The 70,260-nt window shown below is 50.7% G+C and overlaps 5 protein-coding genes across 5 annotated transcripts; 2 read left to right on the top strand and 3 right to left on the bottom strand.

Moving 5' to 3' along the window:
• Positions 1–17,396: 17,396 nt before the first annotated feature.
• Positions 17,397–21,400, top strand: LOC147412928 (olfactory receptor 14A16-like). Its single transcript, XM_086480803.1, has 2 exons — positions 17,397–17,419; positions 20,428–21,400. The coding sequence occupies exons 1-2, from the start codon at positions 17,406–17,408 to the stop codon at positions 21,398–21,400; spliced, it is 987 nt and encodes a 328-aa protein (XP_086336929.1). The 5' UTR covers positions 17,397–17,405.
• A 6,611-nt stretch (positions 21,401–28,011) lies between these two features.
• Positions 28,012–28,962, bottom strand: LOC147412927 (olfactory receptor 14A16-like). The gene has a single exon (XM_086480896.1). It carries the CDS (start codon positions 28,945–28,947, stop codon positions 28,012–28,014), a length of 936 nt encoding a protein of 311 aa, XP_086337022.1. The 5' UTR covers positions 28,948–28,962.
• Positions 28,963–50,052: 21,090 nt separating this feature from the next.
• LOC147412926 (olfactory receptor 6E1-like) lies at positions 50,053–51,072 on the top strand. Its single transcript, XM_086480802.1, has one exon. It carries the CDS (start codon positions 50,053–50,055, stop codon positions 51,070–51,072), a length of 1,020 nt encoding a protein of 339 aa, XP_086336928.1.
• An 11,073-nt stretch (positions 51,073–62,145) lies between these two features.
• LOC147412925 (olfactory receptor 6E1-like) lies at positions 62,146–63,165 on the bottom strand. The gene has a single exon (XM_086480801.1). The coding sequence runs from the start codon at positions 63,163–63,165 to the stop codon at positions 62,146–62,148; it is 1,020 nt and encodes a 339-aa protein (XP_086336927.1).
• A 2,311-nt stretch (positions 63,166–65,476) lies between these two features.
• Positions 65,477–66,442, bottom strand: LOC147412924 (olfactory receptor 14A16-like). Its single transcript, XM_086480800.1, has one exon. It carries the CDS (start codon positions 66,440–66,442, stop codon positions 65,477–65,479), a length of 966 nt encoding a protein of 321 aa, XP_086336926.1.
• Positions 66,443–70,260: the final 3,818 nt, after the last annotated feature.

Below are 70,260 nucleotides of genomic sequence, written 5' to 3'. Positions count from 1 at the left end.
TGAAGCATGGAGAGTGTTTAGCAATAGGGAAGAAAAGGCAGGCACTGATGGCGGTGCTACAAGAAAGTAGAGGATTCAAAAGTGGGGGAGACAAGAGTGCTTTAGGGAAGGATCAGCGTGCATGGTGCAGACAGAAGGGACATTGGAAGAACGAATGTCCAGAGAGATGGGGAGGGAAGGGAGGGATACAGGCACATGTTAAGGAGGACTGACGGGGACCTGGGGAATCTACCCTGGCGGATCCACTGGTTATATTAAAGCTAGGGAAATAGCAACAGGACATGGAATTTCTAGTTGATACCGGGGCAACATTCTCGGGTTTAAATCAAGCTTTGACACCCATAGATGATGGCTCTGTAATGGTAAGGGGAGCTACTGGCCAGGGTGAAAAGGCCTACTTTTTAAAACCCCTTAAATTCAAGTTGGGGAAACAGCTGGGGATGCGCAAATTTTTGTATATGCCTCATTCACCCAAACCACTACTAGGGCAAGGTTTATTAGAACAATTAAAGGCAGAAATAAAATTTGAAAACGGAAAGGTAGAACTCCGAGTGGGAAATGACCAACTGATTGAAATTTTGAGTCTAGCCCTCCTAGATACCCCTGTTGGCTCAGAAATATCTGAGGAGGTCCAGAACCAAGTGTATCCAGGGGTATGGGCCTCAGAAATACCAGGAAAAGCAAAAAATGCTTCTCCAATAATAGTTAAACTCAGACTGGGGGCACGGCCCCTAAGGATTAAACAGTACCCCCTTAGAATGGAAGATAGGGAAGGGATTTGACCTGTAATCAACCGATTCATCAAGTACGGGCTACTAACGGAGAGTGAATGGGAATGTAACACTCCCATTTTCCTGGTCAAAAAGCCAGAATGGTAATTATGGAATAGTACAGGATCTCAGAGCTATTAATAAAATTGTTGAGGATCTGCACCCAGTTGTAGCAAACCCATATCCGTTGCTGACTAAATTAGTACCTGAATTGGCTTGGTTTACCGTATTGGACTTAAAGGACGCCTTCTTTTGCCTGTCCTTGAGTCCAGAAAGCCAGTTGCTCTTTGCATTTGAGTGGGAAAACCCAGACTCTGGAAGGAAGACACAGCTAACATGGACAGTGTTACCACAGGGATTTAAGAACAGCTCCATTATTTTTGGAAACTAATTAACCAGAGACCTGGAAAAATGGGAATGGATATATGGAGCTGGAAAAATATTACAGTATATAGATGATCTGCTGATAGCCACCGAGATGAATGAACTTTGTATAGTGTGGACAACAAGTCTGTTAAATTTTCTTGGACTTAATGGTTATCGAGTCTCTCCACAGAAAGCCCAAATAGCTCAGCAACAAGTGACTTACCTTGGATACAAGATAACAGCAGGCCAGCGAGCCCTGGGAGCCACAAGGAAGGAGGTTATCTGCCAGACCCCCCGACCGCAGACAGCTAAAGAGCTCTGTACGTTTCTAGGAATGACAGGACGGTGTCGCCTATGGATCTATAACTGTGGACTCATGGTAAAGCCACTTTATGAACTGTTGAAATCTAATCAAAAGAACCTTGTCTGGAATAAAGAAGCAGAAAGAGCATTCCACCAGCTAAAGAAAAGGCTGATGGAGGCCCCTGCTTTGGCGTTACCAGATACTACCAAGCCTTTCTGGCTGTTCTCTCATGAAAAGCAGGGAATAGCCCTAGGGGTCCTAGCTCAAAACCTGGGACCATACCACAGGGCAGTAGCATACTTCTCCAAGCAACTTGATGATGTAAGCAGGGATTGGCCTAGCTGCTTAAGAGCAGTAGCAGCAGTGGTACTGAACATCCAAGAAGCCCGTAAGTTTACATTGGGTCAGAAGATTACAGTATTGGTCTCCCATACTGTATCAGTGGTGTTGGAGACGAAGGGAGGACAATGGCTCTCGCCACAAAGATTCCTTAAACACCAAGCTGTTCTGGCAGAGCAGGATGACGTGGAAACAGTGGTCACTAACATCATTAACCCAGCATCTTTTCTTAGCGGGGCTACAGGAGAACTGGTGTTGCACAACTGCCTGGAAACAAGTGAAGGAGTCTACTCTAGCTGACCTGATCTAAAAGAGGAGCCACTGGAAGATGCTGATCACTCCTGGGGCACTGACGGAAGCAGCTTTGTTCGGCAAGGCATCCATAAGGCAGGATACACGGTAACCACTAGGGATCAGTCTAAAGCTCTTGCCCCAAACACCTCAGCACAAAAAGCAGAAATAAAGCTCTAACCTGAGCATTGGAATTAGCCAAAAGCCAAAGAATAAACATCTGGACCGACTCCAAGTACGGTTTTGAGGTGGTCCATGCTCATGGAGCGCTATGGAGAGAAAGAGGACTCCTAACTACTGAAGGGAAACATATCAAACATGCTGAAAAAATTCTCAAGCTCCTGGAAGCAGTGCAACTCCCCCAAAAGGTGGCCATCATGCACTGTAAAGCTCATCAGAGAAAGAATACTGCTCAGGATTTGGGCAATGCCATGGCGGACCGTGAAGCCAGGAGAGTAGCTGAGGAGGCTGATTTAGGGGTGCAGTCTTTGGTCCCAGATGGTAAAAATACAAATTGATTGTAAACTCAGATACTCTAAAGAAGATCAAAAATTGATTGAAGATTTAGAAGGAAAAGTAGAAAAGGGAGATGGGCAAAAACTCCACAAGGTAAAGTCATAGTACCATCCGCATTATTGTGGGCGTAGTCATGGTCGAGCATAAAAAATCCCATTGGGGAACAGAAGCCTTGTATAAATACTTGAGTCGGCTTACAGATGCCTGAAATCTGTATACCACTATCAAGCAGATAACACAGCAGTGCGAGGTATGTTTACAGAGTAATCCCAAGACAGGCCCTAAAGCGCAGCCTGGACAGATAGGGAAAGGAAACTGTCCAGGACAACAATTGATTTCTCAGAGCTCCCAAGAAAAAGGGGATTTCAATATTTGTTGGTCTTGACAGACACCTTTTCAGGGTGGCCAGAAGCATTCCCTTGCCAAACCAATAAGGCTAAGGAGGTGAACAAGGTAATATTACAAGAAATAATACTGAGATTTGGAGTTCCAGTGATAATTTCATCAGATTGAGGGACACCCTTCATTTCAAAGATCATTCGACAAGTCAGTATGATTCTAGGAATAGATTGGCAACTACACACCCCCTATAATCCACAATCAAGTGGTCAGGTGGAAAAGATGAACCAATTAATTAAGCTACGAACTAGGACAGGAGGCAAGTCTACCTTGGCCTTAGTCCTTGCCCCTGGCACACCTAAGAATTAGAACTAAGCCCAGAATGAAGGAAGGATTAAGTCCATTTGCAATATTATATAGTAGACCCTATATTGTGCAGGCGGGGATATCGGCCCAAATAGGGGATGAAGCGTTAACAGACTATGTGATATGCTTGCAGAAGCAACTTCGAGAGATAGAAAAGCGAGTTTTAGGAATCAGAGCCCGAGGTCTCAATGGACCTGTACATAATATCGAACCTAGTGACCATATATATGTCAGATCTCTTTCAGGCTCACCTTTGGAACCTAGATGGGAAGGTCCTTTCTGGGTATTGCTAACTTCCCACACAGCTATCAAGATTACAGAACGAGCTTCGTGGACTCATCATACGAGAGTAAAGAAAGCTCCCAAGCCACGATGAGAGGCCACACGTGTCGGACCAGTAAAATTGCGAGTTCAACGAAAAGATGGACATTAACTATTAGTCTGGTCGGAATATGACTGGGTACAGGAGGTGCATGGGATCAAAATGTGTATTTGCAGTTGTTAAGGAAGGTGGTTGACAACTTTAAATTATCTTCCTGTTGGATTTGTGCACTACTACTGGAAAATTCAGCACGTGGATTCCTCTCAATAGGTACAGCTTTCCCCAACAGTTCTGAAGTGTTAAGAGCCCTTTCAACCATGAATCTTTCAGAATATGTAGAAATATCAATTAAAGATCTGCAATGGGTGTTAGATCTTGGTGAACCATCAGACTCGAGCACAGGTGTTCCATGTGTCCAGAGATGTTCCCAAGAAACCATTAGTTCCAATAGCGGAGGAAACGCAATTGAAAAGAATTGTGGAGAAAAAATAACTGTAGGAAAGAATCCTACCTGTACTTCCTATTGGAAATCTGGGGGTGCTAACGTGTGGAACAAAATTCAGGCTAGGAGATATAACTCTACCAGTCCCAAAGGGTAGCCCACTCCCTTGGGAACAGGGTGATATCGGTTATGTGGTAATAAGGCACGAAAAGTTTTGCCCTTAGGATGGAAAGGTCAGTGCGCTATAGGACCTGTATACCTATATGTCACCATAATTAACCAACTAGGACAAGGAACAGTAAGGTCATATATGAGACGAGTCTGATCTCCCCCAAACCCACTTATAGAAAGACCCAGCTCTTCCCATAGTTTTGCTCGATGTTTTTTGCCATGGCTAGGGGTAAGCGAACTAGAAAAAGCTGTGGTAAACCTATCAACTACCTTAGAGATGGCATGAATTCCACTGTAGATGCCATAAGAGCACAGCAAAAAGAAATAGAAAGCATTTCAAAAACGACACTACAAAACAGATCAGCATTGGATTTGCTATATAGCAAGGAAGAAGGAGTATGTACTGAGTAATAGCTGTTGTACGTACATAGATGAGAGTCAGAGAATAACCTTTGACTTAGAACAATTTGGAAACAAAAAAAAGGTGCTACATCAAGTGACCTTGGATGACGCCTCACTGGGATTTTCAGAACTTTGGAAAAAACAAACATCATGCCTGCCTAGCTTTACATGGCTCAAGCAACTCTTTGTTAGTATAATTTGTTTATTCTATTGGGGTTGATGATATGCTGCATGTTACAATGTTCCCTATGGTTGTGTAAACGTACTGGAGATACATATGAAGAATGGAAGAGACATGAACACAGACAAAACGTTGAGAGTGGAAAATACTTTACTAAAACTCTCCAAGGGAATGGCAGTATATAGCAAAAGAAATTGCAAATGTAAGAGAAAAGGGGGGATTTGCTCTGGGGAATAAAAAGTTAATTTAGCATAGCTTAGGAGAAAGCAGAAATCAGCTAGCTAGACTTAGCACAAGATAAGGGAGGAGAAGCAGCCTTGAAATGTTTGAGACAGTAGGAACTACTTGGATGAGAAAGAAGGACTTGATTGTCTTTGTGAAACAATCATCAGGTTCAGACTGGTTCTTTGGTTTGGAGTTAAGCCAGTCCGGGATCCTGTACCAAAGGAGAGAAGTACACGATGAAGAAGACTATGAGCCTTCTTCGGAAAGCCCCCAAAAGATGACCACCAGATTACAGCATGCATGCGCCAAGAGGACGAAACATACGATAATTACTTCCGATAAACAATTATGATATTCCCAGCTATTCTCTGAACTTGTTGTACTAACTCATGAATATGCATGTTTTGATGTAATAAATAGAGTTTTCGAATGTGACCCGGTGTGCAAGCGAGGAGGAGCGATCCCCCTTGCACCCAGCACTGTAACAAACACATCCGCTTTAGAACTCTCTGCGAGTTACAGAGTCTGTTTCCACGCTTCACTGGGATGTCACAGAGTTTGACAATACGGTGTGGCAGTCACTGGAAGCAGGCTTATGGAGGTGGAAGTTGCCACGACGCTGCCTGTGATGCCACAGAGGTGGTTGACAATCTGGTGTGGCAGGCACTGGACACAGGCTTATGCCCCTGGAATCTTGACATCACAGTGACTGTCATGTCACAGGTGCTGAAAATCTGCTGTGGCAGCCCCAGGCAGCAGGCTTATGCTGGTAAAATGTAGCTATGAACGTGCTTGTGCTGACACGGGTGATTGAAAATCTTGTGTGGAAGGCAGTAGAATCAGTCTTCTGCTAGTGGAATTTTGCAATGAGAGTTCCTGTGATGTCACAGAGGTTCAAAATGATAATTTGGCTGTTGTTGGAAGCAGGCTTACGGAGGTGGAAGGCTGCTATAAAGGTGCCTGTGATGTCACAGAGATTAAAAACATGGTGTGGCAGGCACTGGATGCAGGCTTACACTGCTGGAAGGCTACCGTAAAGTTGCCTGTGAGGTCACAGGCATCATAAATATTCTGTGGCAGTCGTTGGAAGCAGGCTTACGGTGGCGGAAGGCTACAGCAAATGTGCCTGTGGTTTCACAGAGGTTGAAAATATGGTGTGGCAGGCACTGGAAGCAGGCTTGTGGTGGTGGAAGTGACTCGGATAAAACTCACTAACAACTCGGTGTTATTCAGCAGGGATTCTTTATTGCGGCAACGGGCAGCACGGGGGATGGCTCCTTTGATCCATGCGCGCCCAAGCGTTAGGATTCTTGCCTTATATTTACAGCTTTCATGTTTACTCATTACATTTCTATGAAAAGGTTGGGTTATTCTAATTATTTCCAGGAATTCATTAACATAAGTTTCTTCCACAGTCCTACCTCAGTCTGTCCAAGTTACACCCCCGTCAGGGATCCTTGGTGATCATTGGAGATGAAGGTCCAAGTCTTTCTCAGGATCGAACTTTTGAACTTGTCCTGTGGCACATGCACTTTACCATCTTGAGTCTTTTCCAATTCACAGAACCAGATCTTGCTCACTGCCCTCCCTATCTCTCCTGCTCAGTGCTTTGTGTTCCTTGAGCCCCACAGTCTGATGGGAGGATTCCACCTGGTATCCTTCACTTGGCGCATTCTGCTTCATTCTTATCTTTAGTTAGCCAGCAATGGGTCTATGCATAAGGGTTAGTACAAATCAACCTCCCTCCCTCCCTCTAAAGGCTGGTCAGCAGCACTTTTCTAAAATCTAATTTTCTAAAGGCTAGTTAGCCATCATTTATTACAGAGACCTTCATCGCTGTGATGAATAGGTTGTGCTCCCTTCCTTCCTTTCTTCCTGCCTTCCTTCCTTCCTTCCTGCCTTCCTTCCTGCCTGCCTGCCTGCCTTCCTGCCTGCCTGCCTTCCTTCATTCCTTCCTGCCTTCCTTCCTTCCGCCCTTCCTTCCTTCCGCCCTTCTGCCCTTCTTTCCTTCCGCCCTCCCTTCTTTCCTTCCGCCCTTCTGCCCTCCCTTCCCTCCTCTCCAAGAAGGGTGAGGCATCCAGCCCAGCCGGCCAGTCACAGGTGGTGGTGAGGAACAATGTGGCTGCAGAGAATGGTGGTGTTGAGAGGTCTTCTCGCATGGGACGTCACAAGCCCATGAACAAGCCAAGTGCCTCCTTCTCCCCTATCGCTTACTCAGGCTCCTCTGGCATCACAAGGAGCTGCACAAACCAGAGGCTGGCCCCTGGCCTCACACCTCCTCACCCAACAATAACATCACAAGCACTTGCACAGGCCAGGAGCTTCCTTCTGCACGAAGAGCTCCCAGCCACAAGTGACATCACAAGCACCTGCACAACCCAGTTGCCTCCTCCCGCCCACTCACATCTGCATGGAAACAGGACAACACAAGCACCTCTACAAGCCACATGGCCTTTCATCCACTATCCCATACTCAGACAACAGTTGCCTCAAAAACACCTTCACAAGCCAGGGCGCTACTTCTGATGTTGGTTCAAGGAAGCCCATCCCAGGGCTGCATTCAGGTGTTTCCCAGGGGATGTTACACTCAACGGGAAGTGACCTCAAGGTCCAGTCTGTCTCATAGGCCTTCATGTACCCCTAAGAAGAGCTGATGGCCCTTGTGCTTGCTTGGAATCACCTCCCCACACACACACGATGGGCATGCTTACGTCTGCTCTGTACAATGCAAACACGGACTTCTGACCTTGTCCTTTGGTGTCCCTCTGGGAGGCACAAGCAACCTCTACGAGCTGGAGTAAAAGGCCAGTGTTGGACGTGGTGGTTGTTACTGGCTGTTCTGTGAGGACGGTCCAGGGAGCAGAGGCACAGACCAGACACTCCTCTGCATGTCCTTCATATCCCAGAGCAAGAAACAGGCCACTGAGAACATTCATCCAGCCGGCATGCTGAGGAGATCCCCACCCTGGGCACCTTGCAGCTTCACGTGCCAAACTTGCTCCCCACAACAGCAGGAGACAACTGGCCTAGGGGATCCTCAGGAAGGTCCTTTTGCCCCAGGGAAAGGGCAGCCTGACCCAAGCTGCCACCCACACCAAAGGGTTTCTCTTTCCATGTCCCCCCTGCACACACACACGGTGCCCTGCTCTTCTCCCGGGACATCCCATCACCCCACAGAGATTTTTCCCTACAGAGCTCACCTCTGCTGACCTGGACGGCCATTCCTGCACCCTCTCCCCAGGCTCCCCACAGACCCTGAACTGGTGGTGCTGCTCTGCAGAGCAAGTGGTTTGTGGTGGCCAGGGCCATGCTGGTGAGGCTGAGAGGCAGACCCAGCTCAGGGTGGCTACTGCCCCCTCCACCTCATCATGCAGATGCTGCCCCCACAGCTCCACAGAAGATCTTGGAGAAAGGAACTCAGACAAACAAGTCAGTGCAGGGTCCTTTATTTAGTTTAAACACACAGAGAGCACAGCTCCTTATTTACACAAAGTCTCTGCGGCACACAAGGCAAGCAGACACTGAGGTAGAAACAGGATGAAGAATAAGAGCATTTTTGTGGACAGCATTAATACAACCAAGAAAATTTTAAACCCAGAGAAACCAAAGTAAATAACCCATCAAAGAGACGTCGGGCTTGTAATGAGTTCCATTACTAGTGATATGCAGGGGAAGATGGGCCGTTCATTGCTGCTTCTGATCAGCAACCAGTCATTAGTTTCCTCAGAGCATTCTTGAGCTCCTGGTTCCTCATGCTGTAGATGAGGGGGTTCACTGCTGGAGGCACCACCGAGTACAGAAGTGCCAGCACCAGGTTCAGAGATGGGGAGGAGATGGAGGGGGGCTTCAGGTAGGCAAAAAAAATAGTGCTGAGAAACAGGGAGACCACGGCCAGGTGAGGGAGGCAGGTGGAAAAGGCTTTGTGGCGTCCCTGCTCCGAGGGGATCCTCAGCACAGCCCTGAAAATCTGCACGTAGGACACCACAATGAACACAAAACAAACAACGTCAAAAATGACACTGGCCACAATTACCCCAACCTCCCGGAGGTAGGTGTCTGAGCAGGAGAGCTTGAGGATCTCGGGGACTTCACAGAAGAACTGGTTCACAACATTGCCTTGGCAGAGGAGCAGTGAAAATGTATTGGCCGTGTGCAGCACAGAACTGAGAAATCCACTGCCCCAGGCAGCTGCTGCCATGTGGACACAAGCTCTGCTGCCCAGGAGGGTCCCGTAGTGCAGGGGTTTGCAGATGGCAACGTAGCGGTCATATGCCATGACTGTGAGAAGAAAATACTCTGCTGAAGTCAGGAAGAAAAAGAGAAAGACTTGGACAACACATCCCCAGTAGGAGATGGCCCTGGTGTCCCACAGGGTATTGGCCATGGCTTTGGGGAGAGTGGAGGAGATGGCGCCCAGGTCGATGAGGGAGAGGTTGAGGAGGAAGAAGTACATGGGGGTGTGGAGGTGGGGGTCACAAACCACAGTGGTGATGACGATTCCATTGCCCAGGAGGGAAGCCAGGTAGATGCCCAGAGAAAGACAGAACATCAAGAGCTGCAGCTCCTGTGTGTCTGCAAATGTCAGGAGGAGGAACTCGGTGATGGAGCTGGCATTGGACATATTTAACTTTAGGAGTGGGAGACTGTTGAAAGAGGAGAAGACATTGACAAGTGAGGACAGATTTCTCTGAGCCAATATTATGCTATTTCCCATAGATAGACCGCACAATGGCTTCAGTTTTGGGGGAACTTCAGTCAGTTCCTTTTTGTGAGGTCAGGATTGATGAGCAGGAGCTCTGCCCATGGGCTACAGAGAAGTCAGACCTGTGCTATTGCAGTGGTGTCAAACAGCCCCTGCATTCAGTAGGTGTTCCTGGCAATGAGTGCCTTCAATTCAGTGGGTGGTATTTGCCTCAGTGACCATGTGACAATTGTCCCTATTTCTTGCAGTGCGATGGAGTCAGCACCCAGACCTGCTGTGTCTGAGAGGGAAGAGCCCAGGGAGGGACCCAGCCCTTCCAACTCTGCTCTCCTGAACAACAAAGTCTTGGTCAAAATCACTCTCAAATAGCACAGAACCTTTCTCCCCCCCATTTTCCATCTCCAGGCTCTCTCCAGACATGATAAGAGCAGCGTGCCTGTGGGGGAGAATGGGGCTGTCAGTAGGTTCCCATCCTCCCCTGCTGAAGTGCCCCCATAATGGGGGAAGGGCACTTCAAGCTCCCCAGGTAGGTGTTCAGGTGCCCGAAGGACAGGGCCCAGTATCTCTTGATGGGAGACTCAACTTGTTTCCAAGTCCCACACACTGCATTGCCCACTGCCCCCTGCCACGGTCAGTGTATCAAATGCATCTGAGATACCTCCTACTCCTCCAACAACCCAGAGCTTCCACAAGCAATAACAGGAGCAGCAGGAATTGGAGAAGAAATGCAGAGCAATACCCTGATCATTTGCAAATGGGGAATAGGAGAGGAAGGCAGCTGGCACTTGGGAAAGCCTTACACAGCAAAACATAGCACCTCCACGTTGATGACATCCCAGGCCAGTTCCTCTCAGTCTCGTTTCTCTGCAGAAGGAAGAGGTGTATGTGTCAGGAGAGATGCATCTTTGCTGGGGATCTGTCCTTCCACCCACAGCTTCTCTTCACGTCTCCATGAGTGACTCCCTGGGCAGGCTGAGTGCTGATCCTGGCCGATGACAGAGTCCCTGCTGCAGGTCACAGCCGTCTGGGGTGAAGACACATTGCTTGGAAGGACAGCCCTGGACACCCCTGGCTGAACACCCACCTTCACACCCTCAAGCCATCCCCCACGAGAAGGCAGCCATCATGCCATATCTCTCTCACACTGCACTAGGGAAGCCCTGCTCTGCAGCCCGGCTTCCTCTTCTCCATCACAGACAGATCCCAGAGGTTGGACACATTCAGGAGATCCTGCAAGGAACCCCCGACACATCACCCTGCACCCAGAGACTTACTGTGTCAGAGGCTGGGAAGAGTTCTCCTCCAGTGAGCTCTCAGCCATCCTCCCCCTCTCCCCTGCCTTCAACCTCTCTCTGCCCCGCTCCTTTCTCCTTGGTGCCCACAGGCAGCCCCCTCAGCCCTGCTGCGCTTGGCAGAGCAGCTGCTGCTGGGCAGAGCTGTCTCCCTGCAGCTCTGCCTGCTTGCTAGGAGCTCTCTCTGTCCCAGGAGTCCAGCCCAGATCAGCAGCAGAGCAACAGCCCAAAAACTTTTTAATCATCTCTCTGGTGGTTTTGGTGACAAGTCTGTGAAACTCAGACACTGAGAGGAAGCTGAGGAAACCTCTTGAGGAGTCAAAGTCAGATGGAACCTCTAAAGTTTCTTGGAGCGTTAATGGGTTCCACTGAGGGACATTACTGACAAAGCCTCCCTGGGGGCTGGTTGAAGGAGAAACCTGGAGGCAGTGAGGACAGGTAGGCAAAGGCAAGGTGAAGGTGGCTCTGATGCTGAGTAAACCTTGCTGTGCTTCATCAAGCCAAAAGAAAGCCCTGACTCCCCGGCCCCTGCAAGGCAGACCCTGTCCCTCACCCATTCCTCAGGGTTCTTCCTGGGGCAGGGTGATGTGGGGATGTGCAGTGCCAAGGGCAGGGCCAAGGTGCTCTGCTTCTGGGTTTGTCCTGGGTGGGCTGAGGTGCGGGAGCTGCGTGAGGACACTGACACGATCAATTTGATCTAACAAGTGAACCTTTATTTCCGTGTTTCCAGTGCAATTTATAACCCTCCACCACACCCAATAAATACTGATTGGCTTCATCGCAAATAACGGCCCATAGTCCAACCCGATTGGCCACATTGTGAGTCATGTTCAAGTCACGTTCACAGATGTTCACACCCATCTTCTTCAAGAATTAAAACTGCGTCATTAATGGCGGCTGTCTCTTCTCCTGCCCCTGTAAGATGTTCATGGCCCCTGCACCGCAAGTTGTTTATGCTTTCCGCAGTTCCGGTACGTCCCAGCTCAGATTCTCAGGAAAGGCTGGATTGTTCACATGTCCCTTATTTCATAAATGTCCTCCCACACATCCCCCTTCTTTTTTTTTGAACGATCCAGACTTGTTTTACAGCCCACTCGACCATTGAGCTTATGTACCGTAGGATACAAGGTAGCATCAGCAGTACAATTAATATCATGATAACAATAAGGATACCATACTTTACCCAGGGTAGTAACCATCCACTTGTACCCCAAGAACTCAACCACGCGTCCAGTGAAGAATGATCAATGGCAATCTTTTTAATATTCTTTTGCAGATTTTGTATGTGCTTGTGAAATGATCAGAAAGATTCATGCAACACAATCCCTCAAATTCTTCGCGCCCGTGACCTAATGCCAATAACAAAAAATCTATAGCAGCTCTATTCTGTAATACTGCATGTCTAACACTATCTACATCTTCCAGCAATTCTGTTGCTATGCTTGAGGTCAGATTAATTTGCTTAGCAGTCCAGCATGCTAAATGCGATAGTTCACGCAAGGCGTTACCCCCAACAGCTCCTGGCAAAAATAAGGATAAAGCATTTCTAGAAGCCCTTCCCAGAATGAACCCATTCCTTTGCTGTGTATTAACATTGGTGGCTCCTCACTGATACCTGCTAGACTTAAAAAATTCAAGACATACAATGCTTTCATCAGTTGATCATTAGGCAACCAACCCTGGGTTCCCCCTTTTTGTTTTAACAACGTTGCTTTTAGTGTCTGGTGAGAGCGCTCAACAATTGCCTGACAGGTAGGAGAGTGAGGTTCACCTGTACGATAGTTAATACCCCAAAGATTGCAAAAACGTGCAAAGCGAAGCGAAGCATAAGCAGGTGCGTTGTTTGTCTTAATTTCAAGTGGAATGCCTAAAACAGCAAAGCATGCATAAAGCTGTCGCTCAACATGTCGTGTAGTTTCACCAGTCTGTGCGGTAGCTGTCCCATGTGTCTTTTTTTTTTTCTTCTTTTTTTTTCTTTTTTTTTTCTTCTTTTTTTTTTTTCTTTCATTGAAAAGCGGCAAAGTGCGGTTAACAAAATATCTTCTATATAATGATAACAATAACACTGTGTCTCACTCACTCACACATTCAAATACTGATAACCAGTTTTTACACTATCACACAAGGAGCTCCTTTACACCATTCACACAAAAGACATAAGAAGACGCTTGCAAATATGATCACTACAATAGCAACTATGGCATTAAGCAGACTCACCCCATTCACGTAGTTAAATATCAGTGCGAGTGGTGAAAATACACGTTGACATCAATGCCGATCGGTGCACAGTGTGAACATTTAGCAAATTACAGAAACAGACCAGCAAGAATACCTTTTTCCGTAGATGGACCGTGTCTGCCCCTGCAGCGAGCCAGATGAGTCAGGAAGCCCCTCCGAGAAAGGGTCCCGGAGCGCGCCCAGGGAGTCCCGGTCCTCACTGGCTCCTGCAGCCGGACAGAGATTGTCGCATCTGGGTTGTCAACTGAATCTGAGAAAACTCAATAACAACTCAGTGTTATCAAGCAGGTATTCTCCATTCTCCATTGCACTTCAAGAAATCTGTCTCAAAGGCTTTTATATCTTTTATGCAGATCCCCCTTTTTCAGTTTTGTTTTTTTGGTTTCGTTTTTTTTTTTTTAGATTATCTTTACAAGGAACTTGAGAGCTCTTTCATAATGAACACTGCTTTTCAAATTACACAACTTTACAGGCAACCTGTAAATGAATCCTGAATTTCTTTGCCTGCTTTAATAAAATGTCTCATATTTTACAGTCAGCTAACATCATGAATAAAAATAGCATTTTGAAGCTTTATCTTTGACCAGACACATACAGATCATAAGATAGTTTAAAAAATAGTTTTAAAACAAGGACCTGCTTTGACCCTATTGCAAAGACTGAAAAAATTAAGCACTTTTTAAACCTGCCTGGCAAGCACAAACCTACAGCGCAATTAGAATTTGGTACGCTGTGTAACTGCGGAAGTTTGATTTACAGAGGGACTGAAATGAGTTTACCTTGGCTCATAAGGTGACCCATTGTCCTGCAATTGAAGCGTCTCTTTTGCTTGCCTCCCTCCTTTCTATCTATGAGGGGTTGAACAGCACTGTATACAGCAGCAGCAAGTAAGGACGCGGTACCATTGGTGCGTTCTATAACTTCAAGCATATCAGCTACTTGTGCATCTCTGGGTAGGGTACTTAAAGCTCTTTTTGTTGTATCATTAGCATTCTCAAAGGCAAACATTTTAAAAACCTTTTCCTTCATTCCCTCATCCAAATCTGGATGACTTCTAATAACCTGATCTAAATGATCAATAAAAGAAGGAAAACTTTCTTGTGGACCCTGCTTAATAGTGGCAAAGGAATATACCTTTCCTGATTCCCTGATTGAAATTATTGCTTGGTAAGCTAACGGCTGTGACAATTGTAATACCTCTCCTATAAAACCTTGTTGTAAAGCCACGCTCGCAAAAGGACCTTGGCCTGTTAGCATTTGTGCTTGTACCCCATACAATGGATCCCCTTGCTGCCTTGGTCGTGCAGCCTCCTGGTCACAGAGTTGTTGCCAGGCCTTGGAGAACATAAGCTGCTGAGAAGGGGACAAAAGAATGTTAGCAATCTGTTGTGAATCAAGTGGCAACAAAACACCTGCTGTAAAAATAGATTGTAATAATTGCTGAGTACAACTAGATTGAAGCCCATATTGTGATACTGCTAAACAAGCTTTTTCAAGGATTTTCCAATCAAATGGTTCCCATTTTCTACCTCCTGCCTGATCTGTAATGATAGGAAAGGCAGAAGGAAGAAAATTTCCTTCAATTAGGGCATCACGAATAACTCCTTTCCATCTTCGTCCTGCTTCTTGTTCATTTAATTGTGTATTTGACAATGAAGTAGTTGGCACAGGCATTAGCGACAAAGGCACTGGTAGTGATGACGGTACAGCAAAAGGATTATGAGTCGCAGCGTTTTCTGGATTCTTCTTGTTGCTGTCCGCTGCGGTATTGAGTGCCAATAGTTTGTTTATGAGTTGCTGTAGGACTTCATCAAGCAGTTCCTCTTTCTGCTTTTGTTTTGACATGATCCCTGGAGAAAGAGAGTCTTCCTGTAGGCGGGTTGTTGTGACATCGGGGATAAGGGCGGGATTCTAGGCGGGTCGTTGTGACGTCGGGATAAAGGCGGGATTCTACTGGTTCACGTACTTGTCCCTTTTCTTTGCACACGCCCTCTTGTAGTTTTTCTGCGTTCTCCGCCGAGTCCCTTGTTACTGTGATCGGGTCAGCGCCATGATGGTGCACCTCCTCCTCCGAGGGTGCGGTCCCCGCTGAGGCCCCACCAGCCCCCGAACTCGCGGTCTGGGTCTGATCGGGGTGAGATTCCGTAGTCGTTTCACGACGAGGCGCGCACCTTCCTTTTCTCTCCTCCTGCCCGGTAACTATGTGAGTCACCACTTTTCCTCCCGCGGTGCGCTCGGCCCCCCTGCAGGGCACTGCCCATCGGGGGGGGGGGGGGGGGGGGGGAAACGGGGGCGCAAGCGGGAAGACCTCAGACCCGGGACACATCTGGGGTTTCGTAAATACCAGCGAACTGTCAACCGCATTAAGTCGTCTCACGGGGGCAGCCGCCCCCGATTGTTCCATTTGATATTTTTTCAAACAGTTAGTTACTTCCCACCACGCCTTTTGTAGTTTTTTGTTTGTTTGGGGTTTTTTTTTGTTTTTTTTTTTGTTTTTTTGGGTTTTTTCTGCCGTTCGGTCCTCATCAATAACCGCATCCCATAACGAGTCCCCACATCTTCGCCACTCGGACACATCAAACAACGTGCTTGAGTCCGAGAAATGTCCTTTTGCATATCCCCAAGTATAAAGAGATATTAAAGTCTTTTCTCCAACATTCACACCCCGCTTTCCCAGAAAGCTTTCCAACAGTGATAATGTTACTTCTTTCTCCATTATCCTACCGCGGTGTTGAGTTTCTTCTCTCCAGCTTTCCTCTATAGGCCGCCTGGTTTCTTCTCTCCGGCTTTCCTCTATAGGCCACCTGTTGCCGTCACTCCTTTTCTCCGCCGAGCTCCAACTCTTCTGTAGAAGCGAGCTTTTCCTTAATTTCCCCGAACATGAGTCCTGCTCATTCTTCAGGTCCCTGTTCAGGCGCCACTTGCGGAGACGGGAGTTGGAGAATCCACAAAAGACTCAATATGAGTTATATCAGGAAACTCATTTTACTGTGTAGATGCACTTTCTTATATAGCACAATTTCCCCAACTCATCATGACTTGCAATTTTCATAAGCTCTAATTGTGTTATACATACGTCAGTCATTTGCTTCTGCCTATCACTTCGCTGTTAATTCTAATATATTCTGCCTCATACGGAGGTTAGTTCCTTATTTTCTCTAACCTAATTCTTCTATTCTGTCCCTCAAGGTCGAAGTGTCCTTGAGTCCTACTATGTTAGTTTAGACAAGCTGCTCAATAGAGTTTTCTTTGTGCAGGCCCTCTAGCATTCCATGTCCGTTTTCAGCGAGCCACGCTCCCACAGAGTATGACAAAAAAAGGTATGGAATAACGGATGGAGATTAAACTGTGTCAGGCTGGGCTGGAGTTACTCGCTTTGTGAAAGCTCCTGTGGTGCTATGTCTCAGTTTTGTGACCAAAACAATGCTGAGAACACATGAATGTTGTAGCTGTTTCTGAATGATGTTTGAAAAGTGTCAAGGCCTTCTCTGATTTGACTATGCCCCACCAGTGAATAGAGGCTTGAGGGTGCAAGAGGTTGGGGGCAGACACAAGCGGGCCAATGACCCCAAATCACCATCTTAAATTTTCTTGCTTTTACTCTATCTTTCCACATCCCCTGTCCCACTGAGTTTGGGGGAGGGAGGTGAGCAAGCTGCAGGGTGGTGCCTAATATCTTGTAGGGGTTAAATCACAAGGTTTACAAACAAGGAAAGGCTGGTTAGCAATGGAAAAGTCTGAGGTGAGAAGGTAGATTGGAGGATGTGGAGAAAATGGAAGAAGGCAAAGATCAGGGTTTCAACAGAACAGATTTTGGCCTGCTGAAGGACCTGCTTGTAAAAATCCCATGGGCTGCAGCCAGCAGAGAAGATGGGTGCAGAGAGCTGTTTGATGCTCAAGGATCTCCTCTTCATGATCCAGAATGTTCCACCTTGACATGCTGGAACTCACATAAAGGTGGCAGGAGGCTGGCATGGCTGAGAAAGGAGCTGCTGTCTAAAACCAAGCATGAAGGGGAAGCCCAGAAAAGGTGGCGACTGGCTGCCTTCCAGCCTCCTTGGTTCTGGGATTGTGGGAGGAGAGCGACACTGCAGAGCTCTTGGCAGCACTGCCCTCTTGCCAGGAGCTCCCTTCGTCCCATGCAAAGGCAAAGGCAAGGTGAAGGTGGACCTGACGCTGAGGAAACCTGGGGGTGTTCCATGAAGGCTACAGGTCCTGACCTCTGTCTTCTGGGAAGGGAGGACAGGTCCCTGACATGTTGCTCAGGCCTCTCCTGGGGACGGTCTGATCTGCACGGTGCAATGGCAAGCGCAGGTGTGGGACACTGTAGGACATCCTGTGGTGGAGATGCTCAAGGGCTCTGGCAAGACAAAAAGCCCCCAAGAGAGCCAATATCTTTCTTCCCTTGGCTATGGCTGTTGTCTCAACCCCCAAGGCCTACCAGAAGACCCCTTCACCTTACGGCACCAGCACCTCAGTGCCTCCTCAGCCCACCCAGCACAAACCCAGAAGCAGAGGACCTTGGCCCTGCCCTTGGCACTGCACATCCCCACATCACCCTGCCCCAGGAAGAACCCTGAGGAATGGCTGAGGGACAGGGTCTGCCTTTCAGGGGCTGGGGAGTCAGGGCATTCTTTTGGCTTGATAAAGAACACCAAGGGTTACGCAGCATCGGAGCCACCTTCACCTTGCCTTTACCTACCTGTCCTCACTGCCTCCAGGTTTCTCCTTCAACCAGCCCCCAGGGAGTCTTTGTCAATAATGTCCCTCAATGGAACCCATTAGTGCTCCAAGAAACTTTGGAGTTTGCATCTGACTTTGACTCCTTGAGAAGTTTCCTCAACTTCCCCTCAGTGTCTGAGTTTCAAGGACTCAACATCAAAACCACCAGAGAGATCATTAAAAAGTTGTTGGGCTGTTGCTCTGCTGCTGATCTGGGCTGGGCTCCTGGGACAGAGAGAGCTCCTAGCAAGCAGGCAGAGCTGCAGGGAGACAGGCACCAAGGAGAAAGGAGAGGAGCAGAGAGAGGTTGAAGGCAGGGGAGAGGGGGAGGATGGCTGAGAGCTCACTGGAGGAGAACTCTTCCCAGCCTCTGACACAGTAAGTCTCTGGGTGCAGGCTGATGTGTCGGTGGTTCCTTACAGGATCTGCTGAATGTGTCCAACCTCTGGGATCTGTCTGTGATGGAGAAGAGGAAGCCGGGCTGCAGAGCAGGGCTTCCCTCCTGCAGTGTGAGAGGGACAGGGCATGACGGTTGCCTTCTCCTGGGCATGGCTGTGGGCTATGGACCTGGGCATGCAGCCTGCGCTGCCCAGAGCTGTCCTCCCAAACAGGTTGTCCTCACCCAGGGGGCTGTGACCTGGAGCAGGGACTCTGTCATCAGCCAGGATCAGCACTCAGCTTTCCCACTGAGCTCCTCATGGAGCTGTGGGGAGAAGCTGTGGGTGGAAGGGAGATTCCTAGCAGGGCAGGGCAAGGATCTTCTGCTGTTCAAAGGGTGCTGTGCTGCTCAGGACTTCTCACTGCTCCACATCACCCCCAGAACAATGGCAGAGTCAGCTTCTCAAGAAGCACATCAAGGCAGGGCTTACCTGAATGGGATGGAACCTGTGCTTTCAGTCTGCTACTCTTAATCACCTCAGGGGTGGAGGGAGGGTTTGGACATGGAAATTATTCTCTTCGTTTGGGAGAAGGCACTGAAACTCCAGATGTGTTTCACTTGGAGCTTTCTAAATCTGGGAGTATCAAAAACAAACCACCTTTGGATTACAGGCCTTCCCAGCATCAACTCTCCATCCTCATCAGCAATGAACTCATGTTCCCATCAGAGCCTGGTGCCACGGAGGTGCCCCTGGTCAGTTCTTGGCTGCCAGGAGGTGTATGCAAGGCTGAGCTGCGTACACAGAGCATGGGATGGGGTCTGTGGGTGTTGCCAGGGAGGAGATGTGGGGACAGAGAAAGAGTTCCTGACAGGGACAGCTCCAGGCAGCAGAGACCTGGGCAGAGAAAACTAGAAATGTCATGGCAGTGGGAATTCAAAAAGCTCCTGATCCAATACAGAGAGGTGCTTCTGAGCAAGCCTCCCTAGTCAGCTCTGCCCCCCAGGAGACCCTCTGCCCTCAAGCTGAGGGGGGTCCAGGGCAGATGCTGTCTCTTCTGCTGCAAGAGCTGCAGTAGAGCAAAAGTGCATCTCTCCTGACACATAAACCTCTTCCTTCTGCCGAGAAAAGGGACTGAGAGCAACCGGCCTGGGATATCACCAAAGTGGAGGTGCTGTGCTCTGCTGTGTAAGGAGGAAGTTTTCCCATGTGCCAGCTGTCTTTCTTTCCATTTCCCCATTTGCAGAAGGATCAGGGTATTGCTTCGTGTTTTTCTTCTTTGTGCTGCTGTTTTTTCTTGCTTATGGAAGCTCTGGGTTGTGGGGGTATCTCAGATGCACTTTGAGATACTGGCCCTGGGAGGCTGTGGGCAACGCAGCGTGTGGAAATTACAAACAAGCTGACTCTCCCTTCAGGAGAAGCTGGGCAGAATTTTGCAGGCACCTGAGCATCTCCCAGAGGTAAAGGGGTTGAAGTGCCCTTCCCCCGTGTTGGGGGCACTTCAGCAGGGGAGGATGGGAACCTACTGACAACCCCATTCTGCCCCACAGGCATGCTGCTGGTATCATGTCTGGAGAGAGCCTGGAGAAGGAAAATGGCTATCAGAAAGGTTGTGTGTTGGCTGTGAGTGATTCCACCCCAGACATTGCTGTTCAGGAGAGCAGAGTTGGAAGGGCTGGGTCCCTCCCTGGGCTCTTCCCTCTCAGACACAGCAGGTCTGGGTGCTGACTCCATCGCTCTGGAATAAATAGGGACAATTGTCACACAGTCACTCAGGCAAATGCGTGTCACTCGACTGAAGGCACCCATTGCCAGGAACACCTACCAAATGCACGGGCTGTTTGACACCACTGCAATAGCACAGGTCTGACTTCTCTGGAGCCCATGGGCAGAGCCCCTGCTCATCAAAGCTGACTTCACAAAAAGGAAATGACTGAATTTACCCTTAAAAAAGAAGCCATTATGGGGGCTTTCAGAAAGAAATTGCATAAGACTGTCTCAGAAAAATCTGTCCTCACTTGTCAATGTCTTCTCCTCTTTCAATAGTCTCCTATTCCTGCAGTGAAATAATGTCCAACGCCAGCGCCATCACCCAGTTCCTCCTCCTGCCATTTGCAGACACACGGGAGCTGCAGCTTTTAACCTTCGCGCTCTTACTGGGCATCTACCTGGCTGCCCTCCTGGGCAATGGACTCATCATCACCGCTGTAGCCTGCAACCACCGCCTGCACACCCCCATGTACTTCTTCCTCCTCAACCTCTCCCTCCTTGATCTGGGCTCCCTCTCCACCACTCTCCCCAAAGCCATGGCCAATTCCCTCCGGAACACCAGGGCCATCTCCTACTCAGGATGTGCTGCCCAGGTCTTTCTCAATCTCTTTTTTATTGCAGCAGAGTATTTTCTTCTCACCGTCATGTCCTACGACCGCTACGTTGCCATCTGCAAACCCCTGCACTACGGGACCCTCCTGGGCAGCAGAGCTTGTGTCCACATGGCAGCAGCTGCCTGGGGCAGTGGATTTCTCAGTTCTGTGCTGCACACGGCCAATACATTTTCACTGCCCCTCTGCCAGGGCAATGCTGTGGACCAGTTCTTCTGTGAAATCCCCCAGATCCTCAAGCTCTCCTGCTCAGACACCTACCTCAGGGAGGTTAGGGTAATTGTGGTCAGTGTCATTTTTGACGTTGTTTGTTTTGTGTTCATTGTGGTGTCCTACGTGCAGATCTTCAGGGCCGTGCTGAGGATCCCCTCAGAGCAGGGACGCCACAAAGCCTTTTCCACCTGCCTCCCTCACCTGGCCGTGGTCTCCCTGTTTGTCAGCACTGGCATGTTTGCCTACCTGAAGCCCCCCTCCACCTCCTCCCCATTCCTGAACCTGCTGATGGCGGTTCTGTACTCAGTGGTGCCTCCAGCAGTGAACCCCCTCATCTACAGCATGAGGAACCAGAATCTCAAGGATGCCCTGAGCAAACTGATGACTGGTTTTTGTTCAGAAGTAGCAATGAACTGCCCATCTTCTTCCGCATATCACTAGTAATGAAACTCATTAAAGGCTCAGCCTGTCTTTGGTGAGTGGTTTGCTTTGGTTTCTCTTGGTTTTAGCTCTTCTTGGTTGTATAAATGCTGTCCAAAAAAATGTTGTCATTCTTCATCCTGTTTCCATGTCAGTCTCTGCCCGCCTTGTGTGCCCCACAGACTTTGTGTAAATAAGGAGCTGTGCTCTCTGTGTGTTTGAACCAAATAAGGGAACCTGCACTGACTTGTTTGTCTGAGTTCCTTTCTCCCAGACCTTCTCTGGAGCTGCTGGGGCAGCGTCTGTGTGCTGAGGTGAAGGGGGCAGTAGCCACCCTGAGCTGGGTCTGCCTCCCAACTTCACCAGCATGGCCCTGGCCACCACAGCCCACTTGCTCTGCAGAGCAGCACCACCAGTTCAGGGTCTGTGGGGAGCCTGGGGAGGGGCTGCAGGAATGGCCATCCAGGTCAGCAGAGATGAGCTCTGTAGGGAAAAGTCTCAGTGGAGAGATGGGATGTCCCAGGAGAAGAGCCGGGCAGCATGTGTGTGTGCAGGGGGGGGACATGGAAAGAGAAACCCTTTGGTGTGGGTGTCAGCTTAGGTCAGGCTGCCCTTTCCCTGGGTCAAAAGGACCTTCCTGAGGATCCCCTAGGCCAGTTGTCTCCTGCTGTTGTGGGGAGCAAGTTTGGCATGTGGAGCTGCAAGGTGCCCAGGGTGGGGATCTCCTCAGCATGCCGGCTGGATGAATGTTCTCAGTGGCCTGTTTCCTGCTCTGGGACATAAAGTACAGGCAGAGCGGGTTCTGGTCTGTGCCTGTGCTCCCTGGACATCCCGAGGGAGCTGCCCCAGGGCCATCCTCACATAGCAGCCAGTAACAACCACCATTTCCAGCACTTGCCTCTCACCCCAGCTCGCAGGGGTTGCTTGTCCCTCCACAGAGGGACACCAAGGGATTAGGTCAGAAGTCCATGTTTGTATTGTACAGAGCAGACGTAAAAATCCCCATCGTGTACATGTGGGGAGGTGATCCCGAGCAAGCACAAGGGCCATCAGCTCTTCTTAGGGGTGCAATGAAGGCCTGTGAGACAGACTGGGCCTTGAGGTCACTTCCCGTTGAGAGTAACATCCCCTGGGAAACACCTGAATGCAGCCCTGGGATGGGCTTCCTTGAACCAAGATCAGAAGTAGCGCCCTGGCTTGTGAAGGTGCTTTTGAGGCAACTGCTGTCTGAGTATGAAGCCAGATCTAACAGTGTGATTGTCCAAGCCTTTTCTTTGGGGCATTTTCCCTAGAAACAGCAATCCAAACCACCAGCTCTCAGAGGATGCTGATGGCCTGTCCACCATCACACACACTTCACGCCTAGGGAAAGACTACAAACACCAGCATCCATGGGATTGCAGGGTTAGGTAAGCTTGGCCAAGAGCTGCAGGAACGTTTGGAAATCTAACAGGGGTTGCTTGCTGCAGCACGGGTTCTAAAGAGAGGAAAGAACAGAATCCTTGAGCCTGAAAGACTGGGATTTGTCACATGGAGAAAAGAAACTTGACTTTCTTTTTTAGAGGTGATTGTATAAATGGACTACCTGGTGATTGATAGGTGAGAAAAAAGGAAGAAAATGGATAAATCTGAGGGCCTTAAAGAACAGTCTTGCTTACTTCCCTGTCCAGATCTTGCCAAAGCTGCATTTAATGAAAGAACATGAAGAAGGAACAGGGTGGAAAGGAGGAAAGGGATGCAAAGGGAGTAGACAAAGCAAGGCAAGGCTAGGTAATCAAAACAAAACAAGGCGAGGCATGACTTGCTTCTTAGAGCTCAGTGAGAGAGGTTAATCCCAGCTCTCCTCACATGTAAGAGCGCATCCCCTGACCCTGTGTCCACACACAAAGGTCTGGGAGACTATCCTAGATGGGAACTGTTCATTTTTACATGGCGAAGGATGAATCCCATCAGGAGTAAAACAGGCTTCTGTCTGCAAGTGAATCCACCGACACTCATGCACCCATGGGACATTTTAACAAGACCAATAAGCAGCAGTTTGTGCAGAAATCACAAGTTTTCAGGGGGTTAAAAGGCATTTTCATGCAAGCAGTCAAACTGCTTCATGCTGTTTTCAGTCCTGCAGAGAAGGGAGTGATTAAAATTGGGTGATCTCCCTACGATACCCCATTTTCTTGAACAGGTCAGGCTTGTAGAACTGCCGAGTGAGCCCTGAATAATTCAGCATTCCTAAACTTGCTGCTCTGTCACTTGGATTTCTGACAGCTTACAAATCTAGCTCTCATCCCAACCCTGCAATGCTCCCAGTCCCCTGCAAGCCCTCGCAGGAGCAGAGCTATGCTCTTGCTGCCTGGGGCAACCGAGCCTTCCCTTTGCAGTTCCCACCTTCCCAGAGCATAGAGACTTCTGGCCGGGCACACTTGAGGGATGGGAGCCACAAGCGAGTAGCACGGCAAGAGCAGGTTGTTTCTTGTGAAGGAGAGACTCAGATGAAAGGTGTTTCAGAATCTCACTTTGACATGAGGAAGGAATATCCTCTTTGAGACAGAGGACTGAGGATGCTGACGGTGCCTCTCCAGCTATGGCCACCTCCCTTTGAGAAGCCTTCTTAAACTCTGGTGTATTAACAATGAGAACAGCAGCTCAGAAAACATGATAAAAGCATTCAGGTTGGCCAAGTGAAAAACACAGGGTGGTTTTTCTCAAGAGAAGGATCTGAGTTCACAACAACATGTGGTCCTAATAGTTTGATTCCTTTTCTGAGGTATTCCTTCCTCTTTCCTGTGAGTTTTGTCTGTCTCATAGAGGTGCCATGCAAAGTGTCCAAGATAAAACTGGGGTTTGTGTGAGGGAGAAGTCACCACGATTGGTTTCTAATGTACCTGCTCATTCACATAACTGTGCAGAAAAATAAAATAGTTTTATTTTCAGACAAACTGTGAGATACCCACGTTGGTTTTTTTTAAATTATGGTTTCAACTCAAAGCAACAATTTACCTGCAGATTCTCCACGATTTCCTGCTGGTTTGGAAATGCCCTCAAGCATACAGCCTATTCCTTTTAACTCTCCAGTGTCTCAGTGCTTCACAAGCTCACAGGTGGAGCACGGTTCAGGCCAGCCTTGCTCACGGAAAACTGCCAGAGTGACTTTCTCACGGGCACAACTTTTCAGAGCTGAAGGAAACCCGTGCCAGGGAGCCCAGCCAAGCTGGACGGATGCCTGCACCTGCTTCTGCTGGAGTCTGTGCTGCAGCACTATCTCAGCATTTCAGGGCACAGCAAAGGGGATTTACCGTTGCCTGTTGTTATATATTTTCTCCCTTGTCCAGCCGAGGGGGTAAGAGTGATAGAGTGGCTTTGTTGGGCACTGGCATCCGGTCAGGCTCAAACCACCACACCCACGCAGAAGTCTGCCGATTCATAACTGCTACAGCTATGGCACACTCGATCAAAACTGCTGTTTTCTGGGGCCCCACAATGGGATCCAAAAAGCCCTGTGGTGGGTTGACCTCGGCTGGTTGCCGGGTGCCCACCAAGCTGCTCTCTCACTCTCCCTCCTCAGGAGGACACAGTGAGAAAACAAAATGAAAAACCACCTGGTCTGAGATAAAGGCATTTTAATAGAAAGAAAACCATGAATGTAAAGGCCATGTACTTAAGCAAAACAACAAAAAAAAAGAGAATATTTATCCTCTACTTCCCCTCCACAGGGGATGTGCAGTCACTTCCTGGGAAGCACGGCCTCAGTGCACGTTAGCAGTTGCTTTGGAAGACAAATGCCTTAAGAACGAATTCCTCCTCCTCCTTTACCCCCTTTCTCTTTGCCTTTATTGCTGAGCATGACCTCAGACGGTAGGAAACATCCCCTTGGTCACTTTGGGCCACTGCCCCAACTGTGCCCCCTCCCAGCCTCTTGCCCACCCCCAGCTTACTGGCCCTTGGCGGGGGTTGGAGACCCAGCCTTGATGCTGTGCCAGCACCGCTCAGCCGCAGCCATCACATCTGTGCCTTGTCACCACCGTCCCCTCCGCACAACACTCGTGGACTGTGACGAGGACAGTTAATGTCATCCCAGTGAGATCCAGTCCAAAAGCCTTTCCTGACCTGAGGAGCAAAACCCGGGCACTTTATTCTGCGTCTGCTCTAATGAGTGGTGAGCAGGGGAAACAATCGCTTCCCTCAAATTTTGGCAAGGCTTCTCTTCGTAATTCCCGGGACACCTCCTCACCAGCAGGGCACACTACTGGAAGAGCTTTGGCCTTCCATTCCCCAGGACCACCAGGGTCTTTAGCACAGGACTGTACCCTGACCAGACGGTCCCCACAACACTGTGCTGGCTATCCCAGGTGCCAGACCTCATGCCAGTTTTTGTGCATGTCATCAGCTTTCTGAGAAGACAGTCCTCCCACCTGCCAGGGTTTCTCCACATGGATTCCCTAAGGCACCCCAAGCTGGTGTCCCTGACAAACACGATGAAGGTTGCATCCTCCAGGTCACCTTGTAAAGGAGCACCATAGAAACCGCACCGGGCCCAGGAGAGATCCCTATGCTGCCCCACCTCCACTGCCCTCCAGGTAGGGTGTGATCCCTTCGCTACTAAATCTCAGTGCAGTCAGCCAACTGGTGTTTCACCCACCTACTTGTCTACCCATGCAGACTATGATGTCCTAACTTGGATACTGCAGCAGAGCGTGTCTAAAGTCTTGCCAAAGTTGAGATAAATGGCATCCACTTTTCTCCTCTTATTCACAAACACAGGTAATTTATCCTGAAGGCAGTCAGCCTGGTGAGGCATGATTGACCCTTGATTACATTACGTGCTGATCATTCTCAGTCACCCCCTTCTTCCTTAGGCAGGCAGAAATGTCACCCCACGAGGATTCATTCAGGAACACTCTTCTCATCAAAGCGTGTGGGTCCCTGGCTTGGACTTGTGGCCTTTTTTAGAGATGGGTGCAACGTTCCCTTTCCTACACTTACCAGGGAGCTCTCCGTCACCATGACTTTCCCAAGGGGACTGGGAACGACTTGGCTCTGAGAGCAAGGTGCATCTGAGTGCAGGGAAATCTCCACACCAGTACAGTCCCTGTGACAGCCCTCCCTGCCTCCTCCCCCACTAAGCTCCTCCATTTGGCATCCCACCATCGGTGCCCGGCCCTGCACAGCCTCAGTTGTGTCCCATGCATGTGTTGGCAGAGAGTTGTGTTGTGGGGTCTGGAAGGTGTGGGCCAGAAGAGATACTGCACAGGGCTGGCCATGCCCTAATACAGGCACGGAGACCACCAGGAGGAAGGAGATGGCCACGCAGCACAGGTCCCTCCCCACGGCTGGATTTATGGCCAGAGATTGAAATGGCTGATGCATGGGGCTACTTTGTCCCCACTGCATTGGCAAAGCTTTCCTGGGGTGTCCAAGGAAAATGGCACAGGCCAGCTCCCCTCTCTTGCACCTTTGATGCCTTGCTTCCTTCTCCACGAGACCTGGCTCTGCACCACAAGCCCACTAGAGCGTGTCCTCCCTCTGTATGGTCACCCAGCTCAGCTGACATTGGTGCTTTCCTCTCCTCAGCACTTCGCAGCCCAGCCCAGCCCCTCCTCAGCTCTCCACCCCACCCCTGCCCTCTCCCCAGCCCAGCAGAGCAGCCCAGTCTGGGCTGGCCCCACAGCAGTGCCCACCGCAGGGTGCTGCAGAGCTTTGGGCACTTGCCCCACAGCTGCAGCCTCTCTGAAGGGGCTGAAGATCCCCAGCAGCCCCAGGGCTGAAGATGGTGCCATTGGCATGAGGAAGCAGGCGCCAGTCTCTCTCTGGCTCTCCTGCATCCATCCTGTAGGTGATCTCCCACCCCGACTGCCTTTGCCCCACTTTGCCTCCTTGCCAGCCCCGCTCCTGAGGGCAGCACCAAAACCTGAGCCCTGGCGCTCCTCAGCAGCTCACGCGTCTCTCTGGTCTTCTGTCCCTGTACCTGCTGCATCTCCACAGGCTCCCACAACATTGAAGAGTCCTTGTTTCTGGATACCTGCATTTAGTGGTTTACTCTGGTGGGACTTAGAGGGTGTTTCACTGTCTGAGTCCTCATTCTCTGCTCCCCCCCACGGCATGTGGCAAGTCCCCATCCTCCCCTGGTCTCTCCAGATTCCTTTCCAGAGGGACGGACATCTGCCATTGCCCCTTTCATAGCTGTGGTACCTTCAAGAAGGTGACTGGGAGCTCATCTACGATCTCCACTGCTCCTGGACACCATGAAGAGATTATTTCACTCAAGTTTTTGTGTTTAAAAGATCCCTGTGTTACTGTGAGGTTCTGCCCATGAGCACAGGGAGAAGAGAAGGAGAAAATACGCTTTTACCATCCAAATCTTGGGTTGCTCTTGGCGGCAGCTGTAGAAGGAGAGCTCAGGCTTCAAGCACTGAACTGAGGAGATCCCCCTTTATTGTAGAGATGCTATTACAAGGGTCAGAGGTGACACAGTGTCTTTCCTTCTGCAAGGATCAGACACAACAAGTCAAGATGATCAGGAGAAGCGGCATGAAACCAAGCAATTCCCTCTGAGTATGATTCTCCAAGGGAAAAAACCCAGAGCTTGGCCCAAACTCTGGGCAAAACCGTGGGCACTCTGCAGTGAAGGAGGCAGGTTATTGCTGATGGAATAAGTACCATTGGGTCAGTTTCCACAGTGCTTCCTTGAGCTCCTGGTTCCTCATGCTGTAGATGAGGGGGTTCACTGCTGGAGGCACCACCGAGTAAAGCACTGCTATCACCAGGCCAAGAGCAGGGGAAGAGGTGGAGGGGGGCTTCAGGTAGGCAAACATGGCGGTGCTGAGAAACAGAGAGACCACGGCCAGGTGAGGGAGGCAGGTGGAAAAGGCTTTGTGGCGTCCCTGCTCTGAGGGGATCCTCAGCACAGCCCTGAAGATCTGCACGTAGGACACCACAATGAACACAAAACACCCAAAGGCTAAACAGACACTGACCACAAGTAGCCCAGCCTCCCTGAGGTAGGTGTCTGAGCAGGAGAGCTTGAGGATCTGGGGGATTTCACAGAAGAACTGGTCCACAGCATTGCCCTGGCAGAGGGGCAGTGAAAATGTATTGGCCGTGTGCAGCACAGCATAGGGAAAAGCAGTGCCCCAGGCAGCTGCTGCCATGTGGACACAAGCTCTGCTGCCCAGGAGGGTCCCGTAGTGCAGGGGTTTGCAGATGGCAACGTAGCGGTCGTAGGCCATGACGGTGAGGAGACAATACTCTGCTGTGATCAAGAAGACAAAGAGAAAAAACTGTGCAACACATCCTGAGTAGGAGATGGCCCTGGTGTTCCAGAGGGCATTGGCCATGGCTTTGGGGAGAGTGGTGGAGAGGGAGCCCAGGTCAAGGAGGGAGAGGTTGAGGAGGAAGAAGTACATGGGGGTGTGGAGGTGGGGGTCACAGGCTACAGTGGTGATGATGAGTCCGTTGCCCAGGAGGGCAGCCAGGTAGATGCCCAGGAAGAGCCCAAAGGTCAAGAGCTGCAGCTCCCTTGTGTCTGCGAATGGCAGGAGAAGGAACTGGGTGATGGTGCTGGCGTTGGACATTTGCTGCTCCTGAGCATGCGGACCTGTCCATGGAGGAAAAGCCAGTGAGAAATTAAGGTGGCATTTTCTGAGCAAACCCTGTTCCACTTGATTTCTCAGCAACAGCTAAAAACATCAGTGTACTATCAACCTTCTGCTCATATCAAATCACATACTGAATCCAAAACACAGCACTGTTCTTGCTCCTAGGAAGAAGAAAAAGCTCTATCTCAGCCTAAACCAGGAAAATAACAGTACATGCTGTGTTGGTGTCTCAGCTGCACTTCTGTCCTCCATCCCCCACACCAATGAGTGTAACAGCAAGAACAAGGGCAGCAGGGAGAAGATGAGATGCTAAAGTCCCCCTGCCAGCAGAGGCAGGAGAGGGAGATGCAGTCAGACACTTGAGCGTGTCTCCTCTGTGGTGGTCAGGTTGCTGGGAAGGCAACTCATGTCCAAATCCCCGTGACATTAAGGGCAGAGCCTCTGCTGCGTGAGTGAGGAGACCAGGGGGTTGCTAGAGGGAAGGCATCTGCACTGAAGGGAATGGCAGGGAGATGCCTGAATCCCCCTCCCACAGCATTTCTGGGAGCAGTTCTCTCCCCCTCCCTGCCCATGTCTCTGCTTCCTGGAGCTTGTCTTGGCCAGGACCTGTTTCTCTGTCCCCACATCTCCTCCCTCCTCACACTCACAGATCCCATCCCACCTGCCACGTCCACAGCTCTGCCCTGCAGACACCTCCTGGCAGCAGAGCTCTGCCCAGGGACATCTCTGTGTGGGCAGGGGTTAATGAGCAGCTCAGACAAGTCCCAACAACAAATGGCGTCTCAAGGCCTGGTGCACAACGCAGAAAGAAATTCCCATTTCTCCCTGCCCACCCAGCAAACCAAGAGGACAAAACTCACAGCCCAGATTTCTTCTCTTTCAGGTGAACAGTTCCTTGACGTGCTGTTTCCAGAAGGAGCCTCTGCAAATGTTGTGGGGGTGATCTGGAGCTGGGAGCAGCCCTGACCCACGCAGTTCCCCCCTGCCAGCAGAAGGAGCCTCCCTAGCTGGGAGTCACTCCTTCCACCCACAGCATCTCCCCACAGCGCCGTGGGGAGCTCCCTGGGCAGGCTGAGAGCTGACCCTGGCAGACAGCAGAGTCCCTGCTCTGCCACACAGCCCCTGGGGGGCAGGGACCCTGCTCCGAAGGGCAGCCCTGGGCACCCCTGCCTGCACACCTACCTTCACACCCTGCAGTTGTCCCTGAGAGAAGGCAGCCATCATGCCCGGTGCATCTGGTGGGGCAGCAGGGAGTCCCTCACCTGGAGCACGTCCTCCTCCTCTACACTAGAGAAGCTGTTGGAATCCTCGTGAAAGACTCTATGTGCTGTGGGGTGTTCCAGCTTTCGGATAGCCCTCCCGAAACACCAACTGCATTGCCCTACACCCAGAGACTTACCATGCAGATGATTGTAAAGGCTTCTTTTCCAATAAACTCTCAGCATCCTCCCCTCCAGACTGGCATTAAGCTCTCTCAGCCTCACTTCTCTCCCCTTGGTGCCTGCAGGCAGTGCCCTCAGCCCTGCTGCGCTTTGCACAGGAGCTTCTCCTAGGAAGAACTGTCTCTCAGCAGCGCTGCCCTCTTCAATAAGCTCTCTCCTTCCCAGGAGCACAGCCCAGCTCAGCAGCAGGGGAGCAGCCCAAGGCAGCCCTTTCTCTGCCCCCTCTGGGCTCCCTTGTGGTTTCCCTGGGGCTCCAGGGGAACCTGCTGTCAAACAGGCTGAAGGACTCACTGATGTTCCCTCCCTCAGCTGGGCACAGACACTGACTGCCAGCTGTGTCATTTCTGCTGTCAGAAAAAGAAATGGACGTGAGAATAACCTTTTCTTGTCCTATCACTAGACAGGACACATGGAAGGTGGCAGGGAACAATTGTGACCCTGTACTCAAAACCGTGAGGTCACACCTTGACTACTGTGTCCAGTTTTGGGCCCCACAGTAGAGGAAAGACCTTGAGGTCCTGGAGCGGGTCCAGAGAAGGGCAACGGAGCCGGGGAGGGGTCTGGAAAACATGTGCTATGAGGAGCGCCTGAGGGAATGGGATTGTTGAGCCTAGTGAAGAGGAGGCTGAGAGGAGACCTTATTGCTCTCTACAAGTACCTGAAAGGAAGTTGCAGTGAGGCTGGTGTTGGTCTCTTCTCCCAAGTAACTAATGACAGGACAAGAGGTAATGGCCTCAAGCTGTGCCAGGGGAGGTTTAGATTGGATATTGGGTAAAATTTCTTTCCTGAAAGAGTGGTTAGACATTGGAACAGGCTGCCCAGGGAGGTGATGGAGTCACCATCCCTGGAGGTGTTCAAAAGACGAATAGATGTGGTGCTTAGGGACATGGTTTAGTGTTGGGCTTGGTAGTGTGAGGATAATGGTTGGATCTGATGATCTTAGAGGTCTTTTCCAAGTGAAATATTTCTATGATTCTACGATCAGCATGGTATCGAATACCGCTTGGCTAGTTCGGTTTAGCTGTCCTGGCTGTGCCCCCTCCCAGCTTCTTGTGAAAATTAACCCTACCCTAGCCAAACAAAGGACACACTTTCTCTTGCTAAATTCCACAGTGGCCCCACAGTTTCTTTGTTTCTTCTTTAACTGCAACTTGCATAGCACCAGCTCATCTTGGGGCCATTGAAATCCCTTGAGAGAGTCAACTGGACATGCCCATGGGCCATGGCAGGAGGCTGTCCTTAAAGACCAGCTGGACTGAGCTCTGCTCAGTGCTCAGGACTTGTGCTCTGCCCTTCAGTGCTTCTCTGCCCTGCTCAGTGCTCTGCCCTTCACTGCTCCTGTCCGGAAGATCCCCAAGCGAATGGCCTCCGAACAGGCCACAGTCTACAGCTCTGAGGTCTTGTGTCTGCCCTTGTTGCTGTCCTTTTCACACTCTGCTCAGGAGCTGGGACCTGCCCCTATTTCAGGATCATTACAACAGAGCCTAACTCTGCTTTTAACATCCCTGTCCAGCTCTTCCATGTTGGCAAGTACTGGATCCAAGCAAGCATCGTGTTTGTTTGGCCACCTGGCAGCTGTGAGAAGAAGCTTTCGCAAAAACCCAAGGCCATGAGATTTCGGGCTGAGTCACTCCTCGACAGCCCGGCTCCTGATGAGAAGAAACTCCTGAGCACTCATTGGTCTGTGCTGCTGCCTTGACTGGAGCTTAGGGGCATTTAGAAAATAGAATCATAGAATCCTTTAGGTTGGAAAAGACCTTTAAGATCATCAAGTCCAACCATCCACCTCCCACTGCCACATCCACTACTAAACCATGTCACCAAGTGCCACATCTACATGTCTTTTAATAAACGCCAGGGATGGTGACTCTACCACTTCCCTGGGCAGCCTGTTCGAGTGCATGACAATGTGTACGGTGAAGAAATTTCTCCTAATGTCTCATCTAAATCTCCCCTGGCACAACTTGAGGCTGCTTCCTCTTCTCCTATGACTTGTCACTTGGCAGAAGAGACCCCATCTCACTTGAACCTCCTCTCAGGTAGTTGTAGAGAGGGATAAGGTCTCCCCTCAGCTTCTTTTTCTCCAGGCTAAACAACGCCACTTCCCTCAGCTGCTCCTCACAGGACTTGTGCTCTAGACTCTTCACCAGCTTCGTTGCCCTTCTTTGGACACGCTCGAGCACCTCACTGTCTTGCAGTGAGGAGCCAAAAATTGCACACAGTATTCAAGATGCAGCCTCAATGGTGCCGAGTAGAGGGGCACGATCACTCCCCTACTCCGGCTGGCTACACCATTTCTGATACCAATCAGGATGCTGTTGGCCTTCTTGGGCACCTGGGCACACTGCTGGCCCACATTCAGCCGACTGTGAACAAACATCTTTCAGGTCATTTTCCCCAGGCAGCTCTCCAGCCACTCATCCCCAAGCCTGTAGCGCTGCATGAGGCTCTTGTGACCCAAGTGCAGGACTCGGGCACTTGGCCTTGTTGAACCTCATACAATTGGCCTCACCCCATCAATCCAGCCTGTACAGATCCCTCTGCAGAGCCTTCCTACCCTCCAGCAGATCAACTTGATGTCCTCTGCAAATTTACTGAAGGAACATTTGATCCCCTCCTCCAGATCATCGATAAAGATGCTAAACAAGACTGGTCCCAATACTGAGCCCTGGGGAACACCACTTGTGACTGGCCGCAAACTGGATTGAACTCCATTCACTGTTACTCTTGAGGTGGGGCCAGCCAGCCAGTTGGCTCCACAGTAAAGAATATCGTCGTCCAAGCCATGAGCAGCCAGTTTCTCCAGGAGGCTGTTCTGGGAAAATGTTTGTGGCTGTTGCCACTGCTGTAACATTTGGCACAGCAGAAGCATTTGCCTCCACCACCATCTCTGCAGGGAGGTGTCACACACTTCTAGATGAAAAGGGTAGGTGGTTCTTTTTGGAGGATACTAGAATAACAAAATAGAGGAATTTGAGTTGGGGAGAAGATGTGGTCAGGGATGTTTGGGGGCATCTGTGAAGCAGCCCAACACCTCATATAAATTACTCCTGTGGTCAGGGAGAACCTGAGAGCTTTCCCAAATCTGAAAACATAAAGGGGAAGGAAGGACAGCCTCATTCAGGCTGGAAGGGACCTCAGCAGGTGTCTTGACCTACCTCCTGCCGAAAGCAGGGCTAGCCCAGATCAGTCAGGGCTTTATCTAAGCAAGTCTTGCTCCCTTTCTGGCACAGAGCTGGTGCAGACTCCCTGGGAAACAGCTTCCAGCCCTTGACTGTGCTCGTGGTGGAAAAGATTCTCCCTGTGTCTAGTCTGACCCTTTGTTGTTTCAGCCCACTGCCTCTTGTCCTTGTGCCTTGGATCACAGACATGAGCCCCAATCAGCCACACCGCTGCGTGTCCACCCGAGATCTTCATTCTCAAGGCTGAACAACCCAAGCTCTCAGGCTCTTCTCACAGCACTTGTGCTCCAGCCATGACCGCCTCAGTGGCCCTCCACTGAACTTCCTCCAGCTTACCAATCTCTCTCTGTCATTGTCGGGGGTAACAAAGTAGAGAAGGAATCTGGATGGGGTTTCAAAAGTGCTGAACAGAGGGAGATAATCCCTTCCACTGGCTGTGCTCCTGCTCACAGCCCAGGATGCAGTTGGCCACCTTTGCTGATGGCTCATGTTTTGCCTGTTGAAACCCAAGGACCACCAGAGCCTTCCATAGAGAGCCGCTTCCCACGCAGGCAGTCCCTGGCCTCTGTCATTGCAGGGCCTTAGTCCACTTCAAGGATAGGTCTTTAGCTTCTGTTCCTACTGGCCCATCCTGCTGGCCTGTCTAAGGAAACTTTGGGATTGCAGCCCCAACTTCAGTGTAGTGTCTGTGTTCGTCGATGTTCTATCACCCACAAATGTTATAAAAAAGCACTCTCTCTTCTCCCCTGGGTCATTATAACATGTTAAACAAGGCAGGTTATTGTACAGACACCTGCAGGTCCCTACTAGCTAGATGCCTCCAGGTAGAGTACTATGCACGGCCCGTGTCTCTCCGAGCCCAAAAGTCCAGTTGGTTTTTTACCCACCTACTTATCCACCCGCGCAGACTATAATATCCCAATTTAGACACAAGATGGGGATGATGCTGAACGCTTTCCTGACTTCCAGGTAAAAGATACCACGCTCTCCCTCTACCCAGCAATCCTGTCCTTCCCTTATGGAAAGCAAAGAGGATGGCCAGGTGCAATCTCCCCTGGGTACATCCAGGCACCTGCTCTTTCAGATACCCAGGAATAGGATCTGAGTGGACATGCCCTGGGGCGCAGCCTTTAGTTCCCCCTGCTCCTCCTGTGGGAATCTTTGAAAGGTGCATGCAGCTTTCGGGTGCTGCCAGTCATCAGAGAATCCCTCCCATCTCCATGACCTTTCAAAGACAACAGAGAGTGACCTCACTGTGACACTGGTTTGCCCTCTCAGCTCCCTTGGCTCTTGTCCCTCCTGTCCCATAGCCTGCTAAGGATTGTGTTTGCTCAAGGACCCCTGACTTGATCCCCACCCCGTCCTGGCTGTTCTCCTCCAGAGTCCTGCCTCATGTCAGAGGCCAGGCAGAGGTTGCTGGGGAAGACTGAGGCAAAGAGGACATGGAGCATCTCAGATCTGTCTTCACTTGCTCTTAGTAAATTCAGCAGTGCCCACACAGTAACTTTGGTTCCCCTTTAAATGCTCCTGAAGTAGCAAACACTGTGGTGCCCCTGATTTGCCTTTCAAGTTTATATTGAATTGATATCTGGACTATTGCTGAGCTTGGAGGATGCTGTCCTTGAGGACCAGCTGGCTGCCACCGTGTCACAGCTCTGTCTCCCACAGGAACGGCTCCAGTTCATCCTGCCTGTGGCCCTGGCTGAGACATTGCTGCACATTTAGGCTGAAGCACCCCAGCTGTGGAAGCAGGCAAGTTTTGACTTGCCATAAGGAATCCTCGGACTGAGTGTTCAAGACCCTGTGTGTGCTGTTGATGGGAGAAGAAGAGGTGCTGTCAAGGCCAATTCTTTTTCTGATAGCTGAAATGACACAGCTGGCAGTCAGTCTCTGTGCCCAGCTGAGGGAGGGAACCTCAGTGCTGACTTCAGCCTGTTTGAGAGCAGGTTCCCCTGGAGCCCCAGGGACAGCTGGAGGGAGCCCAGAGGGGGCAGAGAAAGGGCTGCCTTGGGCTGCTCCCCTGCTGCTGAGCTGGGCTGGGCTCCTGGGATGGAGGGAGCTGCTGGCAAGCGGACAGTGCTGCAGAGAGACAGCTCTGCCCAGGAGCAGCTCCTCTGCAAAGCACAGCAGGGCTGAGGGCACTGCCTGCAGGCAGGGAGGGAGAGCGGAGTGTTCACTGGGGGAGGCATCCTCACAGCCCTGGACACAGTAAGTTTCTGTCTGTAGGACAACACCGCAGCTGCTGTTCCTGGAGAGATCTAAAGCTGGCACCTTCGATGGTTGGTGCAGAGAAGGACGTGCTCCAGAACAGGGCTTGCCTGCTGCACCTTCAGAGGGACAGGGCATGATGACTTCTTTCTCCTGGGGATGTCTGCAGGATGTGAATCCGTGTGTGCAGGCAGGGGTGCCCAGGGCAGAGCAGGGTCCCTGCACCCCAGGGGCTGTGTGCCGGGTCAGGGACTCTGCTGCCTGCCAGGGTCAGCACTCAGCCTGCCCTGGGACGTTCCCATAGTGCTGCGGGGAGATGCTGTGGGTAGTAGGAGTGACCACCAACAAGGTAGGGTCCTTCCGCTGTAGAGAAGGGCGGCTCACAAATTCCAAGAAACAAAGTCCTTCTGCCCATGGCAGGGCTGTTCTTCTGGTACTTGTGACGAGCTGGTGGCCTTCAGTTTGCTTCCTCAGGCATGGTAAATCAGTATACAATGGGAGCGACATACAGCTATCTTAAGAAAGGTACTTGTCAAGGTTTGAGGCTGGGCCAGCCACTAACGAATGACAGACGCTCTCTACTAACCCCTCTCCCCTCCCAAAAGTGAAAAGGAGAGAGAACAAGAGAGAGTGACTTTATGGCTTGGAAAAGAAAACTAAAACAGCTTTAATTAAATAATAACAATAAAAGAAAATATATTAATAAGAATAAGGAAATAATTAAATATATACAATATGTACAAAACCAATACCAAATCCAACTCCCCCCACCCTGATGACGATACGTCACCACCACACTGCGGGGCTGGCACTGGGGCAGTCCCAGGCTGGACTGGGCAGCAGACAGGGACAGGATGCAGGAGCTGGACTCAGGCCCTGGATTCAGGGATCAGGGATCGACGACAGAAGAACAGACGGAGTCCTCCTCAGACATTGGCCATCGAAGAAGAGAGATTGACTCTCGTGATCTCTCAGCTTTATACTGAATATGACGTATACGGGGTGGGACACTTTGTTGGTCAGGTTTGGGTCACCTGTCCGGTTTGCTTCTCCCCGCAGGTGTGAACTTTTACGTGCTTGTGACCCTTTTCACACCCGACACCCCAACACGCAGTACAAGATCTAGCAGTGACCTTGGTCGCTACAAGAACAAGTATAAGCAAGGGCCCCTCTGCATCCCATTCCTTGGTACTGACTCCCCTCAGCCTTATCACTGCTGGGAGTAGTCACTGTCTGGAAAAACATGCTGCTGTTTCAGAAAATGCCGTTAGTTAGAGGAGACTTAACTGAAAACTTAAAGCACTAAAACAAAATTAGTTCTGGTTTAGCCCAAACCAGGACGTAAATAAAACTTCATACGGTAAAGACTTGTTAGTATAAGAGTTAGGGATGGCGATTTTGTCAACCTAGGACTGGCGGATGCCTGTGGGCATGTGCATTCCTCAGTGAGCTGTTTTGATGCTCAAGGATCACCTCTTCATGACCAAGAATGGTCCAACCCAACATATAGGAATTCCCACCAAGGTGGAAAGAGGCAGCAATGGATGAGAAAGGAGCTCTCAAACTAAAATCAGGCGTGAGAATTAAGCACAGAGAAGGTGGAAGCTAGCTGCCTTCCACCCTCAGTAGTTCTGTGATTCTGTTCTGGAAAGACCAGTTCCTGGACGGATCCATGCTCTCTGTTTGTCTATCTGAGTCTCTATCTTAAAGTAACACAGCCCAGCATGCCTACAGCCCACGCTCGTTTCTTCTTTCTCCAACTGTGTACTGTTTAGCTTGGCCTAGAGACCTGCCGAGGTCCCTTCCAGGATGAATGAATGACCCACCACGTGTGTTCCCTTGACGACAATAGAGACAGCTCTCAGGTGCCCCATGACCACAGAAGAAAGCAAACATAACTTTGGTGCACTCAGCTGTGGCTTTTGTGTCCCCCTGTGGTGGGCTGACCCTGGCCAAAATGCCAGGTGCCCACCAAGGCCACTCTATCACTCCCCTCCTTAACTGGATAGGGGAGAGAAAAAAAAAAATAACAACAGGCTTGTGGGGTTGAGATAAGGACAGGGAGATCATTCGACATTTACCATCACGGGCAAAAGAGACTCGACTGAAGGGAAATGTAATTTATTACCAATTAACTCAGAGAGGAGTAATGAGAAATAAAACCAAATCTTAAAACACCTTCCCCCCACCTGCGGGAGCTGCGTGAGGACACTGACACGATCAATGTGATCTAACAAGTGAACCTTTATTTCCGTGTTTCCAGTGCAATTTATAACCCTCCACCACACCCAATAAATACTGATTGGCTCCATCGCAACTAACGGCCCATAGTCCAACCCGATTGGCCACATTGCGAGTCATGTTCAAGTCACGGTCACAGATGTTCACACCCATCTTCTTCAGGAATTAAAACTGCGTCATTAATGGAGGCTGTCTCTTCTCCTGCACCTGCAAGATGTTCATGCCCCCTGCACCGCAAGTTGTTTATGCTTTCAGCAGTTCCAGTACGTCCCAGCTCAGATTCTCTGGAAAGGCTGGATTGTTCACATGTCCCTTATTTCATAAATGTCCTCCCACACACACCAATCTTTGTCATTAAGAAAAAGACTGGGAAATGACACTTGTTACATGACCTGAGGCAGATCAACGCTGTGACAGAAAGTATGGGAGCCTTACAACCCGGAGTTCCCTCTCCCACAGTATTTCCATCAAATTGGCCGATAATAGTAATGGATCTAATTGTTTCTTTACAATTCCCCTCGCAAAGCAGGATTGTTTTCGCTTTGCTTTCTCCATTCCAGCTATTAACAATAGTGCACCCATGCCACGCTATCACTGGACTGTCTTGCCTCAGGGAATGAAGAATAGCCCTACTATCTGTCAAATGTATGTTGCAAGGGCACTCTCGGGGGTTCGTGAACAGCCCCCGCAGATACTGGTGTATCATTATATGGACGATATCTTGATTGCAGGGGCTGAGTTGACAATTCTGAAGGAAGTGGTCAATGCAACGTTGAAGGCCCTACAGTTTTATGGACTCCAGGTAGCACCTGAAAAAGTAGAAGAGCGCTACCTGGTGTGGAAAATAATGGAACGAACCATAGAACCCCAGAGGGTGGCCTTGAAATGGGAAATCACAACGCTAAATGATCTGCCAAAAATCTTAGGTGCTGTCAATTGGGTTAATCACTACTGGGAATCAATAATGATACTTTACAGCCTTTGTTCATGTTGTTGAAGGGTGACCCTGCCTTGGATTCGCGACGTAGTCTAACACTGGAAGCGCAACAAGCTCTAGCCCTTGTTGAACTTGCAATTCAGTCAAGGCAAGCGGGCCGACTAAGGGAGGGTCGTGGCCTCCAACTTTTTATTATAAATACATTGTCACAACCCTTGGCATTATTAGGACAATGGGTGGAGACTGAAGCAGACCCCCTCATCCTCATAGAGCGGATCTTCCTGCTACATCAGCCAACAAAGACCATTATAACCAGGGCAGAGATGTTTGCAATGTTAATTTGTAAAGGGCAGACACGGGCAGTACAATTACAAGGACAATAAGTATTAATTCTCTATGTACCATTTACAAAAGACTGTCTGGGATGGAGAATGGCAAACAGTCTACCACTTCAAACTGCGCTGCTGAATTTTACTGGAAATATCAGTATTCATTTACTGTCACACAAATTATTATGTCTTTTAAAGACATGCATATCATCGCTCAACCCGAATGCAGCCCAGTTCCCGTACCTGGGCACACAGTATTTACCGATGGCTCAGGAAAATCAAGACGAGCAGTGATAGTTTGGAAAGAAGGATTAAAATGGGAGAGGGAGATTCGTACAGTCTCAGGAACGCCCCAATTTGTAGAACTGTTTGCAGTTATTAAGGTGTTCCAAAGGTGGAGTGAACCTTTGAACATAGTCACTAACTCACAGTATGTTTGCAGGCTCGTTCAAAGAATAGAAAAAGCTTCATTAAAACATGTCAATAAAGAGCAGTTATTTTCCCTGTTTAAACAATTATGGAGTTTGGTCAACAACCGGGTAAGTGATTTTTACGTACTACATATACGAGGCCATACTACTTGACCTGGAGCTATAGCAGAAGGGAATTGGGAAGCAGACAGATTGACTGCCCTGGCCTGGGCGGCGCCTACACCACAAATCTTAAAACAAGCCCAATTATCACATGAATTTTTCTACCAATCTGCTCGAGCTCTTCAAAAACTATTTTGTTTTTCCTGCAATGATGCTCGTGCAATTGTGCGTATGTGTCCTGATTGTCAACAATTTGCGGCCGCAGGCCCAACTGGAGTTAACCCTCGAGGTCTCCAAGCGCTTAAATTATGGCAATCAGATGTGACACGTCTCAGAATTGGGAAGACAGAAGTGGGTACGTGTTTCAGTTGATACCTATTCAGGGGCGATATGGGCAACAGCTGAATCCAGGGAAAAAAACAAGGGACGTTATTAGACACGGGACTGCTGCCTTTGCAGTATGAGGAATACCAGCAACTATAAAGACAGATAATGGCCCCAGATATAACAGCAAAAAGGCACAAATGTTTTTACAAATGTGGGGTGTAAAACACGTCATGGGCATTCCACACTCTCCACAAGGACAAGCAATCATTGAACGCACTCACCAAATTCTAAAAAACATGCTGCAAAAACCAAAAGGGGGAATGCAGGGGGAAAGCCCGCAGATAAGCTTATGGAAAATGGTCTATGCCTTGAATTGTGTAGACCTTAGAAACGACATAGGGGACCAACAACCACCTCTAATTAAACCCTTTTTAGGCCTAGGTTCCGGAATGTCAGATACACTAAACCCAAACGTGAAGGTCTGGGTGCGTTTGCTACAGGCAGGGAAATGGGAAGGACCATACATGTTAATAACGTGGGGTAGAGGGTATGCTTGTGTTTCCTCAGATCAAGGACCAGAGTGGATTCCAGTGCAGTGTGTAAGGCTGTGGCTTGAAAAAACAAAATATGGGGATGGCGATCTACCTAATCACGCTGCTGGGAGTGGAAGTGTTGATCACATCAATACAGACTATGGGAAATATGATGAAGACGCTGACACCGACGCTGACACCCCAGAACAGCAGTAACATACGGGTATCTTTGGCTCATGCCTTGAACCAGACAGCCTTCTACGTCTTGATGGCACAACCAGAACAGCCTTTTCACATGTGCCTTGTTGGACTACACGTAGATAATGTAGAAGTAATTGGGAAAGAAGTAACTGGATTACGAGGGTTGATAGGTGTGCATTGTAATGCAGCTAGCATCCTCATGGCTCCTTTAGCTACCTTATTAAACAATCGGGGCCTGAGGGAATGGTTGGAGATCTTAATCAAGGTTGGGTTATTGATTTTATGTATAATCATGTGTATAATTTTAATATTACTATGTTTCTTATCTTGCATGTAGGGAATGATCCTCTGAACGTCAGTAAGTGTTTATACGGTGGAAAAACAAAAAGGGGGAATTGAGGAGGAACAAGGAGAGAAGTGATGGAAAGAGTTAACAGGATTCAGGCAGCTCCTGCCCTGAGCCTTGAACAAGAGTAAAGGAAGAGAACAGGGAAGTAAACGGGTGCAGACCCTTAGACTCGAGAAGAACACAAGCCTTCAGGACAGCAGCCAATGGTGCTAGTGGTAGTGGCGCGTGGACAATGCCCGTACACCAGTCACAGCTTACTTAGTGGTGGTTGTACTAGTAGAGAAAAGGATATATTGATGCTGTAGCAAACAATAAAGGTCTTCAGTTTCTCCCCAATAGGAGTCCATGCCCTAAATCCGCCCCAGCTCAATGCTGTTTCCTGTCGGGGGCACTCGCCAGCCCAGCCAGCCCAGCCCTTCCCTGAATCTTGACTCCTTTCTGCCGCCTCCCCAGTCGAGCCCAGCAAAGCAGCCCTGCTAGGACTGGTGTCACAGAAGGAAACGGAGGCCACAGAGAACCTTCATCCAGCCGGCATGCTGAGGAGATCTCCACCCTGGGGAACTTGCAGCCCCACATCCCAAACTTGCTCCCCACAACAGCAGGAGACAACTGGCCTAGGGGATCCTCAGGAAGGTCCTTTGGACCCAGCGAAAGGGCAGCCTGACCTGAGCTGACACCCACACCAAAGGGTTTCTCTTTCCATGTCCCCCCTGCACACACACACGGTGCCCTGCTCTTCTCCCGGGACATCCCATCTCCCCACAGAGACTTTTCCCTACAGAGCTCATCTCTGCTGACCTGGACGGCCATTCCTGCACCCCCTCCCCAGGCTCCCCACAGACCCTGAACTGGTGGTGCTGCTCTGCAGAGCAAGAGGGCTGTGGTGGCCAGGGCCATGCTGGTGAGGCTGAGAGGCAGATCCAGCTCAGGGTGGCTACTGCCCCCTTCACCTCAGCACACAGATGCTGTCCCTTCAGCTCCAGAGAAGATCTGGGAGAAAGGAACTCAGACAAACAAGTCAGTGTAGGGTCCTTTATTTGGTTTAAACACGCAGAGAGCACAGCTCCTTATTTACACAAAGTCTCTGAGGCACACAAGGCAGGCAGAGACTGACATGGAAATAGGATGAAGAATGGCAACATTTTTGAAGACAGAATACTCCCCGAGCAAGCTAAACCCCAAAGAAACCAAATCAAACAACGCACCAAAGAGAGGCTGGGCCTGTAATGAGTTCCATTACTAGTGATATGCAGGGGAAGATGAGCAGTTCATTGCTGTTTCTGCAAAGCAACCAGTCATCAGTTTCCTCAGGGCGTCCTTGAGCTCCTGGTTCCTCATGCTGTAGATGAGGGGGTTCACTGCTGGAGGAACCACCGAGTACAGAACTGCCATCAGCAGGTTCAGGGATGGAGAGGAGATGGAGGGAGTCTTCAGGTAGGAAAAGATACCAGTGCTGACAAAGAGGGAGACCACGGCCAGGTGAGGGAGGCAGGTGGAAAAGGCTTTGTGGCGTCCCTGCTCCCAGGGGATCCTCAGCACGGCCCTGAAGATCTGCACGTAGGACACCACAATGAACACAAAACACCCAAAGGATAAACAGACACCAACCACAATTACCCCAGCCTCCCTGAGGTAGGTGTCTGAGCAGGAGAGCTTGAGGATCTGGGGGATTTCACAGAAGAACTGGTCCACAACATTGCCTTGGCAGAGGGGCAGTGAAAATGTATTGGCCGTGTGCAGCAGAGCATAGGGAAAAGCAGTGCCCCAGGCAGCTGCTGCCATGTGGACACAAGCTCTGCTGCCCAGGAGGGTCCCGTAGTGCAGGGGTTTGCAGATGGCAACGTAGCGGTCGTAGGCCATGACGGTGAGAAGACAAAACTCTGCTGTGATCAAGAAGACAAAGAGAAAAACCTGGGCAACACATCCTGAGTAAGAGATGGCCCTGGTGTTCCAGAGGGCATTGGCCATGGCTTTGGGGAGAGTGGTGGAGACTGAGCCCAGGTCAAGGAGGGAGAGGTTGAGGAGGAAGAAGTACATGGGTGTGTGGAGGTGGGGGTCGCAGGCTACAGCGGTGATGATGAGTCCGTTGCCCAGGAGGGCAGCCAGGTAGATGCCCAGGAAGAGCCCGAAGGTCAAGAGCTGCAGCTCCCGCCTCTCTGCAAATGCCAGGAGGAGGAACTCTGCGATGGAGCTGCCATTGGACATTATTTCGCTGAAGGAATAGGGAACTGTTGAAAGAGGAGAAGATATTGACAGTTTTGTCTGAGCCTGTTTTATGCCATTTCTCAGAGAAAACACACAAAATGACTTCTTTTTTCAGAGGAACTTTGGTCAGTTCCTTTTTGTAGGTGCAGGATTGACGAGCAGGGGCTCTGCCCATGGGCTCCAGAGAAGTCAGACCTGTGCTATTGCAGTGGTGTCAAACAGCCCGTGCATTCGGTAGGTGTTCCTGGCAATGGGTGCCTTCAGTCGAGTGACACGCATTTGCCTGAGTGACTGTGTGACAATTGTCCCTATTTATTCCAGTGCGATGGAGTCAGCACCCAGACCTGCTGTGTCTGAGAGGGAAGAGCCCAGGGAGGGACCCAGCCCTTCCAACTCTGCTCTCCTGAACAGCAAAGTCTGAGTCGAAGTCACGCACATCCGATACAGAACATTTCTCACCCCCATTTTCCATCTCCAGGCTCTCTCCAGACATAACAGCAGCGTGCCTGTGGGGGAGAATGGGGCTGTCACTGAGTTCCCACCCTCCCCTGCTGAATTGCCCTGAGCACAGGGGAAGTACACTTCAAGCTCTTCACCTCAAGGAGGTTCTCATGTGCCTGAAAGACAGTGCCCAGCACCTCCTGTAGGGAGGATCAACTTGTTTCCAAGTCCCACACACTGCATTGCCCACAGCCCCCCAGGATCAGTGACTCAAATGCATCTGAGATGCATAACACTCCCCCCACAACCCAGACCTTCCAAAAGCAAGAAAAGGAGCAGCAGGAATTGGAGAAAAAAATGCAGAGCAATACCCTGATCCTTCTGCAAATGGGGAACAGGAGAGGAAGACAGCTGGCACTCGGGAAAGCCTTCTCCTTACACAGCAGACACAGCACCTCCACTTTGGTGACATCCCAGGCCGGTTGCTCTCAATCCCTTTTCTCTGCACAAGGAAGAGGTTTATATGTCAGAAGAGATCAATCTTTGCTGGGGATCTGCCCTTCCACTCACAGCTTCTCCCCACAGCTCCATGAGGAGCTCCCAGGGGCAGGATGAGTACTGATGTAGGCTGGTGACAGAGTCCATGCCCAAGGTCACAGAGCCCCATGGTGAAGACACCCTGCTTGGAAGGACAGCTCTGGGCTCCCCCGGGTGCACACCCACCTTCACACCCTCACGCCATCCCCACCAGAAGGCAGCCGTCATGCCCTGTCCCTCTCACACTGCACTAGGGAAGCCCTGCTCTGCAGCCCGGCTTCCTCTTCTCCATCACAGACAGATCCCAGAGGTTGGACACATTCAGGAGATCCTGCAAGGAGCCACCGACACATCACCCTGCACCCAGAGACTTACTGTGTCAGAGGCTGGGAAGAGTTCTCCTCCAGTGAGCTCTCAGCCATCCTCCCCCTCTCCCCTGCCTTCAACCTCTCTCTGCCCCGCTCCTTTCTCCTTGGTGCCCACAGGCAGCCCCCTCAGCCCTGCTGCCCTTTGCAGAGCAGCTGCTGCTGGGCAGAGCTGTCTCCCTGCAGCTCTGCCTGCTTGCTAGGAGCTCTCTCTGTCCCAGGAGCCCAGAGGAGCTCAGCAGCAGAGCAACAGCCCAACAACTTTGTAATGATCTCTCTGGTGGTTTTGGTGCCACGTCCGTGAAACCCAGGCACTGAGGGGAAGTTCAGGAAACCTCTTGAGGAGTCAAAGTCAGATGCAAACTCCAAAGTTTCTTGAAGCACTCATGGGTTCCACTGAGGGACGTTACTGACAAAGCCTCTCTGGGGGCTGGTTGAAGGAGAAACCTGGATTCAGTGATGACAGGTAGGCAATGGCAAGGTGAAGGGGCCTCTGATGCTGAGTAAACCTTGGAGTGCTTTGTCCAGCTAAAAGTCCAAGCCCTGACTCCCTAGCCCCTGCAAGGCAGACCCTGTCCCTCAGCCATTCCTCAGGGTTCTTCCTGGGGCAGGGTGATGTGGGGATGTGCAGTGCCAAGGGCAGGGCCGAGGTCCTCTGCTTCTGAGTTTGTCCTGGGTGGACTGAGGAGGCACTGAGGTGCTGGTGCCGTAAGGTGAAGGGGTCTTCTGGTAGGCCTTGGGGGTTGAGACAACAGCCCTAGCCAAGGGCAGAAAGCCCTCGGCTCTCTTGGGGGCTTTTTTTCTTGTCAGAGCCCTTGAGTGTCTCCACCACAGGATGTCCTACAGTGTCCCACACCTGCGCTTGCCATTGCACCGTGCAGATCAGACTGTCCCCAGGAGAGGCCTGAGCAACGCCTGAGGGACATGTTGTCCCTTCCCAGAGGCTGGAGGTCAGGACCTATAGCCTTCATGAACACCCCCAGCTTTCCTCAGCATCAGAGTGACCTTGACTTTGCCTTTGCCTTTGCCTGGGATGAAGGGAGATCCTGGCAAGAGGGCAGTGCTGCCAAGAGCTCTGGAGTGTCCCTCTCCTCCCAGAATCACAGAACCAAGGAGGCTGGAAGGCAGCCAGCTGCCGCCTTTTCTGGGCTTCCCCTTCATGCTTGGTTTTAGCCAGCAGCTCCTTTCTCAGCCGTGCCAGCCTCCTGCCACCTTTATGTGACTTCCAGCATGTCAAGGTGGAACATTCTGGATCATGAAGAGGAGTTCCTTGAGCATCAAACACCTCTCTGCACCTGTCTTCTCTGGTGGCTGCAGCCTATGGCATTTTTCCAAGGAGGTCCCTCAGAAGGTCAAATTCTGCTCTCCTGAAACCCTGATTTTGCCTTCTTCAATTTTCTCCACATCCTCCAAACTACCTTTTTACCCCATCCCTCTAAAAGCTCATTCAGCCATTTCCATGTTTCATCAACCCATAGCTTGAGAACTCCGTCCTTTGGCATCTGGATACTTTTATGGATTGACTCAGAGTGATCTGATAAATTCATGTAACACATTCCTTCAAAATCCTCACATCCATGACTTGTGCTAAAAGCAAAACACCAATAGCTGTACGATTTTGCAGCGTGACATGCCCAACTATTACACAGGCTTCTGTAGAACAACTGCACTGGTGCTCGCTCTGAGTGACCAGTTACAGATCAAAGGAAACACACGTGACCAAGGCAAAGTAAAGCAAACACAGGAAAACAAGCTCAGCCCCTGTAACTCAGACTATTCCTAGCTAGCAGGAATCCACTTCTAGAAATCTGTCAAAGGCTTTTATATCTTTTCTTTTACCTTGTTTTTCTTTTTTTCCCTTTTTTCTCTCTTTTTTCTTTTTTTTTCCTCTCTTTTTTTCTTTTTTTTTCTTTTTTTTTTTCCTTCTTTTTTTTTTTTCCCAATTTTCTTAGCAACAGACTTCCCTCCCCCCCCCGAAATTGACCAAGGTGGGAGGGGCAGGTCCATACTGCAGTGTTTTTGGAGGGGAGAGCTTGTTTTTTGGGGGGTGGGGGGATGAGATCCATTTTTGGGGGGAGGGGGAAGGGTTGGGGTGACCCCAGGTGTGATGCCGGGGGTCCCCTTTCCCCCGCCATGAGCCTTCGGCATTGTCCTTGTCCTCCTTCCTCCTCGCCGGGGGTGGGCAATGGGAGGTGCTCAGCCAGGCCATGGGTGTCGGGGCCGCAGGGGTCGGGGCCAGCCAGCCCTGGCAGCTGAAGAGGAGGACGCTCTCACTGGGCGCGTCTCTCTCTGCCACACCAGGCAGACACCGTGGGAGCCGGCGCCGCCACCAGCACCAGCTGAGCCACCTTCAGCCGTGACAGCGTCCCATGGAACCAGGGGTACTCGGAGAGGGGGTACTCCAGGGGGTCCATCTGGCAACTGTACTTAAGCGGCAAGGCACGCAACATTTCCAAGTCCCCCTCTTCCCAAGCCTTGGGGCGAAATTCGTCCCATATCTCAGGGGAATAGATAGTACATGAGTCCACTCCGGGGACTGCGATCCTGACCCACTTCAAGATACACTTAAGTTAGGACTCAATTTTGGCCTTTCTCTCCTGCACATTTCGTTCCAATTCACTTTTTAAACTATTGAGATTCTTGCTTTGTTTATCCAGCTGCTCCTTCAGATTATTTAGCTCTTCATGACAGTCTTTTCCTCCGCAGACACAGAGGTACCCATTCTGCCCCATTGCTCATCCCTGTCCTGCAGAGAAGATTAATGTGACTCCGCGATCCTTCTTCCTTTCAGCAGCCTGGGGAGTTCAACGGGGTTGCCACTGGATCAGCTACTCCTTAAGTTACATACCCAGGTGCTCACGTTTTTTCCTAGGTGATTACTTGTCCGGACGGCAGCTCTCAATCCGCTGCTTTATTCATTCGGCTGGGCTCTCCACCGGTCGCTCACTGCCGCGATTCAAGTCCCTGTTTGGGTGCCATTTGTGGAGATTGAGGGCACGGACTCCGATCGAGGGTGAATCGGAGACCTTTATTGTTTGCTACAGCATCATTATATACGTTTCTCTACTAGTATACGTGCCACTAAGAAAGCTGTGATTGGTGTACAGGCATTGTCCACAGGCCACTACCGCTAGTCCCGTTGGCTGCTGTCCTGCAGGTTTGTGTTCTTCTCGTGTCTAAGGGTCTGCACCCGTTTACTTCCCTGTTCTCTTCCTTTGCTCTTGTTCAAGGCTCAGGGCAGGAGCTGCCTCAATCCTGTTACCTCTTTCCATCCCTTCTCTCCTTTAAAGCCACCACACCAGCAGCAGCACATACACAGCTGGGAAGACAGCGGGTCCCATCCCATTCCCCTCTCAGGCTCATCTGGGGTGAAGGTCAAGAGGGGGCCTTGCATCCCCTGCAGCATCGACCCATGGATTTGGTTCACTTTGGTCCTTCCCCCTGACATGTTTGTCAGTCCCGTGTTGCAGACTAAGAGATCTCTGTGTCTGCTCACGAGCCGCAGACATTCTCTGTCTCCCTGGGCACGGCTGAGTTTAACCGAGGTGTTGCGACGTGTTTCAATGGCTGCAGAGCCATTTGCAAGCCCTCGCGTTGCTCTTGTCTTTGCCAACTCCTGCTTGTGCTCCGTGCTCGTGTTCACCTGCTGGGGAATGGCTCCTCTGCCCATGCTCAGCCTCACCATCTCATGTGCCACCAGACCTTCTGTGCCCAGTGCAGAGACTGCTTCTTCTGGGACATCATCCCTTTGCTGAGAGGAGCCCGCATGGGCACCAGCTACTATGAAACAGGAGCCTTGCTCTCTCCTCCGCTGTGCTGCTGAGCTCCTTCACAGGGACTGCTGTGGTTTATGCCTCCATGATAGGCACCATCCTGAGGATAACCTCTGTGCAAAGCCACAATAAGGCCTTCTTCACCTGGATATCCTTCGCCTGCATATCCTCTGTTTCTTCACTCTGTATCTCATATGGTGGCTGTGTGTTGGACAATGCAGGGCCTGAACAGAGTCTGTGTGCAAACCTGTACATTCCCCTAAGGAGGTGCCTTCAGGAGAAGAATAATTTTAGACAATTTAGGTGTCACCCAACAGAGTAAGAAGACACCAGCCTTTGAGTGTGTGAACTGACCTAGAAAATGGAAACTGGGACGGCCACCTCTGATTCACCGATTCACCACGCTCAAATTGCTGGAGGTGACTGAGCTTGAGATTTTGCTCAAATGCAGCCAGTGGTTTAACCTCAGAAAGTTTTCCAGGCGAACCCAGTGCAGAGCTTCCCCTGTGCCAGACTAGAGGCAAAGAACAAGCCGGGCATTTGGGATGTAAGACTAGCCTGAGCCCCAAGCTGAAATGTCGTGCCAACGTGGAGCACCACCCTATGCTGAAATTCCAATTTTACTCCTTCCTTAATGCTACCCATTCTGCCCTGGGACAGAGCCTGAGGGGACAACACAGCCTGTGGAGAACTTTTGTTTCACTGCTTCAAACTGACCAGCTCCTCCCCTTGCTCTCCTCCCCTTGTGTTGTGAATCATCCTGTGTCTGGTCTCATCTGCTCTGCTCCTTTCTATGTCTAAAAAAGTGTGACATTTGAGGGTAAGAGCAATGAGCAGCTGTTTGGAAACAACTGCATTTGAGTGCAGGCGGATGTCAGATGAGACTGTGTGGAACCACAGAAAATTTCAGTCACTATTTAGAGTACTAAGGAAGACAAGTCAGACTTGGTCCTTATTCCCCCTTCCCACCCCTGTCCTCTCCTGAAGAAACAGAGAACAGGAAGCCATGGAGGAAAGTGGGGGATTACAGAAGAGATACTTGATAGTACTTATTTTAAAATCAGCAGATTCTCAGCGATTCCTAGCCCAAAAAGGCAAGTATGGAAAAATAGAAAGAACAGCTTTTAACATACAGATTTGGTTTGATGTCATTTGTTTTGATTGTTTAGTATTTGTGCAATAGAAGAGAAGAGTTTGGCACATAGGTGTGACAGAGGTTTGATGTATTTGGGATTACTGAGGAATGGGGTGAAATAGCTAACAGCCTCTTTAAAATGTGTTCTGGAGAAAAAAATCCTTTGTGAGTGTTTGGAAAGGGTAGATAAGGGAGATCAAATTCTGTGAGGGCTGCCACTAAAATGTGAAACAGAAAAATTCACGTGGGAGAAATGCTTGAAGGACTGTCTCTGTCTGTGTCATATAGCAAGACTGCAAGAAAGGAAAGCAGCAGAAAAGGAAGGACAGAACTATTCACCCAGATGGTGAAATTATCACAGTTGGTTTTTGCCAGGTCCCTGTCTCCTCAGGATGAACTGAAATTGAGCATGGGAGCAGAAAATGAAAGTGCAGTTACTGAGTTCGTCCTAGAGGGTTTCTCAGGGCTTGATCAAAGACTACAGCTATTTCTCTCTCTGGTCCTTCTGCTCGTCTACCTGACAACAGTGATGGGGAATGCGACCATCATTTTCCTGGTGTGTATGGATCACCGCCTGCAAACCCCCAGGTACTTTTTCATCAGCAACCTGTCCTTCCTGGAGATCTGGTTTACATCCTCCACAAGCATCAAACTCGTTGTGATCCTGGCTTCTGGGAGGAGAAGAATCTCCCTAAGCAGCTGCTTTGCCCAATCCTATTTCTATTTTGCCCTGGGCTGCACAGAGTTGGCTCTTCTTGTTGTCATGTCCTTTGACCGCTATCTTGCCATCTGCCAGCCTTTGTGTTACGCTGCCATCATGAAGCCTCAGCTCTGCATCCGCCTGGTTGTTGCTGCTTGGGTCACAGGCATCACACTCATGAGTTACCGTCTGGTCCTCCTCCACGCGCTGACTTTCTGTGGCTCCAACAAGATCCACCATTTTTTTGGTGACAACTCCCCCTTGTTCAAATTGTCCTGCTCTGACACCAGCCTGCTTTGGAAACTAGACTCTTTTTTATTGCCATTTGTCGTACTGGGTTCCTTATGTTTAACTCTGGCATTTTACATGGGCATCCTTCTCTGTATTCTACACCTTCCAGCAGCCTCTGGGAGGAAAAAAGCTTTTACTACATGTTCTTCCCATCTCACCACCTTGGCCATTGCATATGGGAGCTGCATTGCTCTCTACGTGTGTCCTTCCGAAGATGTTTCCTTGGAGACAAACAGAATCGTAGCTTTGCTGAACACCGTCCTGTACCCATTCTTAAATCCATTCGTCTACAGCCTTAGAAACAAGGCTGTGATGCTGGCCCTGAACAAAGCCATTGCCCGTGCAACAGTACAGCTTTTCCCCTCATCATGATGCCTTTCTGGACAGCGATTCCAATGACCTGCTATCACATCTTAGATAATATCAGTGCATATGTATGTGACCTCCAAACACAGATGCCTCAGGAGGCTGATGTTCTTCTGGGATTGTGTCAGGCTAAGTGATACGAAGCTCATCTGTACAGTCGAAGAAAGCACTACCAATGGCAGAAGGAGTAGCTCAGCTAATACCCTGCCTCAGCTCTCCCAGACCCATCCCAGGAGAGCCACCAGCTCATCAAAAGCCCTTCTCTGCAAACTAAGAAGAGCACAGAAGCACAGAGGCAGGTGGAAACCCAAATTACAGGCTCCTGAGGCATGAACAAGTTGTCCCAGTTCCTTCCAGGGCTGCCCTGGGAGAGCCATCAGCCCCGTTTCCAGGTGTCAAACCCATCAAGACGAGTCACTGAGAGCAGCTTTCTGGATCACCACTTGGGCTAAGGGGACTTTTGCCTGGAGGTGTAGGACACCTTTTGGGATGCAGGGCAGGAGCATTTTTGGATTGCACAGGACTTATTATGGGAAGTTTAGGGGAGGCCCTCGACCAGTGTAACCTGTTCTGTCTTCTCGTGAAATTTTATTTCCAACTCTTTCCTAGGTGAGTCAATCTCTCCTTTGCGTGAACCTGTGAGCACAGGGGTGTGAGTGCAGCAACTGGAGCAGGACCAGGGGGTCAGACAGCCCTTGTGTCGTTTGTGCCAGCAACTGAGAGACCGGAGTAACTGGACGTCAGAGTTTGCGTGTGGGTGTGTGTGTGAGACTGAGGTGGTCTGTACCAGCATCTGGAATGGGACTGTAGCCTCAGGGGCTCATACTTAGGAGACTGAGTGTCAAAGCCCGGGTGCTGGAGGGATCCATCCTGTACAGGTTTGTCTATAGAATAGAATGGTTCAGTTGGAAGGGGCCTACAATCATCATCCAGTCCAGCTGCCTGACCACTTGCCACCAAAAGATAAATCATGTCCTTAAGGGCATTGTCCAAATGCCTCTTAAACACTGACAGGCTTGGGGTGTTGACCACCTCTCTAGGAAGCCTGTTGCAGGGTTTGACAACCCTCTTGGTAAAGAAATGCTTCCTAATGTCCAGTCTAAACCTCTCCTGGTGCAGCTTGGAACCATTCCCACATGCCCTGTCACAGGATATCAGGGAGGAGAGCTCAGCCCCTCCCTCTCCACGTCCCCATCTCAGGAAGCTGTCGAGAGCAATGAGGTCACTCCTCAGCCTCTTTATTTCCAAGTTACACAAACCCACTCTCCTTAGCCGTTCCTCATAGGACATGCCTTCCAGCCCTGCCACCAGCTTTGTTGCCCTCCTCTGAGCACCTTAAGTATCTTAACATCCTTGAAAATTGTGGGGCCCAGAAGTGCACACAGTGCTCAAGGTGAGGCCACACCAATGCTGAACAGAGTGGGATAATCCCGTCTTTGGGCTGGCTGGTTCTACTTTGTTTGATGCACCCCAGCTTCCAGTTTGCCCTCTTGGCTGATGGGGAACCTTGGTGACTCCTGTTGAGCCTGCTGTCACCCAGCACCCCCAGATCCCGTTCTACAGGGCTGCTCTTCACCCACTCCTCTCCCAGTCTACACTTGTGACTGGTGTTCTTTCATCCCAGGAGTCGAATCTGACATTTGTTCTTGTTAAACACGGTGACAACTCTGGGTCATGGATACAGGTATTAAATTGAACAGGGCCCAGAAAAGGTCTGTGTGTTCCCCACGTACGTCCCAGTATGTATCCTTGCTAAGTCCATTCTGCCTGCATTTGGACACGTTCTTCTCTTTTAGGGGCCCAGGAACGTCACCCAAGAGGACTCTAATTGATGGCACACTCCTCACCAAAATGAGCTTTTAGAATCATAGATTCATGGATAGATTTGGTTGGAAGGGACATTCAAAGGTCATCTAAAGACACTGAAATCATTTAGTCCAAACCCCAGCTGAGGCAGGGCCAGCTGGAGCAGGTTGCTGAAGACCTGGTCGAGGTCGGTTGGTGGAGACTCCACCAATCCACTGGGGCACTCTGTTCCAGTTGTTGACCACCCTTCCAGTCAAAAAGCATTTACCTCTTTCAGACAGAATTTTGTGTCTATATATCTGTGTCCATCAGCCCCTTGTCACTGGGAACTACCAAGAAAAGTTTGGCTCCCTGGTCTTCATGCCCTCCCATCAGGTATTCCTATACATTAATAAAATCCCTCCAAGCTTCCTTCTCCAGACTGAACAGTCCCACAACTCTCAGCCTTAACACCTATGAAAGCTGCTCCAGTCCCTTAAACCAGCTCTGTGGCCCTTTGCTGGACGTGCTTTAGTAGATCAGCAACTTCCTCGCCCTGGGCAGCCCAGCACTGGACACAGCACTCCAGGTGTGTCCTCACCAGTGCTGAGTGGAGGGGAAGGGTCACCTCCCTCCACCTGCCAGCATCGCTTTTCCTAATGCAGTTTTAACCTAATGTTTCTCTACCCGTCCCGACTGGAATGGCCTGACTTGGGTAGAAGAATATTGAGGGAGACCACGGCAAGGGTTGGGCTGAAGCTGAGGCAAATGGCAGCCAGTTTTTATCTGCTCATGCACAACTGCAGCTGTCAGGTTGGTGAGGCACGAGTGACCCTTGGAGAGTCCATGTTGACAGTCACTCTCTCGCAGGTGCTCAGAACTGTCACCCATGAGGACTCTCAGTGATGTCACACTCCTCCCCAGCATGAGCTTGTACAGTCTGGGGTTCCCTGGGATGCACTTTTGGCCTCTTTCAAAGATGGATGTTTGTCCTCTCTCAGAAGAGACCTCTGCCATTCCCATGACCTTTCCAAAGGGATATTCCAAAGAAATATCCATCTTCCCCTCGGAGTTCACTAACACTGCTCTTCCTGTTCTACGGTGGATCTAATTTCTTTAATCTTTCAGATATTTGCACCTGTTCAGGATACAATGACCATTTCTGAAGTCATCTTTTCAGATGCAGACTGGTCAGATCATTACTCTCTGGTTTCCTCCTCCCCTTAATCTTTGCTCATTCAGATGCCTCTCACCTAGGTTGCTGTTTTGAGCTTCAGGCAGTAAAATCTTACCTGTCTTTCAACAGTCTGATTGTGTCCTTAGCCAACGCTTTCATTGTCTTTGTTTCTAATTATCTTGTATCCACCTACTGTAGATATTTCTCCTCAGATTATCGCTTGTAGGAATTTCAAGCTCATTAGAGACATCTCGGACAGAGCATGTGCTTGCAGAGTGTGTTTTATTGTTCATGAAACTTTATCATGCCGCACTGTTCTCTACACATCAGGAAAGTTCTTCTGTGCCCGCGTGCAGCCGGGTCTGTCAGGAGAGCAGGCGGGAGATGATGCAATGGAGCTGTAACATCCAGCTGCAGACTGCAGGGGAGAAGGCTGATGTCACAAAAAGTGATGCAGGTTCCAGGGGACAACGAGGAAAACGGTGGGGTTGGGGAAGTGAGGAGCAAGGTTGCCCAGACAGTGTCAGACCTCAAAAAACTGCTTTTCCGACCAGTTCAGACCACTTCAGGAGACCCTCTGGAGCATTAGCACTTGAAGAATACTGCTCTAAACCCTTCTCTGAAAGAAAAGGCAGAAGGTGTAACCCTTAAAAAAAAAAAAATTCTTAGATGCACTTTGAAAACTTCCTCCTGAACTACACTATGAAACAGCTCCAGTTATCTGTGCAAGTTTTGAAGACCTGAAGAAAATGACAAGGTAAACAGCTCATTAGGGCATTTGGGGCTCATTCCATGACCCTCAGGTACTGAGAGAAGCCTGAAGAAACCTCTCCAGAAGTCAAAGTCAGAAGCAAAGCCCAGAAGTCCCTTGAAGCCCTGACTGGCCCCCCTGAGGGCCCTTACTGACAAAGCCTCCCCAGGGCCTCCTTAGAGCAGATCACTGGAGGCCGTGCTTGCAGGCAGGCCAAGGCCCTGTGCAGGGGGCTGGAATGCTGAGAAAACCCTTTGCTTTGCTTTAGGAAGCAGAAAGGCCAAGCCCTGACCCTCAGGCCCTGCCAAGGCCCATCCTGACACCCTCCAAGTTCCATCTCACCAGCCTCACTGGCAGAGGCAACTGCTCTTGCCAAGAGGACCAAGACCTCAGGCCTCTTGGACCTTTCAGCCTTGTTACAGCCCTTGGCCATCTCTACTGCAGGCTGTCCTACCCTGCCCCAAGCCTGCCCCTCTTTCCCTTCAGGCTGTTCACACCCTGCTTGCTTTCCCACCCAGCTCTCACCCCACAATTTCTACACCTTCCCTCATGTCTCTCCACTCTTGCTGGCCATTCCATGAAACACAAAGCCATAGGCTGATCCAGACCCCTCTTGGTGAACTCTTGCACCACAAAGCTACCCTTGGAGTTACATCTCTTTTGGGTTCATCTCCAGTCTAAACCTTCCAAGCTGCACTTTGTGGAGGTTTCCTTCTCTTCCCACTACCAAGAAAATCTCCATCAGCTCTGAAACCACCCTTCAAGCAGGTGCATGCTGCTCTTGTGCCCTGAGCCTCCACTTCAGTAAGCTAAAGAAGCCCAGAACTTTCATCCTCCACGTACAGGCTCCAAACTCTAGCCTGGCAGATCTCCTCGGCAGTCCTTCGTTTCCTCCCCATTCCTCCAGGCAAGGCAGCCCCAAAGCCAGAGTCTAGTTATCCAGATGTGGCCACAGCAGTGCCGAGCCAAGGGGGATGAGAGGTCCCTTGTCTGGGTGGCCACGCACCCCCTAATGCAGACCCATCTCTGCAGCCCCATCTGCAGCTGGCCTTCCACACGGTGAGCGTGTACCACCAGCTCCTCTGGCATCCCTCATAGTGCCCAGGCCCTTCTCCTCAGGGTCACTCCTGAGCTGCTCAGCTCCCAGCCTGCCGTCAGCTATGGTTTCACTCTGCCCCCATAAAGGACTCACCACTTCTCCTCACAAAGCTTCCTGGGGTTTCTAGCGCCAAATCCCAGAGATTTCCAGGGTCCCCCAGCAGTGAAGCACCATTGGACCAGCTCTTCATCTGCACCCGCAGATGGCTCACCCTGACCTGTGGTGCCTCTGACAAGACAACAGCATGAGGAATTGCAGGGCACTACAGATCATAACAGGAAGCACTTGTTCAGTGATAGTGCTGACCAAGGGACACATTCCCACGGTGTCCAGCTCCGAAACACCAAAGGAAAGTACAAAGCAAGGCAGAGTAGGAGCAGGGAGGAAAGGATAAGCAGAGATGGGCAGTTTGCATGGGAGGGTACAAGGATGGTCAAAGGGAAGAAATTGTGACCAGGAAGTGAGGGAAAAAGGAAAGAAAAGGTGATGTCGTGGAGCTGATGAGGGCTGTTTGGGGGCACCTGCCAGGCAGCCCTGCATCTCTGCAACAATGCCTGGAGTGGGACAAGAAAGCCACAGGTCATCTGACCAAACTTTCTGTTTGAGGTCAAAGGTCAGCAGGCACCTGCATGATTTCCCTCCATCAGGAAGGCAAGATCTGTGGGGGATGGAAATACAGAATTGTTCCTGCCGGAAGGGACCTGAGGAGGTCTCTAGGCCAACCTGCTGCTCACAGCAGGGTCACCTCTGGGGTCAGAGCAGGTCGCTCATGGCTTCATTCATTTGGGGCTTGAAAAGCACCAAGGACAGAGACGACACCAGCTCTCTGGGAGATCTGCTGCAGTGCTTGAGTGTCTTGGTGAACAGAGTATTTCCTCCCTTCTTTCAGGTGACGCCCATTGGCCCTCATCCTCCCATCATGCACAACAGAGTAGAGCCTCAATGCATTTTCTTGCTGATAACCAAGAAGATGTGTGAGGGCTCCCCAAATCCTTGTCCTCTCCCGGTTTTGCACCTTTGAAGCAAAGGTGGCCAAGAGCATCCTGGGCAGCAGCTGGCAAGAGCACTGCCAGAGGGTTGGTGGAGGTGATCCTTCCTCTCTACTCAGCACCACTACAGTTTCTCTTGCTCACCTCCCTCACGGTTTTCTACCCTACCATCTTCACCCACACTTCAACCAAAGTTGCCCTCCACAGCAGAAGAGCTGTGACAACCCCTATCCATGCCCTCTTCCTGAATGGCTCTACCAGGTTCTTAGGGAAGGAGATTCTCACCATCAATGTGCTTTTGCTGGCCTGTCAGAGACACTGGCAGAGGTGAGCCTAAAATCACGTATCCCAGCCAGGAGTCAAGGGCTGACCTATCAGCTACTGCAGAAAGAATCAAGAATCAGAGAACGGTGGGGGTTGGAAGGGATCTCTGATGATCACATGCTCCAACCCCACCGTTAAAGCCGGTTTGCCTAAAGCCGGTCGTGGAGGATTGCGTCCAGGTGGGTTTTGAGTATCTCCAGGGAAGGAGACTCCCTGTTCCAATGCTCTGTCACTCTTACTGTAGAGAAGTTTTTCCTCATGGTGAGGTGGAACTTCCTGTGCTCCAGTTTGTGACCGTTGCCCCTTGTCCTGTCACTGGGCACCTCTGAAAAGAGCTTGGCACCATCCCCTTGACATCCACCCTTTAGATATTCATAAGTGATGGTAAGGTCCCTTCTCAGTCTTCTCCAGGCTAAAGAGGCCCAGTTCTGTCAGCCTTTCCATATAGGGGAAATGCTCCAGACCCCTCATCATCTTAGTAACATCCATTGGACTTTCTGCCACAGTTCCCTGTCCCTCTTGGACTGGAGGGTCCAGAACTGGACACAGCACTCCAGATGTGGCTTTAACCAGGGCAGTGTAGAGCAGGAGAATAACCTCCCTCAAACTCCTTGCCACACTCTTCGTGATGCAAACCACGATACCTCTGGCCTTCTTGGCCACAAGCACACATCGCTGGCTCATGGCCCACTTGTTGTCTACCAGAGCTCCCAGGTCCTTCTCCGCAGAGCTGCTCTCCAGTGAGTCCATCCCCAGCCTGGACTGGTGCAGGGGGTTATTCCTCCCCAGGTGCAGGACCCTACACTTGCCCTTGTTGAACCTCATGAGGTTCCCCCCCTCCCAGCTCTCCAGCCTGTCCAGGTCTCTGGGTGGCAGCACAGCCTTCTGGCATCTCAGCCCCTCCTCCCAGTTTAGTATCGTCACCAAACTGGCTGAGGGTGCACTCTGTCCCTTCATCCAGGTTACTTATGAATATGATACACAGGATGGGACCCAGTACTGACCCCTGGGGATCACCACCAGTCACAGACCTCCAGCTGGACTCAGCACCACTGAGCACCCCCTCTGAGCTCTGTCCTTAAGCCAGTTGTCCATCCACCTCACTCTCCACTCGTTTAGCCCACGCTTCCCTGTGAGGATGTGGTGGGAGACAGTGACAAAAGCCTTGCTGAAGTCAAGGTCACCAGCATCCACTGCTTTCCCCTCCTCCACCCAGCCAGTCATGCTGTCACAGAAGGCTCTCAGGTGGGTCAGGCATGATTTCCCCTTGGTGAATCCATGCTGACTACTCCTGACAATCCTCTTTTCCTCCCCCTGTTTAGAGGTGACACCCAGAATCAACTGTTCCATCACCTTTCCAGGGATGGAGGGGAGGCTGACTGCTCTGTAGTTCCCCACATCCTCCTTCTTGCCCTTTTTGAAGACTGCAGTGACATTGGCTTTCCTCCAGTCCTCAGGCTCCTCTCCTGTTTGCCCTGACCTGCCGAAGATGATGGAGAGTAGCTTAGCAGTAGTATCTACCAGCTCCCTCAGCACATCTGAGCTGGTCTCGTGCACTCATCTTACCCACAGGGCTGCTCAGAGACACGAGTCCTTCCCTCGCACACACACAGGCAGTGCAGGGCAGGAGTTGTCGTGCCTCTCTGGCCTCCTGCTGCCATTCCCAGAGGCTGGCAGGCACCTCAACCCTGCAGTGTGTCCCGTTGCCCTGCACTCATCTGAGATGCCCCACGGCAAGAGAAATGGACCCAGGGACGTTTGGGTTCAAGGAAGCCCACCCCAGTGCTGCATTCCGGTGATTTCTCAGGGGATGTCAACGTGAAGTGACCCTGAGACACTGCCTGTCCCACTGCCCTTCATGGCATCCCCAGGAACAGCTGATGGCGTTTGTGCTCCTTCAGGCTCATCTCTCCTCGTGGACGTGATGTGCATTCTCACATCTCATCTGAACAATGTGAACACGGACGTCTGACCTGGTCATTCAGTGTTCCTCTGTGCCGGGACAAGAACCTCTCTGAGCTGGGGTGAGAGGGCAGTGCTGGAAATGGTGGTTGTGATGGGGCTCCTCCATGACGATTGCGCCAGGGCACGAGGTTTAACCCAGGCCGGCAACTAAGCACCACACAGCTGCTCCCTCCCTCGCTACCCCTGCAGCGGGATGGGGGAGGGAATCGGAAGGGTAAAAGTAGGAAAACTCGTGGGTTGAGATAAAGGTGGTTTAATAGGTAAAGCAAAAGCAGCGCACCCAAGCCAAGCAAAAGAAGGAATTCAGGCCCTGCTTCCCACCAGCAGGCAGGTGCTCAGCCATCCCCAGGAAAGCAGGGCTCCATCGTGCATGACGGTTACTTGGGAAGACAAACGGCATCACTCCGAATGTCCCCCTCTTCCTTCTTCTTCACCTGGGTTTTATTGCTGAGCATGACATCCCATGGTATGGAATATCCCTTTGGTCAGGTGGGGTCAGCTGTCCTGGCTGTTTCCCCTCCCAATCCCTTGTGCACCCCCAGCCTACTCGCTGGTGGGGTGGGGTAAGGAGCAGAAAAGGTCTTGACTCTGTGCAAGCACTGCTCAGCAATAAAGAGATCATCCCTGTGTTATCAACACTGTTTCCAGCACAAATCCAAAACACAGCTCCCTACCAGCTACGATGAGGACAATTAACTCTGTCCCAGCCCAAACCAGCACAGGCAGCTTCCCCAGGGTGTCCAGTGAGCCCAGGCACAGACAAGACCCTGCTCTGCTGGTCCTTCAGGTCTCTCCCAGGAGGGCCGGCTGTGCGAGGACACTGCTGGTTTCCCCACACCCCACACCCTGCACACTCACACTCTTTCTCTGTTCACCGGCGTTGTCATCTGTGGGACAGTTTCTTGGGCATGTTCTTGAGAGTGACTTTGGAGGAAGACCTAAGCTTTCAGGCAGTGCCCTGAGGAGATCCCCTTTCCTGATGGAACCGCTCTTACGGAGGGCAGCTCTGTCAGAGAAGTGCCCATTGCCTGTCCCTGCCTGCGGTCACAGGACTACCACGCAGCAGGACTGTGACCAAGCTGCCAGAGCAATCGGGCCTTACAGCAACCCAAGGGCTCAGAGGGAGAGTGTGGAAGTGGAAAGAGAAGAGCTCTGGAAGACCCAGTGCTCCTGACAGTGCTGCCATGCTGGGAACTCTCTTGCTGGGCCTCTACTGAGGTACAGGACATCTGCTATGCAGAGGAAGATGGGCAGTTTCTTGCTTCCGTATAACAGCCACCCACCAGTTTGCACACAGCACCCTTGAGCTCCTGGTTCCTCGTGCTGCAGATGAGGGGGTTCACAGCTGGAGGCACCAACGAGTAAAGCACAGCAACCAACAGATTGTGGGATGGTGAGAAGATGGAGGGGGGCTTCAGGTGGGCAAACATGGCAGTGCTGACAAACAGCGAGACCACGGCCAGGTGAGGGAGGTAGGTAGAAAAGGCTTTGTGCCGTCCCTGGATCATCCCACTGCATTCAGTGTTGGTGTGACCTCACCTCGAGTACTGTGTCCCCTTCTGGGCCCCACAATTCTCAAGGATGTTAAGATATTTGAATGTGCTCAGAGGAGGCAACAAAGCTGGTGGCTGGGCTGGAAGGCATGTCCTATGAGGAACGGCTAAGGAGAGTGAGTTTGTGTAACTTGGAGAAAAAGAGGCTGAGGAGTGACCTCATTGCTCTCTACAGCTTCCTGAGGAGGGGACGTGGAGAGGGAGGTGCTGAGCATTCCTCCCTGGTATCCTGTGACAGGGCACGTGGGAATGGTTCAAAGCTGCACCAGGAGAGGTTTAGACTGGACATTAGGAAGCATTTCTTTACCAAGAGGGTGGTCAAACCCTTCAACAGGCTTCCTAGAGAGGAGGTCAACACCCCAAGCCTGTCAGTGTTTAAGAGGCATTTGGACAATGCCCTGCAGAATACCATTTATCTTTTGGTGAGATGTGAGGTGGTCAGGCAGTTGGACTAGATGATGGTTGTAGGCCCCTCCTGATGGAATTATTCTATTCTATAGATATCCCTGTGCAGGGTGGCTCCCTCCAGCACTTGGGCTCAGACACTGGGTCTCCTCAGTAGCTGCCCCTGGATACCAGCCTCCCCAGTTGCAGGCACCGGGACATAGGAGTCCCTGAGGCCTCAATCCCGCTCCAGATGCTGGTACAGACCACCTTCATCTCTCTCTCTCTCTCTCACACACACACACATACACAAACTCTAAAGTCCAGTCACTCCAGTCTCTCAGTTGCTGGCACTAATGACACAAGGGCTGTCTGACCCCCTGGTCCTGCACCAGTTGCTGCACTCACACCCCTGTGCTCACAGGTTCACGCAGAGGAGAGATTGACTCACCCAGGAAAGAGTTGGAAATAAAGTTTCATGAGAAGACAGAACAGATTGCACTGGCCAGGGTCCTCCCCTAAACTTCCCGGAGTAAGTCCTGTGCAATCCGAAAATGCTCCTGCCCTACATCCCATAAAGTGTCCTGCACCTCCAGGCAACAGTCTCCTTAATCCAAGTGGTGAGCCAGAAAGCTGCTCTCAATGACTCGTCTTGATGGGTTTCACACCTGGACAACAGGGCTGAATACTCTCCCAGGGCAGCCCTGGAAGGAGCTGGTACAACTTGTTCATGCCTCAGGAGCCTGTAATTTGGGTTCCCACCTGCCTCTGTGCCTCTGTACTCTTAGTTTGCAGAGAAGGGCTCATGATGAGCTGGTGGCTCTCCTGGGATGGGTCTGGGAGAGCTGGAGCAGGGCATTAACTGAGTCACTCCTCCTGCCATTGGTAGTGCCTTCTTTGGCTGGGCAGATGAGCTTCTTATCCCTTGACCCAACAGAATCCCACAAGAGCATCAGCCTCCTGAGGCATCTGTGTTTGGAGGTCACATACATACGCACTGGTATCATTTAAGAGATGACAGCAGGTCGTTGGAATCTCTGTCCAGAAAGGCATCACGATGAGGGGAAAAGCTGTACTGTTGCACGGGCAATGGCTTTGTTCAGGGCCAGCATCACAGCCTTGTTTCTAAGGCTGTAGACGAATGGATTTAAGAATGGGTACAGGACAGTGTTCAGCAAAGCTACAATTCTGTTTGTCTCCAAGGAAACATCTTCTGAAGGACACACGTAGAGAGCAATGCAGCTCCCATATACAATGGCCAAGGTGGTGAGATGGGAAGAACATGTAGTAAAAGCTTTTTTCCTCCCAGAGGCTGCTGGAAGGTGTAGAATACAGAGAAGGATGCCCATGTAAAATGCCAGAGTTAAACCTAAGGAACCCAGTACGACGAATGGCAATAAAAAAGAGTCTAGTTTCCAAAGCAGGCTGGTGTCAGAGCAGGACAATTTGAATAAGGGGGAGTTGTCACCAAAAAAATGGTGGATCTTGTTGGAGCCACAGAAAGTCAGTGTGTGGAGGAGGACCAGACGGTAACTCATGAGTGTGATGCCTGTGACCCAAGCAGCAACAACCAGGCGGATGCAGAGCTCAGGCTTCATGATGGCAGCGTAACACAAAGGCTGGCAGATGGCAACATAGCGGTCAAAGGACATGACAACAAGAAGAGCCAACTCTGTGCAGCCCAGGGCAAAATAGAAATAGGATTGGGCAAAGCAGCTGCTTAGGGAGATTCTTCTCCTCCCAGAAGCCAGGATCACAACGAGTTTGATGCTTGTGGAGGATGTAAACCAGATCTCCAGGAAGGACAGGTTGCTGATGAAAAAGTACATGGGGGTTTGCAGGCGGTGATCCATACACACCAGGAAAATGATGGTCACATTCCCCATCACTGTTGTCAGGTAGACGAGCAGAAGGACCAGAGAGAGAAATAGCTGTAGTCTTTGCTCAAGCCCTGAGAAACCCTCTAGGATGAACTCAGTAACTGCACTTTCATTTTCTGCTCCCATGCTCAATTTCAGTTCATCCTGATGAGACAGGAACCTGACAAAAACCAACTGTGAAAATTTTACCATCTGGGTGAATAGTTCTGTCCTTCCTTCTGTGCTGCTTTCCTTTCTTGCAGTCTTGCTATATGACACAGACAGAGACAGTCCTTCAAGCATTTCTCCCACCTGAATTTTTCTGTTTCTCATTTCAGTGGGAGTCCTCACAGAATTTGTTGTCTCTTTTCTACCCTTTCCAAACACTCACAAAGGATTTCTTTCTCCAGAACACATTTTAAAGAGGCCGTTAGCTATTTCATCCCATTCCTGGGTAATCACAAATTCATTCACTCAGACCTATTGCAAACCTCTGTCACACCTATGTGCCAAACTCTCCTCTTCTATTGCACGAATACTAAAAAAGCAAAACAAATGAAATCAAACCAAATCTGTATGTTAAAAGCTGTTCTTTCTATTTTTCCATACTTGCCTTTTTGGACTAGGAATCACTGAGAATCTGCTGATTTTAAAATAAGTAATATCAAGTATCTCTTCTGTAATCCCCCACTTTCTTCCATGGCTTCTTGTTCTCTGTTTCTTCAGGAGAGGACAGGGGTGGGAAGGGGGAATAAGGACCAAGTCTGACTTGTCTTCCTTAGTACTCTAAATAGTGACTGAAATTTTCTGTGGTTCCACACAGTCTCATCTGACATCCGCCTGCACTCAAATGCAGTTGTTTCCAAACAGCTGCTCATTGCTATTACCCTCAAATGTCCTGACCGAAACGCAGAGCAAGGGTGTCTGGAAGAGATTTGTAAGCTTTCTTTTGGATGCCAGTTATAGGCTGGGAGGACCCAACCTCTAGTGTTTTCTCTTGTCTCCATTGAGTATAGAGGGAGCCTCTGGGAAACAAGTTCTCACAGGCACCTGCAGCACAGTCGGTGACACTCACTGTTCAAGTCTCAAATCTCGGATATACCCAGGGGACACCTCTGGCCCTCTACCCTGCTTGGGATCATGTGACATCACAAGCAGCTTGTTGAGAACTGAAGGGACCTTAAGAGCTCCTCAGCCACAAGTGACATCACAAGCACCTGCACAACCCAGCTGCCTCCTCCCGCCCACTCACATCTCCATGGAAATAGGACAACACAAGCACCTCTACAAGCCACATGGCCTTTCATCCACTATCCCATACTCAGACAGCAGTTGCCTCAAAAGCACCTTCACAAGCCAGGGCGCTGCTTCTGATCTTGGTTCAAGGAAGCCCATCCCAGGGCTGCATTCAGGTGTTTCCCAGGGGATGTTACGCTCAACGGGAAGTGACCTCAAGGCACTGTCTGTCTCACAGGCCTTCATGGCACCCCTAAGAGCTGATGGCCCTTGTGCTTGCTCAGGATCACCTCCCCACACGCACACAATGTGCATGCTTACGTCTGCTCTGTACAATGCAAACATGGACTCCTGACCTAGTCCTTTGGTGTCCCTCTGTGGAGGGACAAGCAATCCCTGCGAGCTGGGGTGAGAGGCCAGTGCTGGACATGGTGGTTGTTACTGGCTGCTCTGTGAGGATGGCCCTGGGGCAGCACCCCTGGGGTGTCCAGGGAGCACAGGTTCAGACCAGACACTCCTCTGCATGTCCTTCATGTCCCAGAGCAAGAAACAGGCCACTGAGAACATTCATCCAGCCGGCATGCTGAGGAGATCCCCACCTCAGGCACCTTGCAGACCCACGTGCTAAACTTCCTCCCCAGGACAGCAAGAGACAACTGGCCTAGGGGATCCTCAGGAAGGTCCTTTTGCCCCAGGGAAAGGGCAGCCTGACCCGAGCTGCCACCCACACCAAAGGGTTTCTCTTTCCATGTCCCCCCTGCACACACACACGGTGCCCTGCTCTTCTCCCGGGACAACCCATCTCCCCACAGAGACTTTTCCCTACAGAGCTCATCTCTGCTGACCTGGACGGCCATTCCTGCACCCCCTCCCCAGGCTCCCCACAGACCCTGAACTGGTGGTGCTGCTCTGCAGAGCAAGTGGGCTGTGGTGGCCAGGGCCATGCTGGTGAGGCTGAGAGGCAGACCCAGCTCAGGGTGGCTACTGCCCCCTCCACCTCAGCACACAGCCCCTGGCCCTAAAGCTCCACAGAAGATCTTGGAGAAAGGAACTCAGACAAACAAGTCGGTGCAGGGTCCTTTATTTGGATTAAACACACGGAGAGCACAGCTCCTTATTTATACAAATCCATTGGGGCACACAAGGCAGGCAGATACTGATATAGAAGTAGGATGAAGAATAAGGAGAGGGTTTGTGGACAGCCTTAACAGAACCAAGAACAGCTAAAACTAAAGAAAACAAGTCAACCTCCCAAACCTACAGGCCATGCCAGTAATGAGTTCCATTACTAGTGATATGCAGGGGAAGATGGGCAGTTCACTACTGCTTCTGAAAAGCAACCAGTCATCAGTTTCCTCAGGGCGTCCTTGAGCTCCTGGTTCCTCATGCTGTAGATGAGGGGGTTCACTGCTGGAGGAACCACCGAGTACAGAACTGCCAGCAGAAAGTTCAGGAGTGGGGAGGAGATGGAGGGGGGCTTCAGGTCAGCAAACATGCCAGTGCTGACAAAGAGGGAGACCACGGCCAGGTGAGGGAGGCAGGTGGAAAAGGCTTTGTGGCGTCCCTGCTCCGAGGGGATCCTCAGCACGGCCCTGAAGATCTGCACGTAGGACACCACAATGAACACAAAACAACCAAAGCCTAAACAGACACTGACCACAAGGACTACAACTTCCTTGAAGTCGGAGTGTGAGCAGGAGAGCTTGAGGATCTGAGGGATTTCACAGAAGAACTGGTCCACAGCATTGCCTTGGCAGAGGGGCAGTGAAAATGTACTGGCCGTGTGCAGGAGAGCATTGAGAAACCCACTGCCCCAGGCAGCTGCTGCCATGTGGACACAAGCTCTGCTGCCCAGGAGGGTCCCGTAGTGCAGGGGTTTGCAGATGGCAACATAGCGGTCGTAGGCCATGACGGTGAGAAGACAAAACTCTGCTGTGATCAAGAAGACAAAGAGAAAAAACTGTGCAACACATCCTGCGTAGGAGATGGCCCTGGTGTTCCAGAGGGCATTGGCCATGGTTTTGGGGAGAGTGGTGGAGAGGGAGCCCAAATCAAGGAGGGAGAGGTTGAGGAGGAAGAAGTACATTGGGGTGTGAAGGCGGTGGTCGCAGGCTACGGCAGTGATGATGAGTCCATTGCCCAGGAGGGCAGCCAGGTAGATGCCCAGGAAGAGCACGAAGGTTAAAAGCTGCAGCTCCCGTGTGTCTGCAAACGGCAGGAGGAGGAACTGGGTGATGGAGCTGCTGTTGGACATTATCTCACTGCAGGAATAGGAGACTGTTGAAAGAGGAGAAGACATTGACAAGTGAGGACAGATTTCTCTGAGCCAGTCTTATGCAATTTCTTTCTGATAACCCCCATAATGGCTTCTTTTTTAAGGGTAAATTCAGTCATTTCCTTTTTGTGAGGTCAGCATTGATGAGCAGGGGCTCTGCCCATGGGCTCCAGAGAAGTCAGACCTGTGCTATTGCAGTGGTGTCAAACAGCCCGTGCATTCGGTAGGTGTTCCTGGTAATGGGTGCCTTCAGTTCAGTGAGAGGTATTTGCCTCAGTGACCATGTGACAATTGTCCCTATTTATTGCAGTGCGATGGAGTCAGCACCCAGACCAGCTGTATCTGAGAGGGAAGAGCCCAGGGAGGGACCCAGCCCTTCCAACTCTGCTCTCCTGAACAGCAAAGTCTGCAAAGGAATCACTCACGGCCAACACAGAACATTTCTCACAGCCATTTTCCATCTCCAGGCTCTCTCCAGACATGATACCAGCAGCATGCCTGTCAAGGAGAATGGGGCTGTCAGTAGGTTCCCATCCTCCCCTGCTGAAGTGCCCCCAGCACGGGAGAAGGGCACTTCAACCTCTTTACCCCCGGGAGATGCTCAGGTGCCTGAAAAACTCTGCCCAGCATCTCCTGAAGGGAGAGTCAGCTTGTTTGTAATTTCCACACGCTGCGTTGCCCACAGCCTCCCAGGGCCAGTATCTCAAAGTGCATCTGAGATACCCCCACAACCCAGAGCTTCCATAGGCAAGAAAAAACAGCAGCACAAAGAAGAAAAACACGAAGCAATACCCTGATCCTTCTGCAAATGGGGAAAAGGAAAGAAAGACAGCTGGCACATGGGAAAACTTCCTCCTTACACAGCAGAGCACAGCACCTCCACTTTGGTGATATCCCAGGCCGGTTGCTCTCAGTCCCTTTTCTCTGCAGAAGGAAGAGGTTTATGTGTCAGGAGAGATGCACTTTTGCTCTACTGCAGCTCTTGCTGCAGAAGAGACAGCATCTGCCCTGGACCCCCCTCAGCTTGAGGGCAGAGGGTCTGCTGTGGGGCAGAGCTGACTAGGGAGGCTTGCTCAGAAGCACCTCTCTGTATTGGATCAGGAGCTTTCTGAATTCCCACTGCCATGACATTTCTAGTTTTCTCTGCCCAGGTCTCTGCTGCCTGGAGCTGTCCCTGTCAGGAACTCTTTCTCTGTCCCCACATCTCCTCCCCGGCAGCACCCACAGACCCCATCCCATGCTCTGTGTACGCAGCTCAGCCTTGCATACACCTCCTGGCAGCCAAGAACTGCCCAGGGGCACCTCCGTGACACCAGGCTCTGATGGGAACATGAGTTCATTGCTGATGAGGATGGAGAGTTGATGCTGGGAAGGCCTGTAATCCAAAGGTGGTTTGTTTTTGATACTCCCAGATTTAGAATGCTCCAAGTGAAACACATCTGGAGTTTCAGTGCCTTCTCCCAAACGGAGAGAATAATTTCCATGTCCAAACCCTCATTCCACCCCTGAGGTGATTAAGAGTAGAAGACTGAAAGCACAGGTTCCATCCCATTCAGGTAAGCCCTGCCTTGATGTGTTTCTTGAGAAGCTTCCTCTGCCATTGTTCTGGGGGTGATGTGGAGCAGTGAGAAGTCCTGAGCAGCACAGCACCCTTTGAACAGCAGAAGATCCTTGCCCTGCCCTGCTAGGAATCTCCCTTCCACCCACAGCTTCTCCCCACAGCTCCATGAGGAGCTCAGTGGGAAAGCTGAGGGCTGATCCTGGCTGATGACAGAGTCCCTGTTCCAGGTCACAGCCCCCTGGGTGAGGACAACCTGTTTGGGAGGACAGCTCTGGGCACCGCAGGCTGCATGCCCAGGTCCATAGCCCACAGCCATGCCCAGGAGAAGGCAACCGTCATGCCCTGTCCCTCTCACACTGCAGGAGGGAAGCCCTGCTCTGCAGCCCGTCTTCCTCTTCTCCATCACAGACAGATCCCAGAGGTTGGACACATTCAGCAGATCCTGCAAGGAACCACCGACACATCACCCTGCACCCAGAGACTTACTGTGTCAGAGGCTGGGAAGAGTTCTCCTCCAGTGAGCTCTCACCCATCCTCCCCCTCGCCCCTGCCTTCAACCTCTCTCTGCCCCGCTCCTTTCTCCTTGGTGCCCACAGGCAGCCCCCTCAGCCCTGCTGCGCTTTGCAGAGCAGCTGCTGCTGGGCAGAGCTGTCTCCCTGCAGCTCTGCCTGCTTGCTAGGAGCTCTCTCTGTCCCAGGAGCCCAGTCCAGATCAGCAGCACAGCAACAGCCCAACAACTTTTTAATGATCTCTCTAATGGTTTTGGTGCGAAGTCCGTGAAACTCGGACACTGACGGGAAGTTGAGGAAACCTCTGGAGGAGTCAAAGTCAGATGCAAACTGTAAAGTTTCTTGGAGCACTAATGGGTTCCACTGGGGGATGTTACTGACAAAGCCTCCCTGGGGGCTGGTAAAAAAAGAAAACTGGAGGCAGTGAGGACAGGTAGGCAAAGGCAAGGTGAAGGTGGCTCTGATGCTGAGTAACCCTTGCTGTGCTTCATCAAGCCAAAAGAAAGCCCTGACTCCCCAGCCCCTGCAAGGCAGACCCTGTCCCTCACCTGTTCCTCAGGGTTCTTCCTGGGGCAGGGTGATGTGGGGATGTGCAGGGCCAAGGGCAGGGCCAAGGTCCTCTGCTTCTGGGTTTGTCCTGGGTGGGATGAGGAGGCACTGAGGTCCCGGTTTCATAGGGTGAAGGGGTCATCTGAGAGGCCTTGGGGGTTGAGACAACAGCCCTAGCCAAGGGGAGAAAGACCTCGGCTCTCTTGGGGGCTTTTTGTCTTGCCAGAGCCCTTGAGCATCTCCACCACAGGAAGTCCTACAGTGTCCCACACCTGCGCTTGCCATTGCACCGTGAGATCAGACTGTCCCCAGGAGAAGCCTGAGCAATGCCTGAGAGGGACCTGTTCTCCCTTCCCAGAGGCTGGAGGTCAGGACCTGTAGCCTTCATGGAACACCCCCAGGTTTCCTCACCATCAGAGCGACCTTCACCTTGCCTTTGCCTGCTTGGGAGGAAGGGAGATCCTGGCAAGAGGGCAGTGCTGCCAAGAGCTCTGGAGTATCCCTCTCCTCCCACAATCCCAGAACCAAGGAGGCTGGAAGGCAGCCAGCTGCCACCTTTTCTGGGCTTCCCCTTCATGCTTGGTTTTATCCAGCAGCTCCTTTCTCAGCCATGCCAGCCTGCTGCCACCTTTATGTGACTTCCAGCATGTCAAGGTGGACGATTCTGGGTCATGAAGAGGAGATCCTTGAGCATCAAACAGCTCTTTGCACTCGTCTTCTCTTCAGGGCTGTAGACCGTGGGTTCTTCTAGGGACGTCCCTCAGCAGGCCCTCCAGAAGCCCTGTTCTTTACTTTCTTCCCATTTTCTCAGGTTCCTCAACTCTACCTTCTCACCCCTGACATTTCCGTTCCTAGCCAGCTCTTCCTTGTTTTGTATGTATTGTGGATTAACAACCGCAAGAAATTAGGCACAACCCTGCGGCTTGCTCACATCCCTCATCAACCTCTATGGGACAGGGGAAGACTAAAGGACAGTAAAAGCAAGAATACTTGCGGGTTAAGGTGACCATTTGCGGTCAACGGCCTTCTTGTTTCTCTTCCCAACCTCTTGCACCCTCATCCCTTTATTCACTGGTGTGGCACAGTCAGAAACAGAGCCGGCCTTGAGTCTTTTCAAACACTTTTCAGAAACAGCTAGAACATTCGTGTATTCTCAGCATGGTTTTAGTCACAAGACT

The sequence above is a fragment of the Leptosomus discolor genome, unplaced genomic scaffold (genome assembly GCF_034619465.1).
Source record: "Leptosomus discolor isolate bLepDis1 unplaced genomic scaffold, bLepDis1.hap2 HAP2_SCAFFOLD_35, whole genome shotgun sequence".
Taxonomy (NCBI): domain Eukaryota; kingdom Metazoa; phylum Chordata; class Aves; order Leptosomiformes; family Leptosomidae; genus Leptosomus; species Leptosomus discolor.
Note: the sequence above shows the minus strand (reverse complement) of the source record. Positions and strands in the feature narration are given on the sequence as shown.

What these genes read in the sequence shown, in the direction of transcription:
- LOC147412927 (XM_086480896.1), bottom strand. Translation starts at nt 28,947, where the DNA reads ATGTCCAACGCCAGCACCATCACCCAGTTCCTTCTCCTGCCATTCGCA.
- LOC147412926 (XM_086480802.1), top strand. Translation starts at nt 50,053, where the DNA reads ATGGTGAAATTATCACAGTTGGTTTTTGCCAGGTCCCTGTCTCCTCAG.
- LOC147412925 (XM_086480801.1), bottom strand. Translation starts at nt 63,165, where the DNA reads ATGGTAAAATTTTCACAGTTGGTTTTTGTCAGGTTCCTGTCTCATCAG.
- LOC147412924 (XM_086480800.1), bottom strand. Translation starts at nt 66,442, where the DNA reads ATGTCCAACAGCAGCTCCATCACCCAGTTCCTCCTCCTGCCGTTTGCA.